The sequence below is a fragment of the Lissotriton helveticus genome, chromosome 1_1 (assembly GCF_964261635.1).
Source record: "Lissotriton helveticus chromosome 1_1, aLisHel1.1, whole genome shotgun sequence".
In the NCBI taxonomy this organism is placed as follows: Eukaryota; Metazoa; Chordata; class Amphibia; order Caudata; family Salamandridae; genus Lissotriton; species Lissotriton helveticus.
Genome location: NC_136057.1, coordinates 2082085049 through 2082157137, shown reverse-complemented (window position 1 = coordinate 2082157137; position 72089 = coordinate 2082085049). Strand labels below are relative to the sequence as shown.

Below are 72089 nucleotides of genomic sequence, written 5' to 3'. Positions count from 1 at the left end.
TTTGTTTCCCAAGAATAAAACGTATCTTCAGAGTTGTGGAAACAATAGATAACTATTTTACTAAGTCAATCGTACATGCTTCGTTTCTACAGAGTTGCAGAGAAAATAGTGAGATGGGCGTTTCAATAAAAGGGGTTTATTCAACAGTCTTCTTTCTCATACAAGAGGGGTGAACTACTACAATTGTTAGACAGAATGCAAAGTATAATGCGTACATCGTAAATAGTAATATAAAATAATACTGTAATAGCATTGTCTGGTGCTATGACATATAAAAATACATACATAAATAACACAGGCTAAAATACTCAACTGGTGCTTCTAAAATACGCCTACCCCAATGTACCTAACCTAGGTCTAGTACGAGGGAAGAAGTAAGTGTGGTCTTTAGCATAGGTTTAGTTTCGCCAAGAGTTGCGAAAGGTTTCTCTAGTTTCTAATCAGCTCCATACCTTAGAATGGAAGAGGTTGGTATCTCTTTCAAGGGCTCGATTTCCCAACACCCCGCTAGGGGAGTCAGAAACACTGGAGCTGGATTTCTCGGCAGAGGACAGCTTGTGATCAGTGCGTCAGCTGGAGAGTTGGCTTCCTGCGGCACTTGCTGTAGCGAGCTGCGTCGTGCAAGTAGGTAGTCGAACTGCACCGAACCACACTGTACTTTGCCATAGCAAGTAAAAGGTATATTTATACCTTGAAGGTGTTTAGGAATGCCAGCTTTGACGTAAAGTCGGGCATATGAACGTCATGAATGAACCCCTAAGGAATAGATGTTCATGTAAAATAACTGAGTTCTTGGAGAAATCAATATTCAAGCTAGGAGAAGTCCCTAATGGCTTAAGAGTCTGGTTTTCCAAGAAATCGTTGTGACGTAGATGAATGGATGGAAGTAGCCATGCCTGTATTTGGGCTGCATGGGCTTTGCCGAAATAAGGACTGGATTTCTATGCCTATATTAGTGCAACGTGAATTGTACCTATATAAGGGCATGAATCGGGAAATTCAATTGGAATCTAAAATCGTACACAATAGGCCCAAGGTAACCCCATGGGCAGGGTGCAGTGTATGTGAAAAGTAGAGGATGTGCTGGTGTGTTTTACGTGTCCAAATAGTGAAATCCTCTGCCAATTTAGTTTTTCACTATTGTAAGGCCTATTGCTCCCATACATTATCACTAGGACTGCCTTGTAACATCTTACAAGTGTAAATTTCAATTGGGAAGAAATAGAAATTTGGAGTTTGGGCTCCTTGAGCTCAGAATTTTAAAATTGATATTTTAGTGAAGTTGATTTTAAAATTTTGTGTTTGGAAATACCACTTTTAGAAAGTGGCTATTTTCTTGCTTTACCATTCAGTGCCTCTGTCTGCCTGTGGAGCCAACATCTGGTTTAGACTGACAATGGCCTCTTTGTACATTCAATTTAGACAGTCACACAAGTTAAGTTGATATGTACCCTGCATAACCTATTGACCCATCACCAGGCTGATGGGTCTTCCTGAGCTTGAGTGGTGGGAGGGGTTGTCACTGACACATGAATAGGGCTGTGCCTGTCCTCTCACAATGTTGTCTCCACTCCCTGGAGTGTGTCTGGAGCCAAGGCCAGGCAGGGCAGAAACCTGTAAACTACAAAGACTTCAAAGGCCAAAAGCGGTATAAGTATTGGACCTAAAGCCCCAGACTTTTAGAACACTTCCGGATCAAGAGGAACCTCTGCCAAGGAGAAGAGCTGAAGAGCTGTGAGGAGGAATACTGCCCCTTTGCTCTGTGTTGCTTTGCTGGGTTGGCCTGCAGTTGCTACTTCTACTTTGGAGAGGAAAATAATTGCTTGCGAAGTATCTCCAAGGGCCTGTGTGTGCTTGCCTCCTGTTAAGAAGTATCAGGGCCATCAAACACCGCATCGGCAGCATCCCTGGTCTCCACTTCTGACCTGCCTTGTTGTGTCTCTGAAGCTTGATACCACTGCCCTGACTCTGACACAGGCCTTGCTGTGCGGCTGAAGGGATCAACGCATCACCTGTCTGCGGCTGTGGGAATCGACGTAACGCCTGTTTTGCCACCAAATCGACCCACAATGTCTGGATTTTCCACGTTTCACACCTGTGCGCCAATTCTACATCGACGCTGAGCTTCAGTAAGGATCCAGGCTGTGTATACGGAAAAATGACGCAACGCCTCCCCAAGCAGTAAGAAACCAACTCATCACCTCCTCTCACAGTAAGGAACCAATGCATCACTTCCACTGCGTAGCAGTAAGGAACCGATACATCACCTCCCCTAAGAGCAAGTAATCAATACATCACCTTCCTGCGTGTAGGGAACTGACACATCGCTTTGTTTTCCAGCACCTCACTTCTCCAGCGCCTGTTTTCATCTTTGATTTTGAGGCATCCCAGGTACATTGTGCTAAAAGTGATGCATCCATAGTTTTCTATGACTGAACCATTTGAAACCGTTTTAAAGTAATTTCTTGATACACGTATTGTTTATTTTTATTGTTTTGGTCTTGTTGGGTTTAGATAAAGATACTTTCTTCTTCTAAATTGGTGTAGTGTCTATTTTTAGGATGTTCAATGTGTTACTGTGTGTTATGTACAAATACTGAGATAAGCCTGACAGCTCGTCCCAAGCTACAAGTGGGTGAGCAGAGATTATCTTAGATGTGTAATAGTGTTACCTTAAAGAGAAGGAAGGGTTCCTACTTGGACAAGGTGCAAGCCACTGCCAGCTAGAGACCACCCATTTCTAAAAGACATCCAAGCAATAAATAAAGACATTTCGGTATTTATGTTGTCAATGGTGTTTAAAAACTCCTCTCACTTTGCAGTCAGAGAAAGAAAAGTAAAGAGAATTATGTGACAATCCTGCTAGGCCAGCGCCGAAGTAAGGAACGCCGCCAGGCAGAACCCTCAAACCTTCACCTCAGACTTAAACAACTGCAAGCTTCAAATACAATATCCCTGATGAAGGGGCACGGAATGGCCCCGAAATGCATTGGATGTTGATGTATTTGAACTAAGAAATACCAGTATACTCTGAGAAAAAGAGCCACAATGCGCAAATATAATAGCAAATAATCATTGATTTATGAAACAGAAAGAAAATAAAAACAATATGAACTACCGATGAAAAAGTTTGAAATTCCTGTATTTATAGGAAAATATATTGTGTGCACATAAGGATGGGACCAGTGATTCACTGAACTCACATTGTGTTTTGATTACTTAACGCCGAGGGACACCTGACGTTGCTTATGTGGCACCTCTAAACTTGAATGAACTTTATTGAAACAATGCGGTGCACCCCAGTACACTGTTTTTTGACAATCCTGCTAGGGTACATGAATTGTGAAAGGTAAGGCTTAAGGATATAATTTTTTCATAACACACAACCAAATGTAAATACTGGTTAATGAACTGTACAGATTATTGTTTATGTGCAATACAGTTTTATCAATAAAGCATTCAGTGGCAGTCAGGTAAGCAGTAACAAGGAAGAATGTAATCTACTGTATCTCTTATTACTATCTCCAGAATCAATCGCTGCCTCAGCTGTGACTGGTGGTACCCTACCCTCATGCTCAAGTACCACTCTCTAGACACTCTTGATAAACTAGAGAGAAGGAGGGGCTCTCCAATAATCCTAGTAATCTATGGCTAAAACAAATAGTAGGTGTCTGGTAATTCCATCAAGGAAAGTTTATAATATGTATACCAACAGGAGAATATTTACTATTTTAGTCCAACAAAAAAGTCAACATGTTTCACTGCCAAGAACAATTCATGTAGCTTCTTTTGGACTAAACCACACATTTCACTGGACCTATCATACATACAACTCAATATTTAAGTGAGTAACAAGTAGCTACCTCTGCACCCACCTTAATCTCCCAGACAACGCTTAGGTAAGGATAATTACATTTTTATAGTGTCTTCTAATCTGAATAATGTTTAACCTTATAAAAGGCTGGTGGTTACCCTCTATTTCAAAGTGCACCTCTATATTAAAGAATTCCATCTCCATCTATTATGTGCAAGCAGAATGTATGTTTTTGGAAATACTTCCAAAACCCCTGGTTCCACATGAGTTCCTGATGCATAAAGACGCTAGGGCTTTGAAAGTATTTCCAAAGTCAGATGCAATCCTGTTGCTGCACCAGCAGCTCAAAAATGCCTTTCATCTGATCAGTTTATGACTTATCCTTTTGGCAAGCACGTATGTGGAATTGAACATGCAACAGAAACTAGGCTGCAGTATCAGTGGTTTACCACAGAGGATCGAAATAACATTGCATAAATTGGAAATGTCTCTGCTGCCGGAAACAGCGGATTACAATTTTTTGATCCTTCCAGGCAACAGCAGAAAGTCATTAGATTAATTTACCAGTGGATTAAAAATACCCTTCACAGACGGCAAAGAAAAAACACACTGTGATTTAGGAATTTTATCAAGTTGGGAATACAAAAGGTTGACGGATGAAATGTTTTTTTCCTTGAGCCAGTGTCCATAAGGAACTAAAGTTCTCTCTCACTCTCTTCCAAGAGGGACATGGAAGGAGCGGTGTAGGCACCATTGTTGTAGAGCAGAAGCAGGTGGGAGCAGAGAGGGGTTTGAGAGGACAAATTACGTAAAATCTCTTGGTTCTGTTTGGCAGGTGTGTGATGTAGGTGCCTGGCAAGCAATATCAGAATGGGGTTGGCGCAAATAGTGTGACACGGGAGACACCCTGTACAATCATGCAATGTCTTTACAACAATACCTTTACCAAGCACTGACTTTATAGCACAAAGCCTTTACAATGCATGTTTTTAGGATTTAGGGGGAGAGGTATAGGGAAATAAGGGTATTTTTAGGGTTATGGGGTGGGTATGGGGTATAGGCTGATAAGGGTGTTTTAAGGGTTTGGTTATGGGTAGGGTCATAGGGTGGTAAGGGTGTTATTTAGGGTTCAGGGATGGGTAGGGGCATACAGCCACATGCATCAAGCGATTTAGGAATCGCAAACGGTGCGAATCTCAAAAATCGGCCGTTTGCGATTCCTAAATCACTATTTGGGATGCATCAATCCAAAAGTCAATAAATCGCTATTTTTAGCGATTTCTAAAAATGCGATTGCATTTAAGGAATCACAATTTGCGATTCCTTAAATGCAATGCATGACACCTAAAACAAATTGCGAATTCGCAATTAGGAGGAAAAAATTACCATGAGGTTGGACCTCATGGTAATTTGCGAAAAAGCTGAAACATGCAATTTTGTGCATTTTTCAAACTGTCAGGTTGTGCACACACATGCCCATAGGGCATGTGTGTGCACAACATATGTGCATAGATTGATTTCAGGGGTGCAACAGGGTGTCCTGTGGACACCCCTGCACCCTTGAAATCGCAATCTCAATTTGCGATTAGCTAATTGCGAATCGCAAATTGAGATTGTCTTCCCATTCATTCCTATGGGCCTTTTGGCCCATAGGAATCAATGGGAAGGGATTCCTTAATTGCGAATCACAAATTGAGATTGTCTTCCCATTCATTCCTATGGGCCTTTTGGCCCATAGGAATCAATGGGAAGGGATTCCTTAATAGCGATTCGCAATTTGGTAATCGCAATTAAGGAAAAGTAAGGAATCGCTAAAAAAATTGTGATTTTTTGATGCATTGCCGTTTGCGATTCCTTAATTGCGATTCCTTAATTTTCGCAATTAAGGAATCGCAAACGGCAACAATGATGCATGTACCTGATAGAGTGTTACGGGTGGCTTTAGGGATTAGAGGTGGGTAGGAGTATAAGATGGTGATGTTTGTGTAGGGTTTAGGGAATAGGCAAAGCGATAGGGTGATAGAGTCATTTTCAGTGTTTAGGGTAGGTGGGGCATGTGATGGTATAGGTGTTTTTGAGGTTTAAGGGGTGGGTAGGGGCATAGGAAGAATAAGAGAGTATTTATGGTTTAGGGGTGGGTAGGGCCAGGAGTGGGGGTTTTCAAGGGTTTCCCAAATTGAGAAACCTTTATTTTAAAAAGCTGATGGATTTGAGGGTGTTCACCACAAAGAAAACTTTACACACACACACCAGGTTACATTTACTTTAAATATACGTACATTGCATTGTGAAAACATGCATGGTAAAGGCATATTTGAGGTGAAGGCATGCGTGATGAAGGCTTTGCATTGTAAAGGTATTGCATGGTAAATGAGTAAATGATTTGTGGTAAAGGCATGCATAAATTGATTAGTACCAAGCAGAATTTAAAGACTTATTCACAGCGGTCGTGCCACACCTTTAGATGCATCAACTGGCCACCAGAGACACCACAGATGGGTCTTGCATACCACAGTCTGCCTTCATAGATTGCCAGAATCCTTATCCATCTGTCATTTGTCTGCAGATAACCATCACATGCCATCATTTTGCACTCTGATGACCCAGCTTTTCCTTCAACACCGTCAAATGGCCTTCCAGATCCCTTACTCTTAACCACCCCAAGCAGGTTCTCATAGAGCATCAGCCCAGCTCTAAAGACCCACAGTCTGCCCCATAATCTCAAACATCCCCATCCCACTCCAGACAGCACTGTCTGGCCTCAGAGATCCCAAATATGGTCTTGGAGGAATTAAGTCTCAACCAGCCTTCAGACACTACTTTTTTGTAATTAACGATTTCAGACATGCATCTGCGAACATTCAGTCATCCCTTTGGATATTTAATCCCAACCAGACATCAGAACACCTTTGCTTTTCTTCAAAGAAGAAGATCCACAGAGACCTTCATCCACCAACTACAAATACTCATTTCCCTTCAGGCACACTAGCCCTCATAGGCTCATTAGCAGGTCTTCACATGCCCCATCCTTCCTCAAATCTAACCTCCAAATATAAGCAGCAGGCCCTCAAAAGACATGTCATCCATTAAACACCGCCATTTTGTCTTAAGACATTCCTTCAGCTGGCCATCTTACACCTTAAACGATCCAGTTTTCAACAGATTTAAGAAAATCCAGTTGGGCATCCGCTATCCCATAAAACCCTCTCTAAAACTGGATGCTACAGTTTAGCCCACCTTCTGATTTCCTCTGTTGATTAGTTCTTTCAAAGAATTTTTAATTGTTTTATTTAGCAAAGTCAAGATGAAAAGCTAAGCCCATATTGCCCAACCTTAAAGTTCACTCAGGTTCACATCTGAAATCCACTGGCAATGATTTTCTAATTTGCCAAATCCATAATTTTGCTGTAGAGCAAACTAATAAAAAGGTCACTTTTGGCAATCTTGCATTTTCTTATGAACTACATACTTTTTCTATGATGAGTTTCTGAATTTGCTAAAAAGGCAGAATCACTTCTGTGAATACAGAAAAGTGTGCAATTTTGTCAAATAATGCTTCAATCACCCAAGCATTTAAGTTTTCTGCTGAAATGAAAATTAGTTTTTTAAAGAGTAATATAAGCTATAAATTCTAATAATATGATAAAAAAAGATGAATATACTTGTATAGACGTGTCAAGTTCAATCAAAATCATTTGTCAATTCTGCATTTTCTTATGAACTTCACACTTTTTCTATGATGAGTTTCTGAATTTGCTAAAAAGGCAGAACCACTTCTGTGAATAAAGAAAAGTGTGCAATGTTGTCAAACAATGCTTCAATCACCCAAGCATTTAAGTTTTCTGCTGAAATGAAAATTAGTTTTTTAAAGAGTACTATAAGCTATAAATACTCATAATATGATAAAACAAAAAGATGAATATACATTTTTTTTTTTGTAAAACAATTTTTATTGCAGATTCCAAAAGTCACATGTTAGGGTATACACAGTGTTGTTTGCGCGGGACCTTAGCATTCACCGTGGCACCAAACAGTATGTACACAGCCTTGTAACCCGCATCCCTGAGGCCGGGTGGCAGCGATTGCAAGCAGCACATTTCCACATTACTCAGTGGTGGTTTATTCAGTGGTCAACCGCCTTCTGCTTTTAACTTTTTTTTTTTTTTTTTAACCAAACCCTCCCCGCCAGTATCTCAACAGTGTGTACTGCGACTCCTGGTGTCATTGGGGTAATGTATCTCCCTCCCCTCCCCCCTCGCTCTCCCCCCCCCCTCCCCTTCGGTGTGCTGCGGTGTCCAGTGCCTGTGTTCGGTAGAAATGCATTGAAGCTTGTGGGCTAGCTACGGAGTATAGAGTAGATCATGGAGTGTGTGTGTCCGTGGCAGGTGCCGGGATCGGTCTCGCCTCCCCTTGGACCCCGGGGCCATCTATGTCCTCCTCTTCCTCACTTTCCACTGCATCATCCCTGAGTGCCTGGACCAAGATTTCCCATGCCAGCGCCGTTTCCTGAGCTTTCTCGTCTGACCCTCGACGCGCCATCTGGTATCTGAGTGTGCTTTCTGCTGCCGCCCATTTCTGGAATTCGGCCAGCCATTTCCGGTGTGTTGGCGCCGTCTTTGATTTCCATCCCCTGGTAAGTTCCCTCTTTGCGATAATTAGGCCCATATCTATGAATTTGCTCGTCAGTTTAGTGTTGCGTGTGTGTGGAAACCAGTGTAAGATTGCAGTCGCAGTGTCATATTGCAGGTCCCTGTCTGTGGCTTCGTTCAAGGTGTCGCCCACGTCCCTCCAGAAGTCCTGCAGGTGCGGACAGCCCCGCAGCATGTGCAGTAAGTCTGCGCCTAATAGCGCACATCTGGGGCACGCTGCGTCTTCTGCGCCAAAGTATTGTGATATTTTCTGTGGGGTAAGGTAGGCCCTATGGAGTACGTAGAGGTGTATTAATTGGAAGCGGGCGTTTCTGGTGCTTTTCCTGGCCCTCTGAACCAGTTGAGCCCACGTAGCGTCCGGGATTTCCTTCTGCAGGTCCGTCTCCCATTGGGTTTTAAGTCGCGTCAGGGGTTGTAGATTGGCCTCGAGTAGTCTAGAGTGTAGACATGTGACTGCCTTAATCGTTCCCGCAGCCATCATCGTATATTGGCATGCAGGTGATGTTGGAGGTTCAAGCAGCCCCTCCCCCCAGTGCGCCTGGATCACGCGCACCACGGCCGCATGCAAAAGGTAATCACCCCTAGGAAGGTCGTACTGTTCCTGCAAGGCCTGGTATGGCATGAGCACTCCATCAGAGTATAGGTCCCCCACCACTTGCAGGCCAGCCTCCTCCCAGTTCTGGAGGTTCGACCAGTCACCGCCGTGTGGAAACGCCGTCAACATACCTAGTGGGATCTCAGGCGCATATGGATGTCCCGGACCCGCTCGCCTCTGCATGCGATTCCAACAGAGCCTCAGCGTCCGTTCCTCCTGGGATAGTCCCCGAAGTATGAGTTTCTGTTGTAGGGTAATAAACGCCAGTACATGGCGGGGGGTGCCAGTGTCCCTCTCCTGTTCCGGGCCCCGGTATACCCTTGCAACCTCCTGTGTGAAAAACTGCAGTTGGGCAGCTAAATAATAGAGTTCAAAATCCGGAACTGCGAGGCCGCCCTCGTTCTTCGGGCGGGTCAGGGTCGCCAAGGCTATCCTCCTCCGACCAGTACCCCACAGAAAGGACACTATCTGCGATTTCAGGCGACGAAAGACGCTTCCCGGTATCCACACTGGGAGCGTCCTAAAGAAGTATAACAACCGCGGTAGGGCTATCATTTTAAGCAGGGATACCCTACCTGTCACGGACAGCGGAAGAGTGGCCCAAAAGGCCATATTTCCTTGTAACGTAAGGCCACAGCGGCCTACGTTGCCTTCCAGCAGGTCAGCAGGTTCATGGAAGACGTGAACCCCTAAATAAGGGAGGCAGTCCGGCTCCCAACGGAGTTTGGGGTGGGCCCAGGGACATCGCTCCGCTTTCCGGAGTGGGAAGAGGCACGTCTTTGCCCAATTCACTTTCAGGCCTGAGACCTCTCCGAATCGCGCCAAAAGGCGCTCCGCCCCCTCCACCGCTTCCTCTGCATTGTCCAAGAACAGCAGGAGGTCGTCTGCGTACAGCGATATGTAGTGGTGGGTCCTGCCAACTTCTAGCCCCTGGTAATACTCTCCTTTCCGGGCCAGCGCTGCCAACGGTTCCATCGCGAGGGCAAATAAGAGGGGGGAGAGTGCACACCCCTGCCTAGTGCCTTTATGCACTGCATAGTGATCTGATATCAGCGCTCCTACCCGCACCCTAGCTCCAACCGACGCATAGAGCACTTTCGTCCATCGCACATATCCCTCACCTATCCCAAACCTGTGCAGCACCTTGTACAGGTAGCACCAATCCAGGCTGTCAAAGGCCTTCTCTATGTCTATCGCCATGACCACAGGGGCTCTGGCGAGCGGTGGAGGATCCGCCACAAGCCTCAGCAACCTGCGGATATTGTGTGACGTGTTTCTGGTGGGTATGAAGCCTGACTGGTCCTTGTGAATCAGGTCCTGCATGTGGGACACCAATCTGGCAGCTAATATAGTACTTAGTATTTTATAATCTGTCGTCAGCATCGACAAAGGTCGGTACGACGCCGGATCAGTGCCGTCCCTGCGCGGTTTCAGTAAGGGGACCATAATCGCCTCGCGCATCGAGCGGGGCAACTCCCCCTTCTCATGCGCCTCTCGGTACACGAGCTGGAGGCGTGGTGCTAGGATGTCTATATATTTTCCATAAAATTCCACTGGTAGTCCATCCACGCCCGGCGTCTTGTTGCGTGCCATTCTTTTAATGGCCCCTCTAATCTCCGCTAGTTCAATCGGGCCCCCGAGGGCCTCTGCCTGTTCTTGCTCGAGGTGTGGCAGTTGGGTCTCCGACAGCAAGGCGTCAGTCATCTCGGATCGGTCCACTAGCTCTTTCCCATATAACCGTTCATAATATGATGTGAAACAACGCAATATATCCGGTTGGGAGGTGGATAAAGTGCCCTCCGCATTCACCATGGATAGTATCGGAGCTGCGCCCCTACTGGGGTTAGCCAACCAGGCCAGGAGCGTCCCCGTTTTGTCCCCCTCCGCAAGCGCCTTAGTGAGGTACGTTTTGTAATCAAAACTACGGAGGCGCTCTACCAACGTAGCCACCGCCTCTCGCGCAGCGCATACCCTGTCCTGCAAATCAGGGCGGTTGGGCCTCAGTTTCTCTACCACTCGCAGAGTTCGCTCAGCCTTGTCCAGGTCATCTACTAGCGTCCGCCGCGCACCCGCAAACTTCCCTATACAGTGCCCCCTCACCACTACCTTCAACGCGTCCCATTCCATAGCCCTGGAAGAGGCCGTTCCCTCGTTCTCCATGAAGTATTGGGAGATCCTCTCCTCCAACGCTCCGCTGAACGGTGGGTCATCTAGCGTGTCTGGACGAAGCCGCCATGTCGGTATTGGTGAGACCTCGTCCATCCAGGCCAGCGTGAGGAGCAAGGGGTTGTGGTCCGATATCGTTCGTGCCAGGTATTCCGTTCGGGTCACCGACGGTAATACCGAGCGGGAGCACAGGAACGCATCTATGCGGACATGAAGGTCGTGTATACCCGAGTGGAAGGAGTAATCCCTCTCAGTCGGGTGTTGTGCACGCCACGCGTCTGTCAGGTCCCACCGCCCCTGCCAAGTAGACCTGTGCTTCGCTAGCCTGTGTACCGGAGATGCCTGCAGTGGTGGATGTGATCTGTCTAAGGTGGTATCCTCGATAGAGTTGAAGTCCCCCCCCATCAGTACCGGCCCAGTTAAATAAGAGGCCAACAGCCTGGACAACCTGGTAAAGTATGAAGCCTGCTCTACGTTCGGTGCATAGGCGCTACAAAGGACTATCTGGCGACCCCTGAGTAACCCCTCAACTGCTACATATCTCCCATCTGGGTCTACAGTGTGCCTAGTGACCTGGAAGGGAACCCCCGCCCGGATCCAGATTAGTGTCCCTCTAGCAAACCCCGAGTATGTAGTGTGAAACAGGTGACCTCTCCATCTCCGCTGCAGAGCAGCCCCCTCCTTTTTGGTTAAATGGGTCTCCTGCAAAAAGGCAATGTGTACCCCTCTGCGAACTAGGTGGGAATGTATCTTATGCCTCCTCGTCATCGAATTCAGACCCCGCACATTCCAGGACACACATTTCAGTGAACCCATATTAGCCATCGCCCCAATGTAGTGGTTGCAGTCCAATAACAGTTCGCATCCGGACACCTGACTCCATCCCTCCCCTCCCCATCCCCAACGCCCCCCCCTTCCCCCCACCCCGAACCCCACCTCGGGTCTCCCCAACTACCCCAGGCCCTCCCACCCCCAGAATAGGACTCAACTGCAAAGTAGTCACTCCCATCCAAACCTGTGAGCAAACGTGCCCACGAAACTGATTAGTCCGTAGGAAACACCACGGAGGCCTTATGGGCCCTGCGGCACGTGAACTGGCTACTGACCCTTATCAAACCCGTCCCCCAACCCCTTGCCCAATAGTACTCAATGTGACTCGTAAAAGAAAAGTCTTACAGTGGTCTGTCCCAGTGTGCGTGGAGGCATCGCCTTCAAAGACATATCTCACCACTTTCGTGGACAGCTATCAGGGTCCGATGATCTCTCCCGAAGTCTGCGGCGTGACCTTCGGGCCCCTGGCGCCCTCCAACCCCGACAAATCAGTGTCCGAGCCCGTAGCCAGGGCCTCCGAGGCCGAGTCCCTTGTCGATAGGGCCGGCGCTGTTCCCGATACCTCTTTCACCGCCTGTAGGGCCGCCTTCCGTTCTTCCTCTGTCTGCGAGGTCGTTGGCCTCCTGGGCCCTCTGCCGCGGTTGCGAAGCCGACGTGATCGCCTGATTGAGTGGTTCTGGTACTCTTCCTCCGCCCGAGCCCGGGCCCCGTCTGTTCCCGCCTTGTAGGAGTCCCACCAAGTCCACGCTTCTGCTGAAGTTTCGAAAAACAACGCTTTCTCATCCACAATCACCCGGAGTTTGGCTGGGAATAGCAGCGAATACTTCAGTCCCTCTGTGCGTAGTTCCTTTTTAATAGAGAGGAAGGTGGCACGCTGTCTCTGGGTCTCGAACGTGTAGTCCGGGAACAGCGTGACCCTACTGTTGTCCACTTGGAATGGGCCTGCATCCCTGGCCCGTTGCAGGAGCCAGTCTCTGTCTTTATAGTGGAGTAGTTTGAGGACCACTGGGCGGGGCGGCAGGCCCTCACGTGGAGGCCGGGAAGGCACACGGTGCGCCCGTTCCAAAGTGAAGAAGGGAGATAGGCCCTCCGGGGCAACCACCGTTTGCAGCCAGTCGGTCAGGAAGCCCACCATGTCCGTGCCCTCCTTTTTTTCCGGAAGGCCCACCAAACGCACATTATTCCGCCGATTGCGGTTTTCTGCGTCCTCTGCCCTCCTTTCCAGGGCGTGTATCCGCTCCATCGCGTCCGTGAGCCGTCCCTCTATCGATTTCTGAGCCGGTACGACATTTTTCAGGGTATCTTCTGTTTCCTTGACCCTGTCCACCAGCTTCGCATGATCTGCACGCAGAAGCCCCAGCCCCGTCGCCACCTGACCAATATCCTGGTGCAAAGCTTCCTTCGTGGCCGCAATGGCGTCCAGTATCCGATCTTGCATCTGCTGTAACTCCGTGGGGGGTCGTGAGGAGTCGTCTGGCGTTTCCGTGGATGGGCCCCCCTCTCCCTTAGGTCCTTTAGGCTTCCCCATCGTTCACCCTCCGAGCTGGCCCGGGCCTTCAAGGCCGGTCGGTCAGGTAAAGGTGTCCAGGTGTGTGGTGGTTCTTCCGGGGAGTTCTGTGGGGATCAGGTCGGGCACCAGTCGTGAGAGTGTCACCCCTGGATCACACAGCGCGCCTCCACCGCCCGGAGAGCCAGGGAGCTGCTCCAGGGTTTGCGCGGCCAGCTCCAGTCCCCTTTCCCCACTCAGCCCCGTTTCGGGGTGTCCGCACCGGGCAGCAGTAGCGGGTCAGAGCCGCCGTTATCCAGAGAAGAGGGCCCCTCCGAAGTATCGGGGGGGGGCAGGCAGCGTCAGGCGGCCTGTCCCAGCACACAGGGTTGGTGCGCCGGCAATCCCAGGTGGGTCTCGCTCAGAGCACGGGGGATGGGCTGCAGTGGTCTCAGGGGGGTCCCCGCTAGCCTCTCCCAACACTAGCTGGGGCGCCGGCCGCTCTCGTAGCTTCAGGTCAGGGCGCAGGCGGCCCCCAGTGGGCCCCGCCGGGCTCCCCCCAGGGAGAGATCGCAGACCCCAGCGCCCGGGTAGACACTGACTCGGCGCCGTCTGGGTCTAGCGCGGTGATGCGGCGGCCCGGTCCACGTTCCTCCTGGGCTCTCCGCCAGAGGTAGCGCCGCGGTGCAGACGGGGGCAGGGACCTCGATTTTTGGGTCCGAGACTCGGCCGCAGGGCGGGCCTCCCGAACCGGGCTTGGCTGCACCGGGGGTCGGGGCCCGCTCCAGGTCTCTTCCCACGTCCCCGGAGGACCAGACTCACCGTGGGCAGTCTTTCCCGGTAATCCGTCAGGGTTCAGGCAGCAACTTTGAGATCACAGGCCGCAAAGCCGGGGTCTGGGTTATCGGCCTCGCAGAAGGGGCGGAGCTACTCCGGAGCCTCGTCTCGCTGCCGGGCCACACACCGCCTTCAGGGTCCGCCGCTATACCGGGGGGCTGCAGTCTCCCCTCGGTGTATGATGTTGCTCTGTACTCTTCTCCCGGGCAGCAAGACCCCCTATGTGGGCTCACGGCCGTCCTTTCGTCCCCGCAGGTCAGGCAGCCGCCATCTTGCCCTCCGAGGGTCCGGGAGCTCCTCGCATCGCAGTGCCCTCCACGAGTATTTCTGCAGCTCGCCACTCCAGCCGGGGCAGACCTGGGTGTCGTCTGCGGGATCGACCCGGTTTTAGCGGGGATCCCGGGTCCGAAACCGGATAATTATAACGGATGATGGGCAGTGGGTCGGGAGCCTCGCTAGGCTGCGACCATCGGCATCGGCTGCAAGCCACGCCCCCCCCAAAAAGATGAATATACATGTATCAACGTGTCAAGTTCAATCAAAATCAAAGGAAACCATTGGTTTCCAGTGGACTCTATAGTGCTAACGAATAGGCTCCCTGGAGAGATTAAGCAGATTTTAGTCATGATTTGGGGGGCAGAAAGGACTGTTCCCTCCTTCTTTGGACCAAGACAGTTACTTTTTGCCTTCTTTCCAGTCACCGCTCCTCAACTACGTGGTTTCGGGCTATTAAATGGAATCTACTCTTGCAGTATCTTAAGTCATCTTTCAATTATTCTGTGTTAGCTCAGCATCACAACACAGTGGGACGACGGCTGTATAGAAGTAGTTTACTCAGGCTATAAATAAGTACATAAAAAGTAATGATTTTCAGTTTATTAAACGTGGTAGTATGAAGGACTTAGACTTAGTGGATCTGCCATGATTAGTCCCTGACTCACTAGTTTCAAAAGTATCTGCAGAAGGCACATCACCCTCCGAAATATCAGCAGGTGTTTCAATAAAAATAGTACTTGGGAAAAACTGGAGCAACATATAGTGTTTCATACTGGAAGTTGATTTATAAAATGTATGTATGTACAGTCAGCTAAAATCAAAAGATTCGGTCATATGTTTACTATACGGAGTGTTTTGATTTTCTCTGTATCGGTATGCCCTCCTTCTCTGTTGCAGGTTGTCCATTCAGGGGACATCCTAGAGTAGTAAATAGTGCTGAAAACTGAGATATGCTAGTAAGGGAAGGTTGTGAAACGGATGGATGGTTACCAAGTGGTGACAATTCCCTGGTTGCCCTGAGCGGCCCCCTTTTCTTAAATCCACGAATAGGTAGGCAGTTTAGGTGCCCATATTTAAGAAAATATATGCCCAGTTGCAAGCCTTCATACTGGTGTTCCTACTTTGTGCATTACAATTGCATATGTTGCTTATCTGAAGGTGAAGTTCCAATAAACAACAAACCCGGGTCAACACCCAGGAATGGTTTCTATTAACTTGACGCCCACCCCAAAAGGTATTATAGAAAAACTGTCCTTCTTTGTTCCAACAAAGTGTTTTTCATCTCGACACTGGGATCATAAAGATATTGAAAGTCCATGACCCCTCAAAATGCCCTCACCCTTTGGCAGTGGCGAGGGACAGGCTGGCCCCATTTCCCCTTATACCTGCTCACCTTCTTTGAGGATCGAAATGGATACACATTTCAGTGAAAACTGTTTTGAAAGGTGCATAGAAATGCAGAGATGTTTAATAATATTCTTCCTTGACTGATAGTCAAGCTTTCTTTTTTAGCAATCTACCCCTCTCTTCTGTGTTTTCCCCTTTTGTATGATATCTTGCTAGAGCCAGCTTTGGCAGCTTGTTAGGGCTCTAGTCACAACAAGAAAAGAATACACATAGAGTGGTTTGTAGTTAGCCTTATTTTTGGCACGCCTCTCTATGGAAGCTCCCCATTTTATAGGCAGCATTTCTGTTAAGTGTGTGCTTCCATTTGCAGTGCGTGGGAGGTCCGTTTTCCATGCACTTCAATGGAGGCAAAGGGTTAGCCAATAATATCTGACCCCCATCACAGACTAAACTTCCCTTGCTGCTGTTGTAGCTCTCAGCACTCCATGCTGTCGCACATGAAGATCCACATGTGCTAGCTGCAGCAGAGCTGATGAAATGGATGGCAGTTGTTAGTACACCAATGCAAATTTGCAGGGCTCCTGTAAACCTGCAAAGCTAACACATCTCCTGAGAGAGACTGGAGCACGTGCTGTCCCTTCCAGTGTCATCCCTAGCAGCAGCTGCACTAGCTGAACATTCAACTTTATAATATGTGTACCAACACAAGAATATTAACAATTTTTACTGTTTTAATTCACCAAAAATGTCAACATGTTTCACTGCCAAGAAAAAATCATGTTTCTTCTTCTGGACTAAAAACACATTTTACTGGACTAATCATACAAGCAATTCAATCTTTAAGTGAGTAAGAAGTAGCCACCTCTGTACCTGGCATAATCTCACAGATAACACCAGGTAAGGACAATTAACTCTTTAATAATGTCTTCTAATATGGATACTTTACAGCCTTGTAGTAGGCTGAGGTTTAACATCTATTTCAAAGTGCACATATACAGGAAAGCATTCCATCTCCATCTATGATGTGCACCGACAGAATTCTGCAAGTTCTGGGATTATTTCCAAAGCTAACCACACAAAAAGAAGGGGTAGGAGGGATGCAAGTCCCATTCCGACCTCCTACAAAGAGGAGGGCAGTTTTATACACTTGGGTATTCTCCCAGGGACCTTGTTATCTCACAGGGATCTCGCTTCAGGAGTACTACTTCCTCGTTGTGTTTTTATTTTTCCAAAGCCCCTTGTGGCATAAAAACTCTTGGGCTTTGAAATACTTCCAAAGTCATAGGCAATACTGCTGCTGCACCAGCAACTCAAAAATGCCTTTCATCTCATCCAGTGTATGATGTATCCTTTTGGCAAGCACATATATGGGATTGAACAGCCAGCAGAAACTCGGCTGAATTACCAATGGTTTACCACAGAGGATTGAAACAACATTACGCCAGTTAGAAATAATGTTTTTGGTACAGGAAATAGAAGATTCAGGATTTTTGATCCTTTTAGGCAACAGCAGCTAGTCATTAGATTAATTTAGCAGTGGATTATCATACCCTTGCCAGGCCGAAAATAATACACTGTGTTTTTACAATATTGCAAGTTGGGGAAAAGGAAATGGAGTGCTAGTTATATGGTAACTTAACACTTTAACCAAGTCCTTAAGGGACTATAGTCCTCTCTCACTCTCTGTGAGGTATTTTAGGAGGGATGTAGGCACTATTGCTGGACAGGAGGGGATTGAGAGAACACATTATGTAAAATGATGTACTGCTATTTGGTGACTGTGTGTTTCAAGTGCTTGGTAGCTAATGTCAGAAGGGGGTTGGGGCAAATAGTATGACAATCAATGTATTAGTCAGTCCTTAATAGAATTTAAAGACTAATTTACAGAGGTTGTGCCCCATCTCCAGACGCAACCGCTGGCCCTCAGAGACCCCCAGTTGGCCTTCAGAGTCCCCACAGAGGAGGACATTTTGGACATCCAAACACAACAATTGGATTCTATTAACATGTTTTAGAATTAGTGTCTCACATTGACCAATTGTTATCAGAAATATTGCATTACAAGACAATGATCGTTTGAAGTTTAGGAGATTTACAGATCAGTTGGTTCAGAAGTCCTGTGGTACGGTTGATGGAACATGGAGGCAATATTTCTAACAATTTCTTAAAAGTTGCTGCATGTCATATTACTATCTGCTCTTAAAATATTGACAGCATAAATCGTCATTTAAAGTGATGTGGATTTTTTACATTTTTTATCTGCTAACCATATTGTCTGTCTTCAGGAATCTTGGAGAACGGATCCTTGTTTTATCTTAAATGTAGAGGAGTTTAAGTAAGTGAAATCAAGAATAAAATATGCAAGCCTAGTGGAGGGTTACTTACCCTAATCAACCTTAACGTAAAGCTCAAATATTCAGATGTGTTATTAAAATCTCCTTACATATTGACTGTGTTGATTGAGCTTTTAGATCATTCCAGACTTTTGATTATTAATATATATTTCTCAGTTCCTTTACTAAAAGATATTTTTAGTCTTTCTTCTTGTCTATCTCTTTTAAAAGATCAAATAGAAGTTTGCAAACATGCAATGATTATTATCACTGGTGATTTTTATGCAAACCTTTTGCATGAACGCACTTTTACAGCAGATGAGGATTCTGAAAACAGTTTTTTTGGCATTCCGATTTTAAAGATCTCGTCTGTTAAACAGAAACCTATTGAAAAATATGTTGGATCTATTTTTGATGATTTGGGCTTCTGTTTTTTAAACGGGAGGTTTTCTAGTGACCAACCAGCAAATCCCACTTATCAGTTAGCTGGTCACAAATCTATTTTAGATCACACCTATGTGCACATCACAGATTTTGCTAAATGACAGGACTTTAAGATTGGGTATTTAAAAGAAAGCGACCATCATCCACGGTTAAATATGCTTAAATGTTTGCATGAGAAATTATATAGTGGTAAACAGCCCGATTCTCTAAATATTCAAGAGATTAATTTAAGATTCATCAAATGGAAATTATCTATCCATTTAGAAGAGCTGTAGGAATATCCTCTGATCAAACCAATTATGTTTATTATCTCTGAGGGCAGATATTATCTAAATGCATTTAATAGGAAATGTGAGGCCCATATGTACAAAAGTTAAGCTTTGCGATTTCCAAATAGCGAATCCGTTGAAATCACTGTCAGGGAATCGCAAAATGAGATGTAGGTAACAGAGGATTCAACTAATAGTGATTTCTTGATGTTGCAATCGCAGTTAGGAAATCGTAATTTAGGAAATTGCAAATTTGCAATTTCCTAATAGGAAATCGCTAATTAGGAAACACTGCATACAGGATGCACAATGATGATGTCAGACCAGGAAGGTAAAAAATAAATGGTGATGCCACAACCCAGAAGCCTAGGAAGGTGCTTGAAGGAAAGAGTGCACCTGTCTCACCACTGGCAGTATAATAACTGTGCTTGAACCTCACCATCTCCAAGGAAGATGGGACAAGGATTCTGGGAGCAGTAAGCGTAAGGTCAAGTTTTCTGAAAAGGAATTGGAGCTTCTAACCACAGAATGTGTGGCACATATGGACCAACTGTTTGGTAAGGCTTAATTTACTGTTCCTGAGAGCCAGAAGAAAAAGATATGGAAGAGCATCTTGTAGAAGGTGAACTCCCTTGATGTAACATAGAGGACAATACCAGAGAACAGAAAACACTGGCATGACTTGAGATTCCGCACAAACGAGAAGGTGGCCAGCAGGATGGCTGAGGGTCGTGGCACAGGTGGGGGATCCTCCAAACATCCCACTTCCATGGAATTACTGATTGAGGGGACACTGGAACTAGAAAATGTGGTGGGAGTGCCAGACATTGACACCTCCAATCTTGCAGGCACCAGCCGGGGTAAGTCACCTCCCCTTTACTTACTTAACATAACATAATGTTTGTAATGCCTCAAGTAAAACATCACAGCGAACAAAACTCCATTTCGATGCATGCTGTACTTTGGCAATGCATCATGGGAGTTGTAGTACACCAAAGTTGCATACGGTACTGTGTGCTGATGACTAACCTAGTCATATCTGTACATCATAAACATGTTGCAAACACATGAAGCACAGGTACAACAATATTTTGAATAAACATTAAGCATTGTTTTTACACTAAATATTTACATGCATTGACACATACCATACCCAGGATGTGCCAGAAAAAATTGAGGCTCAAGAAGCTACTGACACACATGTGGAAATAGAGAACAGCACAATCACAACTCCTAGGCCCATTACTCCAACTCCAAATACTAGGAGAGCAACCACTGAACCACTACCATACTTATACTTTGTCTACGGTGATGAGGGACAATCCCAAAGCAGGGACATACAAACACCGTACAGTCCAACCAGCAACAGTACACAATGACAGTGTATCAGACGACATGGCACAGAGTTCTCCTGTGTTGGGTGGTCTGGCTAAATCCATCATTTCAGTACAGTGTCTGCAAACCAAACAAATCAAGACTGTTAAAAGGCATCTGCAAAGCATGTTAAGGTCAATGCAGCAATTGCAGAAAGGGCACGACTGATCCATTGCTGCAATGGAGTCATTATCGATTGCTGCCATGGAGTCATTATCGATTGCTGCCATGGATTCATTACGTACTTTGGTGCTTTGTTAAAACAATGTTACATCCGCAATGGAACGAGCTAATTTTGGAGAGACAAGTTATTATCACAACCTGAATAAAACGTGATTTTTCAGGTATGCACCATGAATTACCATCATGTATGATATCAATTTCTAATTTGTTGTATTCATTCTTCCCTCAAAAATAGTTATTGGTGATCTCTGAGTCGTGCATAACGTTCTGCTGCACGAGTCCCGTCCTGCTGCACCTGTAGTAGTGGTAACTTTATCATATGTGAGCCAACAGGAGAATATAAAAAGTCTTTACTATTTTAGTGCAACAAAAAAGTCAACATGTTTCACTGCCAAAAACAATTCATGTTGATTCTTCTGGACTAAACCTCCCATTTCCCTGGACCTATCATACGTACAACTCAATCTTTAAGTGAGTAACATTTAGCTACCTCTGTACCCACCTCAATCTCCCAAACAACGCTTAGGTAAGAATAATTACATCTTTATAATGTCTTCTAATTTGAATAATGTTTAACCTTATAAGAGGCTGGTGGTTACCCTCTATTTAAAAGTGCACCTATATGTTAAAGAATTCCATATCTATCTATTATGTACAAGAAGACTGTATGTTTTTGGAAATACTTCCAAAGTCCCTGGTTCCATGTTGGTTCCTGATGCATAAAGACGCTTGGTCTTTGAAAGTATATTCATAATCAAATGCAATCCTGTTGCTGCACCAGCAACTCAAACATGCCTTTCATCTGATTAGATTATGACTCATCCTTTTGGCAAGCACGTATGCGGAATTGAACATGCAGCACACACTAGGCTGAAATATCAGTGGTTTACCACAGAGGATCCAAACAACATTGCTTCATTTGGAAATACTGTCTCTGCTGCCGGAAACAGCGGATTAAATTTTTTTTATCCTTCCAGGCAACAGCAGAAAGTCATTAGATTAATTTACCAGTGGATTAAAATAGCCTTCACAGACGGCAAAGAAAAAACACACTATGCTTTAGCAATTTTCTCAAGTTGGGAATACAAATGGTTGACGGATTATATGTTTTTTCCTTGAGCCAGTGTCCATAAAGGACTAAAGTTCTCTCTCACTCTCTTCCGAGAGGGACATGGAAGGAGCGGTGTAGGCACCATTGTTGTAGAGCAGAAGCAGGTGGGAGCAGAGAGGGGTTTGAGAGGACAAATTACGTAAAAAGTCTTGGTGCTGTTGGTGAGTGTGTATTTTGGGTGCCTAGCAGGCAATATCAGAATGGGGTTGGAGCAAATGAGACAAGGGAGACAGCCTGTACAACCCTGTCTTTATCATGCAATGTCTTTACAACAATACCTTTACCAAGCACTGCCTTTACAGCACAAAACCTTTACCACGCATACCTTTCCCATGAAGGTTAGTATATTTCATGTGTGTGTGTGTGAGAGATTATCTATAATTTAGGGCTTGAGTTGGGTAAAGGGATTGTGTGGTAAGGACGTTTTTAGGGTGTAGAGTTGGGTGGTGGTATAGTGGGGGTAAGGGTGTTTTTAGGATTTAGGGGGAGAGGTATAGGGAAGTATGGGTGTTTTTAGGTTTATGGGGTGGGTATAGGGTATAGTTTGGTATGGGTGTTTTAATGGTTTGGGGATGGGTAGGGCCGTAGGGGGGTAAGGCTGTTATTTAGGGTTTAGGGATGGGTAGGGGCATAGAGTGTAGAGGTGGGTAGGGGTATAGTGTGGTAAGAGTGTTTAAAGGTCTTAGAGGTGGGTAAGGTTATTGGTTGGTAAGGTTGCTGAGGATTTCTAGGGTTTAGCGGAAAGGTGAGGGTATAGGATGACAAGGTAATTCTCAGTGTTTACGGGTGGGTAGGGGCATGGGATGTTATGGGTATTTTTAGGGTTTTTGGGGGGGGTAGGGGCCTAGGAAGGATAGGAGAGTATTTATGCTTTAGGGTAGATGGGGGTTTTCGGGGGTTCCCCAAATTGAGAAAAATGTATTTTCAAAAGTTAGTGGATTCGAGGGTGTTCCCCTCAAAGAAAAGTTTACACACACACACACGTTCACACACACACACACACACGCACACACCCACACACACACAGATATAGGTTTAATTTACTTTAAATATACTTACATTGCATTGTAAAAACATGTGTGGTAAAGGCATATTCGAGGATAAAGGTTTTGCATTGTAAAGATATTGCATGGTAAAGAATTCGTGGTAAAGGCATGCATAAATTGATTAGTACCTAGTAGAATTTAAAGACTTATTTACAGCAGTCGTGCCATACCTTTAGATGCATCAACTGGCAGTCCGAGACCCCACAGATGGGTCTTGCATTCCGCAGTCTGCCTTCATAGATTGCCAGAATCCTCATCCAGCTGTCATTCGACTGCAGATAGCCATCATATGCCATCATTTTGCAATCTGATGCCCTCAATTGTCTATCAGACGGTCCAGCTGTTCCTTCAACACCTTCACATGGCCTTCAGATATCTATTGCCCTCAACCACACCAAGCTGGTCCTCATAGAGCATCAGCCCAGCTCTAAAGACCCACAGTCTGCCCCATAATCTCAAATATCCCCATTCCACTCCAAACAGCACTGTCTGGCCTCAGAGATCCCAAATATGGTCTTGGAGAAATGAATTCTCAGCCAGCTTTCAGACACTACTTTTTTGTCATTAACGATTTCAGACATGCATCTGCCAACATTCATTCATCTCTTTGGATCTTTAATCCCAACCAGACATCAGAACCCTTTGCTTTCCTTCAAAGAAGACTCAGCATATACTTAGTCACCTTACTCAGCCCCTTGGAAATATTAGTCTCCCTTCCGACAACCTCTTCCTTTTTTCGGACTCCTCCAAAACCCTCAGATCCTCAGAGACCTTCATCCACCAACTACAAACCCTCAATCTCCCTTCAGACACACTAGCCCTCATAGGCTCATTAGCAGTTCTTCATATGCCCCAACCTGCATCAAATCTAAACTCCAAATATAAACAGCAGGCCCTCAAAATACATGTCATCCATTAAACACCGTCATTTTGTCCTGAGACATCCCTTCAGCTGGCCATCTTTCACCTTTAAAGATCCAGCTTTCAACAGAATTTAGACAACCCAGTTGGGTATCCGCTAACCCATTGACAAATCCATAATTTTGCTCTTGCGCAAACTCTTAAAAATGGCTTTCTTCGATTCTGCATTTCCTTATGAACTACACACTTTTTCTATGATGAGTTTATGAATTTGCTTAAAAGGCAGCATCACTTCTGGGAATAAAGATAAGTGTGCCCTTTAGTCAAACAATGCTTCAGCCCCCCACGCTTTTACATTTTCTGCTGAAATAAAAATTGGATATTTGAAGAGTGATATAGCCTATAAATGCTAATAATATCATCAAAGAATGTGCATATGTGCATCAAGGAAACCATTGGTTTCCAGTGGACGCCATCGTGCTATAGAATGGGTTCCCTGGAGATGCATTCCGTTCAGCCTCTTTCTGGCTGGATGCAAAGATGAAGCAGATTTTGGTCAGGAGTTTGGGGGCAGGAAGGATTGTTCTCTCCTTCTTCGGACCAAGGCATTTACTTTTTGCCTTCCTTATAGTCTCCCCTCCTCCACTTTGTGGTTTTGGGCTATTAAATGGAGTCTACTCTTGCAGTATCTTCAGTCATCTTTCAATTATACTGTGTTAGCACAGCATCAAAACACAGTGGCACGACGGTTGTATAGAGGTAGGCTACTCATGCTGTAAATATGTAAATAAAAAGTAATAGTTTTCAGTTTATTAAACTTGGAAATATGAAGGACTTAGTGGGTCTGCCATGATTCATCCATGACTCACTAGTTTCATATAAGTATCTGAAGAAGGCACATCACCCTCCGATATCAGCAGTTGTTTCAATAAAAATAGTACTTGTGAAAAGCTGGAGCACCAGCATGAAACAATATATAGTGGTTCCTATGGGACTTTGAATTATAGTATGTATGTATGTACAATCAGCAAAAAAAACAAGCATTGGCATTGCCAATAGGTCTCGCTTGTGGGACCTTGTAAGTATTTAGTTTTGCAGCACAATAAGCAGATTATGCAGCAGATGACAAACTATGTGGGAAATCTATAAATTATGTGAAAATCGCTACAGCTGCACAATCGCATAATTCCGGTGGCCTGAGCATAACATCCTGTAAACATACTGCAATAACAGAATCAGCTCTTGTTAATAATGTGCTCATTAGAAGGTACGTCCATTGCTAGAACTTGCCTGTAATGCCAACTAAAAGCAAATTCTGACTTACCAATACTGCCACAAACTACGCAAGTGAGCCTGTGAGTCTGCGCTGGAGCTGGACACTGGATGTTGGGCGCCAGAGTGTGGTCCCGGTCCCCGGTTTTGTTCGCTGCAGCGGCCGCTGTTGAATCAGCCCCAGGACTGCCAGCCACTGCTGTAGGCGAGAGGGGCTTGCGACCCTGTGAGCTGCCCTGCTCGGGGGGGGGTTAGCCGTGTTGCAGTGGGAGAGTGAGAGGAGCCCTGTCTGCATGCCTGTGCCGGTCTCCCCCTGGGTGTGGAGTGACGGGATTGACGGCAACGGTGCTTGGCGCTGGCCGGGGGCCAGGGGGTACCAGCTGGAGCCACAGCAAGTGAAAGGAGTTGCCGGCGTAGCAAAATGAAATAGGGCATTTCCCTTCTGACTTAATTATCTCTTCCTGATAAGACGTTTTGCGTTTACTTTCACCATTCTGATTATTACACATAGTGGGCGAAAAAGGGCAATAAACACATCGTTAAAACACTGCCAATAACAAGCAGGATATTATGACTGCTGGGGTGTAAAGAAAGGCAGATATGAAACCCGAATCTGTAGGGCCTTACTCAGCTCCAGCATAAGAACTTATAGCCAAGGTTTTGTTTCACAGTAAAAGCTGGTTCAAGCACAAATAAGGACTTATTATTAAAAGCACTTTCTACTTCGTGATTTGAAGTATACTTTGCAATTATTTAATTTGTATGGCAAGGGTCTCAAAGATCACGTTTGAGAACACCTGCATTCTGCAACATTCTTAACGTAAAAGACCGACCATTACAACTAACTGATGCGTCACCAAACTTACAACATGAAACTCTAAGAACAAGCACAGCATGTGCTGGAGTGGAGTTCAAAGCAGTGAAAGAAATGTTAACAAATGCGTGCGCCGGGAAAGGAAGGCAGAGAAGGAGGGGGGAGGAGAAATGCGACACGGCGGGCAGGGGAGGGGGCCCGAGTGGGGAGAGCGGCGAAAATGACTAATTAGGGGAGGAGAAGCCGAGAAGCCGCAGAGCGCACGCTGGCGAAGCCCTTTGATGTGCTGTGCGGCAAATGCAATTAGGAGGGAGGGAGGCTGATGCGCGTTCGTGTTTGATCACGTGGTTCACGTGAACTTCATGAAAACCGCCAGCAAAAAGCTGGTGGTTTCACGAGGATTTTGGCCACTTGAATTCTCGCTCCGCTCGATGCGCTTGCGCGCATCGATAGGTCGCGAGACCTAAAAAAAGATTCGGTCATATGCTTACAATCTGGAATGTTTTAGTTTTCTCTGTATCGGTATGCCCTAATTTTCTGCTACAGGATGTTCCTTCAAGGGACATTCTAGAGAAGTAAATGGTGCAGGAAACTGAAAGGGAAGGACAGTTGTGAAAGGGATGGATGGCTACCAAGTGGTGGCAATTCCCTGAGTTTCCTGAATAGGTAAGCAGTTTAGGTGTCCATATTTAAGAAAATGTATGCCGAGTTGCAAGTCTTACTGGTGTTCTTTCTTTCTGTATTACAAATGTATAGGTTGCTTATCTGAATGTGAATTACCAATAAACAACAAACCTAGGCCAACACACAGGAATGTTGTCTGTCAACTTGACACCCACACCAAGAGGAAATATAGAAAACCTGTCCTGCCTTGTTCCAACAAAGTGGTTCTCATCTTGACACTGAAATTATAAAGACATTGAAAAGCCAAGACCCCTGGCCTGTTGGCAGGGGCACGGGAAAGGCTGGCCTCATTTCCCCTTATAGCTGCTCCCCTGCTTTGAGAATGGAAAAAGAAAAATGTCAGTGAAAACTGTTTTGAAAGGTGCATAGAAATACAGAGATGTTCAGTAATAATCTTCCTTGACTGATAATCAGGCTTTTTAACCATCTACTTCTCTCTTCTGTTTTCCCCACCTTGTGTGATATCTAGCTACAGCCAGCTGTGGCAGTTTGTTAGGGCTCAAGTGATAACAAAAAAGAATATATAGATTGTGGTTTGTATTTATCCCTATTGTTGAAAAGCCTCCCTTTGGAAGCTCACCATTTCACTGGCTGCATTCTATTTTCCATGCACTTCAATGGAGGCAAAGGGTTAGCCAATAATATCTGACCCCCATCACAGACTAAACCTCCCCTGCTGCTGTTGTAGTTCTCAGCACTCCATGCTGTCGCACATGAAGATCCACATGTGTTAGCAGCAGCAGAGCTAGTGAAAGGGATGGCAGCTGTTTGCATTCCAATGTAAATTTGCAGGGCCCCTGTCAACCTGCATAGTTAATGCAGCTCCTGAGAGAGATTGGAGCAAGTGCAGTCCCTCCCAGTGCCATCCCTAGCAGCAGCTGCACTAGCTGAACATTCATCTTTATAATATGTATACCAACAAAAGAATATTAATAATTTCTACTGTTTTAATTCACCAAAAAGGTCAAAATGTTTCACTGCTAAGACTAATTCATGTTGCTTCTTCTTGACTATAAACACACATTTTACTGGACTAATCATACAAGCAATTCAATCTTTAAATGAGTAAGAAGTAGCCACCTCTGTACCTGGCATAATCTCACAGATAACACCAGGTAAGGTCAACTAATGTCTTCTAATATGGTTACTTTCTAGCCTTGCAGGAGGCTGGGGTTTAATATCTATTTCAAAGTGCACCTACACAGGAAAGCATTCCATCTCCATCTATGATGTGCACCGACAGAATTCTGCAAGTTTTTGGATTATTTCCAAATCCCTTAGTTGCAGAAAAACTCTGGGGCTTTGAAATATTTCCAAAGTCATGTATGCAATCCTCTTGCTGCACCAGCAACTCAAAAATGCCTTTCATCTCATCCAGTGTATGACGTATCATTTTGGCAAGCAGGTATATGGGATTGAACAGCCAGCAGAAACTCGGCTGAATTACCAATGGTTTACCACAGAGGATTGAAACAACATTACGCCAGTTGGAAATAATGTCTTTGGTGCAGGAAATAGAAGATTCAGAAATAACACATTACAAGACAATGATCATTTGAAGGTTAGGTGTTTTACAGATCAGTTGGTTCAGAAGTCCGGTGGTACGTTTGATGGAACACGGAGGAAATATTTCTATAAACGTTGCTGCATTCCGTATTAATATCTGCTCTTAAAATATTGACGGCTTAAATCGTCATTTAAAGTGATGTGGATTTTTTAACTGCTAACCATATTGTCTGTCTTCAAGAATCTTGGAGAGCGGATCCTTGTTTTATCTTAAATGTAGAGGAGTTTAAGTAAGTGAAATCAAGAATAAAATATGCAAGCCTAGTGGAGGGTTACTTACCCTAATCAACCTTAACTTAAAGCTCAAATATTCAGATGTGTTATTTAAATCTCCTTACATATTGAGTGTGTTGATGGAGCTTGTAGATCATTCCGGACTTATGATTATTCATATATATTTCTCAGCTCCTTTACTAAAAGATATTTTTAGTGTTTCTTCTTTTCTGTCTCTTTTAGGAGATCAAATAGAAGTTTTCAAACATGCAATGATCATTATCACTGCTGATTTTAATGCAAAACATTTTTTTACATGAACACACTTTTACAGCAGATGAGGATTCTGAAAACAGGTTTTTGGGCATTTCGAATTTATAGTGCTCGTCTGTTAAATATGTTGGATGTTTTTTTGATGATTTAGGATTCTGTTTTTTAAACAAGAGGTTTTCTGCTGACCAACCAGCAAATCACACTTATCAGTCAGCTGGTCACCGATCTATTTTACGTGCACATCACAGATTTTGCTAAATGACAGAACTTTAAGAATGGGTATAGAAAAGAAAGCGACCATCATCCACGGTTAATTATGCTTAAATGGTTGCATGAGGAATAATGTTATGTTATGTTATGTTATGTTATGTTATGCACATTTGTATTGCGCACAGCTGCCCCAGCTAAGGGGCGTCCTGGCGCATGGCAGGGAATGTGCAACAGTTACCGGAAACACAACAAAGAAACAGAGGGAATTAAAAAAGGAAATATAGCAGTAAATAGCCCGATGTTCTAAATATTGAAGAGATGAATTTAAGATTCATCAATTGGAAATGACAATTACCTATCAGTTTAGAAGAGCTCTGGGAATATCTTCTGATCAAACCAATTATGCTTAATATCTCTGAGGGCAGATAGTACCTAAATGCATTTAACAGGAAAATTGAGTCCTATATGTACAAAAGTTAGGTTTGCGATTTCCAAATAGTGTATATCATAGAAATCGCTGTTATGGAATCGCAAAATGAGATGTAGGTAACAGGGGATTCAACTAATAGTTATTTCTGCACATTCAAAAGTGTGGTGTGGGCGTCAGACATTGACACCTCCAATAATGCAGGCACCAGCCAGGGTAAGTCACCTCTCCTTTACTTGCATAACATACCATAATGTTTGTAAGTCCTCAAGTAAAACATCACAGCAAACAAACTCAATTTTGTTGCATGCTGTACCTTGGAAATGCATCATGGGAGTTGTAGTACACCAAAGTTGCATGCTGTATTGTGTGCTGATGACTAACCTACACATATCAGTACATCATAAACACATTGCAAACACATGAATCACAGGTACGACAATATTTTGAACAAATATTAAGCATTTATTTTCACTAATTATATACATGCATTGACACAGATCATACCCAGGACGTGCCAGAAACAATTGAGGCTCAAGAATCTACTGACACACACATGGAAATAGAGAACAGCACAGCAGCAACTCCTATGCCCAATACTCCAACTCCAAATTCTAGGAGAGTAACCGTTGCACCACTACCATACTTTGTAGACAGTGATGAGGGACAATCCCAAAGCAGGGACACACAGACACTGTAGAGTCCAACCAGCAACAGTCCACAATGACATTGTGTCAGATGACATGGTACACAGTGCTCCTGTGTTTGGTGGTCTGGAGAACTCCATAATTTCAGAACAGTGCCTGCAAACCAAACAAATCAAGACTGTTAATAGGCATATGCAAAGCATGTCAAGGTCAATGCAGCAATTGCAGAAAGGGCAAGACCAATGGATTGCTGCCATGGAGTCATTACATACTTTGGGGCTTTGTTGAAACAATGTTACATCCCCAATGGATACAGTTGATTTAGGAGAGATACGTTATTGTCACAACCTGAATAAAAGGTGATTTTTCAGCTATGCACCATGCATTAACATCATGTATGATGTCAATTTCTTATGTGTTGTATACATTCTTACCTCAAAAATAGTTGTTGGTAATCTCTGAGTCATGCACAACCTTCTGCTGCATGAGTCCCATTCTGCTGCACCTGTAGTGGTGGTAATTCCTCATCTGAGTCAGATTCAGGCTTTATGGTGATGTTGTGCAGACTCTTCCTCATGGTGATATTGTATAGAACGGCACATATGGCGATGATTTTACAACACGTCTCAGATCTGTAAATTAGTGCTCCACCAGTTTTGTGGCGGCAGGGGAACCTAGACTTCAGTATGCCAAAGGTCTGTTCTATGATGGACCGTTTTGTCTTATGTGCCCTGTTGGACTGCCTTTCACGTCTGGTTCTCTGAATTAAGTATGGTGTCAGTATTCAAGGAAGCAAGTCAAATACACTGTCTCCTTAAAGCACATGAGAAGGAGAAACCATTAGATCACATTACACAAACAGTTTTGGCCACTGTATACATTGAGTCAACACTTTTTTACCAAGTAAAAAGCCACCCCACATTAACCCTGAGACAGTTGGTTATGTATTCCACTGCGGTGGAACATGAAGGAGGCATGGGTGCGGCCTGGGCATCTAGTAACAAGGTCTTTTATAATTCATGATGCATCACAATCTACCTATACATTGATTGAGTGTGAGCTTTTCCTATTTCTGTAGATTAATTAATTAGCTGAGGGGGACATATGGCAATATGTGGGCCATCACCACAGCCAATAATGTTGGGGAATTATGCTACCCGGAAAACATAAATTTGGTCTGTGTCTAATATTGGGGAATATTTGGAAAAGATATGCGGTGGTTTACTCTGCTAACCATGGTATCCAGAGACTTGTTAAAGAACCTGGGAAATGCACTTTGTGACACTGCCCCTGCCACTATCGCATTATACATTTGATGGTTTCTTTAAAATACACTTACGTTAGAAATAAGTGTTGGTAATGTAACTTCATCTCTACTTTTCATCTGCTGTGATCTTGGGATATGTTAGCATGGGTGGTCTTCCACTTAATCAGAAAGGCTCTGCTCAGGATGCATTGGAAGTCCCTTACACGTAGCTATATTGTGCAGCTTAGCACACACTGTGATATTTAAATTTAGAAATACCTACAGGAAAATGATTTCCAAAGTCTATTTCTGCAAATCGATTGTATAGAGCACAGTACCAAAAGATTTAGTAGTCATAGGTGGAACCCAGAACCGGAAAATTGAGCCATAGTCTCATTAATTAAAGAACCAGCATTGCAATCTATTTGAATGTTTAGGGAGCGCTGGCTCTTCTGATTCCTATACAAACATTCAGTAGCACCAGGAAGGCAAATTAAGAAATGTGTCCCAGCCACACAGCCTATAACCCGTGGGAGATGTACAACATGAAAAAAGCACATTTTGTTAAGCTGCAAGTCTTTTTGTGAGGTGGGAAAAATATGTTTGTTATTGCTTGGCAGCATAGCATCTTAAAAATGTAAAAAAAAACAACAAACAAACCTGAAAGAGTACTTTGGGAAACCCCTCATGCCATATCAACAACCCCAAGATAGCTTCCTTAGGCTAAAAGATGTAGGTGGAACATATTGAATGTGGGTTGATATAGGAACACTCCGATATATCCCTACACAAAACAGGGTCTAACTCAGCAATTAAATTTAACATAACAGTGTTCCTGAGCCTATACCTTCTATATATATATATATATCCATTTCGGTCTGCTGAAACATATTCACCTTGCTTTTGAAAATGTACACCTGTCTTTGCCTTCTCCTGTAGTGGTGTGGAGCAAACAGCCTCAACCTCCTCGCTATACCATAAAGAGCAGCCTTTTTGGAAAAAGGCTAAGTTTCCACTTGATACCTGATTACCACCTGCTTCCTCTTGATGATAGTTTGTGAGTGCAAAAGACAGGTTTTTCAAACCTTTCGCAATTAGCAAACCAATAGTACATTCCAAAATAAGGAATGCAAATCGGTAATAGGTAATCACAAATGCCAGTCGTAACAATGGCGAGTTGGTAAGGTTCGGTCCACTATTTTTGTGATTGGAGTTGAAAACCACACTGATGCATTCAATACTTACCTTTTAACAGTCGCTAACATATTTGTGACTGATTATCAAATTGCAAACGGTTTGTACATCTGGCCCTAAGTGCTCTTAAGCATTAAACTGAAATTCTCTTTGTATCCTTTTTCAGTGGAACTAAGTAGGCCAGTTATATAGTAGAAGTATATGGTCCTGATACTAAACTTGTATTAGACAATTCTATTCAATACCTGGAAAAAACAATTTTGAGGATGCAAGCACCAGTGGTCATGCCTTTCATGAAGTACATCTGGGCCTGTCCGGCACAAAGACAGTAAAGGAGCAGTGTAAGAGGAATAGTGGGGGTGTTCAGGCATTGTTGTTAATGAGCGGGAGCCACCTGTAGAGTCACATGAAAGTTTTGAGCAAGAGTAAAGAGATGGGATCACGCTGTGCTAAAGGCTCCTGGTAAAGATAAATGGGGCGTCAGCCCACTGCAATTGAGTGACATACTAGACAGTCACAGGCGATTGGGGTGCAGTAAAAACGATATGCATATTTGGAATATTGTTTTGTATACACATTGGAATAATAAAGTTTCCTTGTTGCTTGTAGTTAGCCCTGAAGAAGGGCCCCAGTAGCCCGAAATGCATTGGGTTTAATAAACTGCTTTGGAGAAACAATGCGTCTGTACGTGTTCTTGAGGAGAGGTCCAGATGGACACAACTTGAACATAGGAAACCTTTGAAAATAGCATCACCTTGCGTGTGGCAAAAACGGGCACAATGTGAAAGACTGGATTAAACATGAGTACAATGTGAAAAATGGAGTATAATGTATTGGATGTAATTGAAGAGACTGTATAGGGCTGTGCCATTGGTTTTGGGATGGGACACCGCCCCATAAACGATGTAACAAAGACAGATACTACCTAGTGTATTGTCAGTTGTTTTCTGCTTCTCTACAGCAACACCCCCAGCAGCATGGCAGCAGGACGCCGCAGGATGGCGTTAGAAGTCACGGGAGGGGGAAAGCTACATGACAATTACATGAAGCTGGAGCAGTGCGATATAGCTTTCTGGATTGAGGATACATGAGCGATATGTGGAAAGTTGTCCATGCTCTGTCCATGTCACTGAGAGGGATTTGACTAGATGCCTGCAGTTCATCGACACTAGACCCTTGGGTTTTCCCAATGTCCTGTGCTCTAATTTCCTCCTTCTCCTGTGCTGGTGCTCTTGGAACATGCCATTCAGGGATCCACATGGATCTCCTTATTCACTAATAAGGTAAAGGTATTTGGCAGCCTCAGGAGAGATGAGGCCAACTCTAACACCACGGGCCAGTATACAACGGAATTTTGCATGCTCAAACGGGGTTGCGACCTGTTTGCGCATGCAAAAATCCTCTTGGCCATGTACTAACACTATTTTGAGACTCGCAAAGTAGTGTTTTGCGACTCGCTATCTGGAAGGGGTGTTCCCTTCCTAAGAGCGAGCCCCTAAGCCGTCTAAGATTTTTCTGCGACTGCAATTGCAGTCGCAAAACACTCGCAGTTCACCACCCTCTTCAGGAGGGTGGTAATGCAGTCGCACATCGGAAGGGATCCCCGGGGGACCACTTCCCCTTTGCAAATGCAGTGGAAAATATTTTTTATGGCCAGGCAGTGGTCCCAGAGACCACTACCTGCCCTTAAAAAAAGAAACAAAAACATTTCATTAAAAAAAAAAAATGCATCCCATTATCCTTTAAGGAACACTGGTTGCATTTTTTTTAAAAAACCTGCTTTATTTAAAAGCAGTCCCAGACATGGAGGTCTGCTGAGTTCAGCAGGGCACCATACCTGGGAGGGCCTGCCATTCTTAATGGTATCGCAAAATGCGAGTGCCTCATTAATATTCATGAGCATCGCATTTTGTGACCCCATTGGAAATCGCAATCACTGTCTCTGACACTGTTGTACATTGTAAATTGTGACTCGAAATTTGCAACTTGCAATCAATCGCAAACTGTGAGTCACAATTTACACTGGTCGTACATCTGGCCCCACTTCTCTCAATTGGGGGTTATCCCATTACAGAAAATGTGCAGCACCACATCTATCTGCTGTATTGATCAGACATTGGCAATTGGTTTCAAAAGCAATGGGTGGGCATTAGCAATTGATTTTCAAAGCACCAACAGTGACTTTCTAAACATCATCGCTGTTTTTCATTTACAACCACCATTAATATATCCACGGTAAAGATGTGGACCTACTCTCTCTTCAAATACTTTCATCTAAGTCCCTAGTTTCACAAACCCACCAGTCTCCAACCAACTAATTTCCTCAGAGGGGTAAGCTGGCCCCATGTATTATAAAAAGGAGGTTTGCAATCCCAGGCTAAAAGAGAAATAAAACAAAGAATCTTTAACAAAGCCACAAGACCTAAGCCTATTAAGGCAAGCACGGGAAAAGTAAAGTCAAGGGGTTTTGAAGGCCCTAATTTCTCTTCAGTAGCTGAACCATCTACAATATTGGAATCATGCTACAAAGGACAAATCAATTCTAGAGTGGACAAAAATAACCAAAACAATGAAAAAGAAATGGGAACAAGTTGTTGCATTAGATATCTCAGAAAGAGAGGGCTGGGATAGCCTGTCCACCACTTGTCTCCCTGTCAAATTATCAGAACTTTCTGAAAAAGAATAGGCAAAAGTGATTGTCAGCAAAGAAAACTTTCCATGTACTCTCTGTATACCCCACATTATCCAATTATGGGCAAGATTTAAAGAATTTAGAATCAGATGTACGAAAAAGTGTTCATAAAAAACTGGCTGCGATTTGCAACCAATATAAAACCGACCTATGTACTAATATTTCGGTTTGTAAAATCCCTATTTGGGGTGGGCTGTAATCCAACCTACTTCTTGAATACCAGTGATGTAGGTTGCAGATGGCAGCTCACTCAATTGGTGACAATCACTAGGATTGTGACTTTATAGGGTCTACAGTCCACCATGTCTGTGATCACCTTTAAGTTAAGTAAACTTCTTTTTAATGCTGCTGTTTATTTGAGAGTTGACAGTGCTCTCATGTACCACTGCCCACTCTCCAACAAATTTTTGTTTACATTTATAAAGGAGACAGATTGCCAAGAAGAAATCTTCCCTATTGTGAATAGCCCACCTTGTGAGTCTGTAACTTTTCAATATTTTGCGATTGGATTATGGTTGCAAACAATTGAAACGCCACATATGGACTCTGTATTTAAAAGCGATGCCCACAACATGTACCTTCCGAATTCTGAATTGGTGTGATGTCATACAGGCACTAAGTAGCTGGAAGAATGGGCAGATTTACTAGCATTTGACCCAGCACAACGCAGCAAGCCCACTTGCTGTTCAGCCGTGCGTCAAATGGAGACGGGAGGAAGGTGCCATATCTACTAAGATATAGCACATTCCTGTTCTCCCTCTATGCTGGTACAGTAGTAAATGTCAAATACCTACACAGGCACCAATGCACCACGGCGCAAGAATGTCTGCATTGAAGGAAGGATTGTTTTTTGTGCAGGAAGGGAGAATTTCTTGCAAAAAAACAATCCTCTGAGTCTTTTTCAGCACAAGTAGATAGAGAAAAAAAAGGAGAAATAAACGTATTTCTCCTTATAACGCCTCATCTGGGAAGGCGAAGCATTTCAATGCATTCCCAGGTTTACTATTGTTGGGATGCACCTAAAACCATGGATCGATGCATAGGAACACACACTCTCCACCCATGGAACACCTTCCTAGGGCAGAGTACTGCAAGGCAGCAACATGTGTGGCCATGCACTACTCAAGATTTACTATGCCAGGTAAGGTGACGCTGCATGGCATAGTAAATCTCACTTAAGGACTTGTGTTGCCCTTGCCTCACCTTGTGTGACGCAAGTACACCGCATGCCCTTTGTAAATCTGGGCCACAATACTCTGTAAAACAAACAACATTCTCAGTGACCTTCAAAACAGATGGGGGAGAGATTGTGTGTGTGTTTTCCAACAGAGACCTCAGACACCATAGAGTTAGTACCCAACTCTTTACTTTAAAATACTTTTATTAGGGGGATAACACCTCAATCAGCCCAATGAAGCCACACCCCGGTGAAGTTGTCTGTAAGGAACATAAACATGTATGCAACTTCTAAAGTAAGAAAGGTAAAGTATATATAAAGCTTGTATAAGGTATGAGTAAGAACCCAGTAGAGAGAAATCTTAAAGACAGGCAGCTAGTGAAGATTATGTAAGTGTGAGGTTGTTAAAAATGGGGTTTTTTGTTGTCTTGGTTATGCACCTAAGGCAGGCAGAACCCGCCACTCTAGTCAGGTTAAGGGAGTTACACCCTGAAGATAACCCCTGCTCACCCCCTTGGTAGCTTGGGCAGAGCAGTCAGGCCTATCTGAGAGGCAATGTGTAAAGTGTTTCACAACACACTCACACAGCAGCTACACACACGGCACACCACACAAGAAACTCCACACAAGGTTATATAAAAGTAGCCTTCGTATTATCCATAAAAACACATTAGTACACAATCACATATATATCACTGTGCCACTAGGCACTTGTCATGATTTTACAGGGATTTACATAAAACTTTTTTGGCCAATGGGGCCACTGTCATAAACATTACAGTTAGTTAGGGTCACCAATAATAACTGGTAGGATTGCATTTAGCACAAAGCATCAGTCATAAACATAATAACGGTACTTAGCGTTGAACGTTATGGATTTAATCATCATGGTACCTTAGACCTGAAGTAGGGCATATATCATAAATATATCACGGCCACCGTAGACATACTATACATGATCAATTAGCCGGACAATCCAGGAACTCTGCAATTACCAGGAACCCTCTTGGCCGTGCAGAGGCACTCCCCCGTAAGGGTGGTGGTGATCCCCTTGACCCCTTTGCCAACACAAAGCCTCCAAACTATCCTCCCAGGTGCAGCCAGGACATGTAAGGCAACTTCTGAAACCGGGGCCTCTACTGGGCTCGCCCCGTGAAGCCACTCCAAAATGTCCCAAAAACTCTTCAGCGCCCAGCTGCACGTGACCATGCGGCGCAAGTGCAACAATATCGGAAATACAGGAATTAAGTTGGTGCTACGAAAGCACCTGAGTGGGGTCTGCCAATGGCCCCTCGTGCCGGGGAATAACAGTGTGGCCTTTCTTCCTTGAAAGGGGTGCCTCTGACCAAAGGAACTCCGGTCCCAAGGCACTCCATGGCACCAGTATTATTGTTGGGAGCGGCCCGCCAACTCGCTGTGCCATCCTTGCCGCTCACCTTCTTCCTGCACAGGGAGACTTCGGTCGGGTCTCGCCAGCTGAGAACAAAGCACAGAGTGACATTTTTACCCCTCTCGCTGGCCTCTGGTGCCCCACACTGGATGGGAGCCCTCGAGGCTCTTCTCCCTCTCTCAGGTGGCGGTCCGCTGGGCCCCTCCCAGAGCCAGGCTCAGAAAATGCACAGGGCTCTCCTCTTCCTTAAGGGAGCCCCGCCAACGACCAGGATTCCTCCGCCTGTCTTCCGGCCCCATAGTGAATATGGAGTGAAGTCTCTATTGGCTTCCTCTTCACGGCGCGCTTGGGAGCTTGAGCTCACACCTTGGGCTCAGTTCAGGATGTTGCACGCAAACGCAATGAAAATGCCACATGCGCCCATATCAGGGCTCAACTACACCGGCCACAGAAATACTGGATCGCCCGAGGCGCTGCTCCTGCCGCAACACCCCTCCCGGGCACTTCAGGGCACCAGAAGGAGAGCGCTCACCATGTGCTGGAGTACAGGGCAAAAAAACTGAATCAACAGTGCTCAGCCTGTCTCCCACTTGAAGACACAAACAGAGAACAGGCAGCTCTCTTCTCCAGGAATCCACAAGGGCAGATCTGGGCACAGGCAGGCCATCACGCAGGGCCTCCCAGCAGGCAGTAGCGGAATCCCATGGCTGTCCTTCCTGGCAGTGTGTACCTCAGATCCAGGTCCCAGCAAGCTCAACTCACATGTGTTCACAGCCCCAGTACTTATATTAGCAGGTGTCTTTGTTCTCCAGTGGCCCAGGGCTCTGAGCCCAGTCCAAACCAATTCTGGGGGGCACTTTGCAAGTGCACAACAACTTCCATTGTCAGTGTGAGTCCTGGCTCCAGACACACTACAGGGGGGCAGAGCCATCACTGTGGAAGGTGGGCACAGCCTTATTCAGGTGCAGGTGCTACTCCTCCCACCACTCCAAATGCAGTCCAGGCCTATTCATCCTAGTGCTGACTCACCCAGGACACACCTCAACCCCCCCAGGACTGGTTGGAGGGAATGCACATCCACTCTCCCCCTGTCAGTCAGAACCAGACGGTCAATATACATCAGGCAGGCACAAAGACACATAGCACCCAGAAATGCCTAATTCTAAAAGTGGCTCTCATAAAAGAGTAATAATAAAACCGCTAACACCAATAAGCAGCATTTATTACCACTATTCCAAACATACCAAACTTGATCATGCTACCCTTCTGATGTCAGGAATTACCACTGAAGCACATATCAGGGAATCCCCAATTCATACATATGTGAGGGCAGTCTCACAGCAGTGAGAAGCCAAATAGGCTGATTGTCACTACCAGGACATGCCACACAGTTAAGGCACATGTCCTACCTTTTACCTATGGAAAGGATTACTAGCCAACATGGTAGTATACACTGTGCACTGTGCTCTGGTTTACTAAAGAACCCTTGTCAATGATTCAAAATTTCAATCATTCAATGGAAAAAATAAACCAGTGTTTCAAAATGAATAATGTATTAAGTTATATCTTCTTATGCATGATTATACATCATAGTCATGTCAGGAAAATCTGGTAGTTTACTCAGATATACATTGTATCCCTTGGAAATCATAACGTGTAGTCATTACATCATGAACAACACATGATATAATATAAAAAATGCTTAAAAGAAAGCCCAATGCATTTCGGGACTGGGCGTCCCTTCGTCAGGGACAACCTGTGAACAAAAACATCTATGTTACAATGACAAATGAACTTGCTGACTGATTATTAAGGACACCACGTTGGTGCAATTACATAAGTTCATAGAGATGCATGAATTCAAGGGTGTCCATCAGTGTCAAACTAACATATGGTGTATTAAAACATGTTCACCCATGTGTGATTAGTGAAGTAAAGAGAAATGTAAGACCAGATAGGTGAACAGCATGAGAGACATGTGACTAAAAGGATTTTTTGTATACTATCTTAAAATCACACGTGGTGTGCAACGGAACAACCAAGGTATACAAAACGCAAGAGTAAACTGAATAATTATATCAGGAAGTACGTAATTGGGCTCTAGGCATCAGAATTTGAGGAAGTCCAACTCCGATGCTGCAATGAAAAAAATAACGTTGTGAGAAAAGAAAAGCTCATACAAACTGTGGATGTCCCGCAGGTAGTGAAAGAGTCTATGCTCACCTAGGGGGAAATGCAAGTTTCCTTCGTTGTAGCTCGAGAAGGGTGAAATTAAGGGGCTGAAACAGGACAAGTGAAAAAAGGTAAACCACTGTTCTCTGTAGACAAAAAGATGGTAGTGAACACAAGAAAGGGAATGAACACTCACCCCTATTACAAGGGCGCGGGTGCCTGGAGCTCAATATCATGTAGTAATGCTGCAGTCGGATAACGAGTATCTAGAAACAGATAACCATGGTATGAAAGAAACAAGGAACTGAGAAATTTGAACACAATAGTTCATTCTCAGGTGGTGCTTACTTTAGAACTTCTTGAACGCGGCCAAACGCTTTGAAAAACTGCTAACAGCTGAGAACTGAACAGAGCGGAGTCACTCGCGGACTCCATGATAATGTGCGCAGGGAAGCTAGAGAGAGGACTGAGCGGGGGAATCCGTGGGGGCCATCTTGAAAAGGAGCTCGAACAAGTAAAAAGAATAGATGGAAAAAAAGTAGATAATGCGAGAGAACACAAATTGCACAGTGGTCATAAAAAATGTAAGCATAATAATATACAATGCACATGCAATACTGAAAAAAAACGGAATGCTTCGAAAAAACAATATCGAAAGGTGTCCAGAGATGCGAATAAACAATGCCTGATACTGGTAGATGATACTAAGAGTAATGATGTGCCAGGGGTCAGGGAAATCCCTGCCCGAAGTATAGAATCGCTGAGGTAGTGCCAAAGTTAAAGGTCCCAAATAAGAAATGTTATCTGAAAGATGTGCTGATGACGAAAATATATCAAAGACCATGAAGGTACCGAAAAAGACCAAGAGGGAACATATAAAAGAGAGGGAAAAATATGTAAAATGGAAAAACAAGATAGGAAAATAATTACCAGATTAAAAACGGGGGTCAAAATGGTGTGTGGGTGAAAGAGAAATGTGCAGTGCAAACTATGCAAACCATAGCAAGTATCCTCCACCATTAGTGTGCATCTTGATGGACAACCAAATGCAGTTTATACACAAAGTAAGAAGATAGACTGTCATAAAAAACAACTCATGTCGAGTTGGTCATTAATACCTGTGGGAAACATCATATGTAATGTTTTGATCCAAAAGATTTCTCTTCGGAGCAAAATCTTAGTAATGTCCATACCTGGTCTAAAGTTCAATCGCTCAATAATTTGGAATTGTAATTGAGATGTAGTATGTTTGGCTTCATCCCAATGAGTGGCTATACTGGATGTTGTACTTTTTGTTCTAATCTTGCTTTTATGTTCCGTGATGCGGACTTTGAGTGTACACTCTGTTTTGCCGACGTAAGCTTTCCCACAAGGGCATTTAATGCAATAAATTACATTAGAAGTGTTGCAATCACTCGTGTGTTTGAGCCTGATCTTTTTACCTGACAGGGGGTGAGTTAGTTTGTTGCCAACGATAACATTGTTGCAATGGACACAGCTGTTGTATTTTGTAGTACCAAATAGTTCTTCTTGGTTCTGAATTGTTTGAGGAGAGGCTAACAGGGTGCATAAATTCTTTCTTTTGGTGTACGCAAAACGTGTTTTTTCTTGAAATAAACCATTGAATTCATCTTCGGGCTGCAATAATTCCCTCCGATGATAATGATCCTTTTAACGGTCTGTGACACAGTAGAGTATTTGGACGCGTATACCATTCTTTTTTCACCCTGTGAGTGTTGTTTTTGTAGTAATTCATTGCGTGGTTTAGTGGGTGCCTTACTCAGACAATCCTGTAGGATAACATCCGGGTAACCACGTGCTTAAATGCGTTGTGTGTATTCTTCAAGTTTACTTGCACTGACGGCAGGGTCTGAACATATTCTCCGTATCCTTATGAATTGAGAGTATGGCAAGTTGTTAATCAAACTCTTAGAGTGAAAACTGGAGTAAGCCAAAGTACTATTCCGGTCTGTAGGCTTATTATAAACCGATGTATCAAACTGATTGAAGGGTGATTTACGGATCTGGACATCCAAAAAATGAATTGTTTCTTTCTGTATATTGTAGGTCAGACGAATATGTGGATTTGTTTCATTCAAGGTGTTAATCATTGCTACTAGTGACTGTTCTGTGTCATTCCAAAGTAAAAAGATGTCGTCAATGTACCGACAATATAGGGGGATTTCTTGCCAGCAAGTGGAATGAGACATGATGTTGTCATATTTATATTGAGACATGTAAATATTGGCATATGAAGGGGCCCCCAAAAAACCCATAGAGGTACCCGTCAATTGTATGTAAAAGGGTTATTGCCATTCAATGTAAATGTTATGTAGGCAAAATTTGAGCAGTTGTAAAATGAAGACTTTTTCCATGAGTATGTGTTCTGACTGAAGAAGCGCCCATTCAACAGCTTCCAATCCTGCTGCGTGTGGTATGGATGTGTACAGGGCAGTCACATCAATGGTACATAATAGAATTGATGAGTGTGGATCAATCTCTAGTTCAGAGAGATTTTGCAAAAAATGGGTAGTGTCATTAAGGTACGTACTCCAATTCTGGACAAAGTTTTATAAATAGAAATCCAAAAATTTCCCAACTGGATCAAATCCCGAAACGATGGGCCGAAAAGGTGGCTCTTGGGCATCTTTTTGCATTTTCGGAATTATGTAGTTTAGGCCTTTGCGGATTCTTGGTGGTGAGAAATAACTTGATTTGATTGTTAATCCAGTCGTTTTCATATGCTTCGATCAATAGTTTATTGAGCATATCCTGAAGTTGCATCGTTGAGTCATATGTCAGTTTCATGTATGTATTGGTGTCTTCAACATGTGCATAAACTTTAGGCAGATAATACTGTGTGTCCATGACCACAATTGCTCCCCCTTTGTCCGCAGGTTGCATGGTGATGGTAGAATCATTAGCTAATGATTTGATGATGTTCCGATCATATTTTGTGAGGTTGTCATGTTTTTTGGTGTAAAATTGTAGATTTTGAATATCTTTGTTAACCAGGGTTTCAAAAGTGTCTAACATCTTGTGTGACACTGGAGGTAGGAATGTGCTTATAGGTTTAAAAATTGTCTCTGTTAAATCCTGGGTTTGTTGATCACGGGGTATTACGTTGGTGAAGAAGTGCCTTAACCTTTTCCGAAGTTCCGAACCTAAGCCAAGACATACTGGAGAATCTCCGCCCAATTTCCTTACTCCCCTACCTTGCCAAACTGGCCGAGAAAGTGGTCAACGCCCAACTAATGACCCATCTCGAAACCCAAAAAACCTTTCACCCATCACAATCGGGTTTCAGAACAGGCTTCTCCACAGAGACTGCACTTTTAAGAGCTACTGAAACTCTGCGGGAGGGAGCCGACAAAGGCAAAACTATGGCCTTGATCATGCTGGACCTCAGTGCCGCGTTTGACACTGTAGCTCATTCTATACTGCTACAGTGTCTAAACAGAGCGGGAGTCACTAAAGAGGCTCTAGGCTGGCTGAAGGCTTTTTTAACCAACAGAAGCTTTCAGGTCCAAAGAGGGATCTATCTCTCTGACAGTCTGATCTTAGAACAGGGGGTACCTCAGGGCTCTGCCCTGAGTCCCACCCTGTTCAACTTATATATGTCTCCTTTGGCAGAGGTGGTCCAATCGTTCGGCGTAGAGCTTGTCTCTTACGCCGACGACACTCAACTCTTGATCTCCTTGTCTCAATCCCCCTCCTCTGAGGCAGATAACTTCAACTCATGTATGTGCAAGTTGGCTACATGGATGAACGAGCATTGCCTCAAATTAAACGGAACAAAAACAGAGGTACTCGTCATAGGTGGGAACAACACCAACTGGACCAAGGATTGGTGGCCCTCATGTCTGGGGTCATTACCCATCCCCAGTCAGGAGGCCAAGAACTTGGGTGTCTGGATTGACACCAAACTTTCATTTGACAGTCATGTCCAAAAAACAGTTGGGAAATGCTTCGGAGTGATGAAGACGCTCCGTCGCACCCTGGATCTTCTTCCTCTGAGTTCCAGGCGCACCATGACGCAGGCTCTCATCACATCCCGTATTGATTATGGGAATGTGCTTCTATTGGGCACCTCAAAAAAAAACATTAGGAAGTTACAGGTCCTACAAAATTCAGCAGCACGCCTTGTGCTACGACTCCCGCGAAGAGCTCCTTCTAAACCTTCCTTGGATGCTCTGCATTGGCTACCCATAAAAAAAAGAATAATATTCAAGGCCCTTCTCTGGTGTCACAGAATCATTCACCTTAGAGCCCCCTCCTATCTGTCTGACTTAGCCTTACCCTATGAACCTTCCAGATCCCTTCGCTCGAAGGGAACAGGTTTGCTCAAGATCATGCGCCCAAAAAAAGCCAGACTTGGAGGCAGATCTTTCCGCATTCTCGCAGCTAAGGAGTGGAATACCCTTCCTATGAATATCAGACAGGAAAAAAGTGAAACATCCTTTAGGAAACATCTAAAAACATATGTTTTCACCATCTAAACTGTCTGATGCTTCGCTCCATCTAAGCAACACTCTTCTCCATAGCGCGGGGACACGTCGAGAGACGTCACCAGGCGCTCTATAAGCCCCTATAATAATAATTAACCTGAGCAATCTCATAAATTTAAAAAAATCAGCTTGTACTTATAGAGGTGTAGTAGTTCCGGTCAGCACAAATGACATACCTCGACCCAAAACAGCAATTTCTTGAGGGTTTAACTGTTTTGATGATATGTTCATAACTAGGTCACTGTTTTGCACTGAGTAGAAATTTGCTGCTTTTTTCCTTTTCCTCTCCTGGTTTTTCAGACAGGGATGTCATACTTAGGTCTAATAGAGCTGGTGGACTGCCTTGGTCTGGGACCTGTGACAAAAAAGCAACGGTGGTGGAGGTTTGTGGGGTTTCACCCGCCATGGTAGATGGACCTGCTATTTGTGAACGTGCTATCACTTGTACTGGCGTTCGACTGGTGGTGGTGTCTTTGTCAGATGCTAGGCTTTCCTCTGAGGATGTAGTAGTTGTAGTTTTACGATGTTCAAATCTTCTTCTTGAGTATATTTCATCCCAAGTGTAAACTTCGTTGAGCTTGTAATCAATCGTGTCACTTTTATATTTGCGAAGTTTACCTTCTTGTAGTTCTTTCTCATATTTCTCAAGCTTTTGATTTAACACTTCTAATTGTAATTTCCATGCATTAGATTCCATGCGAATCTCCAATTCACTTTTGAGCGTGAAAATTTCCTCTTCTAGATCTCTGATGGTTTTAGATAGCTCTTCAATGATAAGTAAGATTAAATCGAGAAAACATTTATTTAGTATGGCGTACCATTTCTTCATGAATGAAGAAATAAGATGGAATAAAAATAGCAAGGGTTTTATGGCCAATTTTAGGCTCGCGGTATGCGTTTTGCCTTATGGCATTGCACCAATGTTGATGCATGTAGTTTTTGGTTAAGTTGGCTTCTTGTAATAAACTCCAATTGGCGTAATTGTTGTGTAATGGTCCCACCATGGGTGTCTGCAGTCTTGACTTCTTAAATGAAAGCATATATTTTACTGGCTTCATCAGTAGTATAGACTTTAGTGGTTGCTCTATTTTCAGTAATATTCATGATCGAATCAAAGGACATTGTGATCAGTGTGTGCTGCTCCCTATAGACAGAACTAGATACGAGACGTGAAGGGGAAGGAGGCGCACACCTATATCAGTTTTGAACCAAATTAAATAATTTTTGGACAATGGTGCTACAGTGGGACATTGGCTGTCTGTAGAGGCGTTGTGTATCAAGGGAAAGAATTACTAGTCTACATGGTAGTTTTTCCTTTTTACACATTTTTTCCTCTCTTTTATATGTTCCCTCTTGGTTTCGGTACTTTCATGGTCTTTGATATATTTTCGCCATCAGCACATCTTCCAGATAACATTTCTTATTTGGGACCTTTAACATTGGCACTACCTCAGCGATTCTATACTTCGGGCAGGGATTTCCCTGACCCCTGGGACATCATTACTCTTAGTATCATCTACCAGTATCAGGCATTGTTTATCCGCCTCTCTGGCCTCCTTTCGATATTGTTTTTTCGAAGCATTCTGTTTTTTCAGTATTGCATGTGCATTGTATATTATCATGCTTACATTTTTGAAGACCACTGCGCAATTTTTGTTCTCTCGCATTATCTACTCTTTTCCCATCTCTTCTTTTTACTTGTTCGAGCTCCTTTTCAAGATGGCCTCCAAGGATTCCCCCACTCAGTCCTCTCTCTAGCTTCTCTGCGTGCATTATCACGGAGTCCGCAAGTGACTCCGCACGGTTCAGTTCTCAGCTGTGAGCAGTTTTTCATAGCATTTGGCCGTGTTCAACAAGTTCTAAGGTAAGCGCCACCTGAGAATGAACTATTGCGTTCAAATTTCTCCCTACCTTGTTTCTTTCTTACGATGGTTATCTGTTTTCTAGATACTTGTTATCCGACTGCAGCATTATTACATGATATTGAGCTCCGGGCACCCGCGCCCTTGTGATAGAGGTGAGTGTTCATTCCCTTTCTTGTGTTCACTCCCATCTTTATGTCTACAGAGAACAGTGGTTTACCTTTTTTCGCTTGTCCTGTTTCAGCCCCTTAATTCCACCCTTCTCGTGTTACAACGAAGGGAACCTGCATTTCTCCCTAGGTGAGAATAGACTCTTTCACTACCTGCGGGACATCCACAGTTTGTACAAGCTTTTCTTTTCTCACACCGTTATTTTTATCATTGCAGCATCGGAGTTGGACTTCCTCAAAGTCTGATACTTAGAGCCCAGCTAGGTGCTTCCTGATATAATTATTCACAGTTTACACTGGCGTTTTGCATACCTTGGTTGTTCCGTTGCATACCACGTGTGATTTTAAGATAGTATACAAAAAATGATTTTAGTCACATGTCTCTCATGCTGTTCACCTATCTGTTCTATTCATGCATTCTGGTCTTAAATTTCTCTTTACTTCACTAATCACACATGGGTGAACATGTTCTAATACACCATATATTAGTTCGACACTGATGGACACCCTTGAGTTCATGCATCTCTATGAACTTATGTAATGGCGCCAACGTGTTGTATTTAATAATCAGTCAGCAAGTCCATGTGTCATTGTAACATTGATGTTTTTGTTCACAGGTTGCCACTGACGAAGGGATGCCCCAGTCCCGAAATGCATTGGGCTTTCTTTTAAGCATTTTGTATATTATTTCATGTGTTGTTCTTGATGTAATTATGATTTCCAAGTGATACGATGTATATCTGAGTAACTACCAGATTTTCCAGACATGACTATGATGTATAATCATGCCGTGCAGAGGGCTGAGACAAGTTTGAAAGGCTACTTTGGTGGATAGCGCAGCGCTGCAAGCCCACCAGTAGCATTTAATTTACTGGCCCTGGGATTATGGGATACCACTGTACAAATGACTGATAGGAAAATTAAATATGCCAAACAGGTGTAGACCCATCTTACCAAAGTTACCATAGAGAGCACATGCACTTTAGCACTGTACAGCAGTGATAACTTACCCAGAGTCATAAAACCACCAAAAACAGGTCAGAAAATATAGCGGAGGAAGGCAAACATTTCTGGGATGACCCTGCAAAAGGGGCCAAGTCCAACAGATGGTGGTACCAGGAGGTAGATTGAGAACAAGCCTGGTTGCTGTATTCTGGACCATTTAAAATCTCATGATGAGGTGAGTTGAAATGCCAAGATAGAAGGCATTTTCATAGTACTATCTACTGGTAATATGTGCATTGGTTATGTTTTCTGTCCATTTAGGGGCAGCCATTTAAATATATTTCTGAGAATTTTGAGAGTGTTAAAGCAACAGGCAGACACCGCAGTGGGTGGGCACAGATGGAGGGGCCACCAAACAATGGGCCAGTGAGCGAAATCTTTTCCAATTCAGACAAGCTCAATTTTCCCCTTCATATAGCTTTAGGCAGTCACAGCTCATCCAATCAGCAACCACAAACATGGAATGTTAAATTAGTCTGGGTAATTGATGTATCTTCCGAGAGAGCAAGGATCAGCTGAGTATCATCAGTGTAAGAGATAATATGATAAAACACAAGATCTGGCGATAGATGTCAGTGGTATCGTATAAACATTAACCATATGTGGGCAGGGAAAACTCACAAAATATTGGAAGCATCAGATAGAGAAGATCGATGGAAATGGTAGGAGACATAACAATTGGGTCCAGTGAGAGAGGAAAGAAATAAACCGATGAATAGCAGATTGGCAAATTAGCAGATACCTTCATCAAAGAGACACCTGATTAGAATGGTGTGCACTACAGTCACAAACGCAATTGAAAGACCTTAAAGGATAGGACCAACAGTGGCACCTTTTTCGATGAAAAGATGATGTAATCTGTGTAGCAATGAGATTATGTCATCTGTGGTAGCAATGAGAGCAGTTTCTGTGCTATGATCATCTCTAAAGCTAGATTGTGAGGGATTGAGCAGAAGGTGAGACTAGAGGTAGCTGGTGAGTTGTTTATTGACTAGTTTTTCCAGGACTTTTGGCTGGATAGGGACGAAGGTCATGGGATCAGCAGGAGGCCTTTTAAGCATGTGTTTAGCAAAGACAGGACCATGGAATGTTTCCATTCAATTAAAATGCAGTAGTCGGTGAGAGGGTAAAAAGGGTCCTTAGTGCAGGGTCAAAGAGTTCATGACTGAGACAGAAGATGTACTGTGGGCTGGGCTTAACAAGGAAGCCAGATTTAACCAAATGCATGGTCCTCGTGACCTCTTCTGTCATAAACGGAGTAAGGCTGCGCATGACTGCCTCTGAAGATGTCGAGAAGGGCATACTAATAAAGTCCACAGTGTAGAGCAGGTTGTGGGGGAAATTAAGATAAATACTCTTGATCTTATCATAGAAGTAACTAGAGAGATCAGAGCAGAGGTCTTGGTTCAGGGCGATGGAGCAGGAAGAGGGAATGGCAAATTCCGTTATAATGGTGAAAATATTCTTTGTGGTTTATCACTTTCATTGATCAGGCAAGTAACAGAGAGGTTCCTGGTCTGCCTCAGGTGCTAATAATTACAGACAGCTGACTTAAAGGTGCATTTATCATGACTTTTCCTGAGCTATGCCAATGCGGCTCACGTTGTTTGCAAGGGCATTTAAACTGTCTATGGTCCTCTGTATATCAACTAGTGTGAGGAATAGGTCGTTATGTGGAGTATGACTTTAATTGGGCAAAGATATTAGCAGCATATCTAGGCCTACTGTTGAAGCTAGTGATGACAGTAGACAGTTCGATAGAAGGAAATGAAAAAAATTGTTACGCTCTGAGTTTCAGTTATCCATGGAGATTCTCTTCCATCGTCATATAGTAAGATTGTGAGTGGGTGAATTGCTAGGTTGAGACTGAGAAGAGGATATTGAAGATGATTAAAAGATTATCTGTATAATACCCAAAGGAGCCATCATTACACCCTGTCCTTCCTAAATAGGACAAGGTATGTAATGTTTGCATGTCCAAATTTATCAATTTGTATACACTACATTGTGAGGTAATTTCAGCCTATGATTGTGAAATTGTTTACATTTGTATGTTAAAATAACTCTGTCTCTGTGGTACCAATGTCTAACCTAAGACTTGAGATTCAAAGATGGGAGTACCCCAATTCTGGGTGTAGCTATGCATCCATTCTTTGGTTGGCTTACGGTATGTCCTCATAGAAAAATGATAGATGTGCTACATGCCTTTGACTTGTTCAGAATACCTCAGTGATTTTTGTAGCACATTTATGTTTTTAATATAAATAATGTTTCTCTATGACCTTATATACGCATCAATAATCTATTTGTTTCAAAATGGCTGCCATTTTCCACATATGGGTTTTGTTCTGTTTTTCTTTTTCTATGCTCCTACATACTCAGTGGGCTTCCCCCACCAAACATTTCCACATTCCAACATAAACATGCAGAAAGACTGTCAGCGTGATTTGTTCACCTGCTAAAGCCGATCAACCGATGCTTGGTCATGGCCAGTAAGTACTATCCGTGCCAATATGGGTCCGTTTTTAAAAAAACCTTGTTCATACATGACGCTCCCATTCAATGTGTTTTTATCTTTATTTTTTCCAGTGGCTACCTCAACTCATTAAGCCATACCAATTCAATTGGATCCCTGTTACACAATCTTTCTGCTCCTGACATATTGGCTGGCTTCCATTTTGCCTCACTCTTCATAGTTGGTTTGTATTTGATACAAATGTGCTGACATAGTAAGTCTAACCAGTGTTGCTTTGCCCATTATTGTTTATAATATACTAAATGGTGGTAATCAAACTTATAGTCTTTACTATGTTTACTGATCCTGGACCATGTTTGAGTCTGCTTCTTGTAATTTGCATTCAGTGTGCTGATTCATTTCCACCCTTTCACCTCTCGTGCCAATGTATTTATTCATTTTTTGATGTACCATTTCTGTCACCATTTCTCAAGAATTCCTGGTAATTGCACTCTTTTGGAGACCTCTTCTGTTTTAGCGTATATATCTGACACAATCGTTTTTTAAAGTTTCACACCTAGGATCTACCGATAGCTCTGAAACCCCGTTTTTTCATCCTGATAAAGTCCTTGCAATTTCCTTTTTGGGTCAAAACAACGTAAATGCAAATAGGCGCACAGGCTAATTATTCCATATGATGGCCAATTAGGAGCTTCAATAAATTACATGTTTTTCTTTATTGCTTTGTGTAAGCCCTGTTTAGTTATTTGATCTATTCACCATTTTTGACCATTCCATTGTCTACCGCCTTGTTTTCCAATCAAGATATTGGGCTATTTCCCCATTTCACTTGTTTGTACCGTGTGATCACTTTCCGCACGAGCACTATCATTATTTATTGTAGTTCCTCTGTGTTCTTATGTTGGAGTAATTAATGTTCATCCTTTTGTTTATAAAGGTTTTTGTAGATAATTTAGGACTCCACATGCCATTTTTTACATTTGCGGATTGATTGATTGGCTGGATATACTATAATTTACCCTCTCAAATATTTTTTATGTTTAATCCCACCTAGAAATACTTCTGTTGTCTCTAAATATAAAACACGGTTTGAGTATGTAAAGCGTAGGGCCTCTCTACCCTAAAAAGAACAAAGTTGGTGAAGATAAGGTCAAGTAAGTGACCCACGGGATGGGTGACTTCTTGAAATCGTTGGCAGATCCCAGAACTTTTAGGTTGCCTAAAAGGTTAATGTAGTCGTGGTCAGAAGCATCTTCCAGGTGAAAGTTGAGGTCCCCAAGAACCATGAATGATTGGAAATCAGAGCAAGAGGTGAAATGAGTTTCATAAAGTAGGAACTGCCGAAACACCAAACTCAAGCCAAGGAAGTTGGACAGTTAATTTTGAAACTAAGGTAATCAATCCAGTCATTTACCTGTGCTGAAATAATGACACAAATGAGGGTGGAGCCGTAAGTAGTAGCCACTCCATCTCCAAGTTTATTAATTCTATCCTATTTGTAGCTCAGGTAATCACAATAGCTATATCCAGGGCTGAGATAGTGAGTTGAGTTGAGTTCATTGTACAGTTAATTATACCTTTACAATCATGCATTTCATGTTTGACATTTGTAGCAACATAAAATAGATTGTTAGTAAAACACAATAACCTTTTGATAAAATATGACCTTGGAAAAGGTTTGAACAGCAAAAAACAAAGTATCAAGCATTCTAGGCATGTAGAAGGAAGTGCAAAATGCAAAGGTAGCAGTTGTTACATCTACCAGATTCTAATAAAGGTCATAAATGTTCTGCTTATCTTACGACAAAAGGAGATACTAAATACAGAACAAAGTGGTACAAAAGGGGGTGGTGATGGACGGAGCATCTGAACCAATCAAATACTCACACCCAGTCAACAGATCTGGGTTTAATCCATCACCGTTCTTTAGCCCACTCTGCCACCCCAGTTCATACATGGCCATATGCAAATCAGTCTGACCCTGTGCCTCATGGGAACAGTCCAGCCCGAACTGCCAAGGCATGCCTTCCCTGGACCGGAAACAAGCTTCCGAGGACCGGTTTCTGGAATTTCAGCCCTCTTCAGCCCGGCTTGCTTGAATCCAGTGGCAAAGTGAGCAAGGGACTCCCCGTCTGAGCATACCCTGCCAACCTAATGCGAACAAAGTGGTACAAAAAGGGGTGGTGATGGACGGAGCATCTGATCCAATCAAACACTCACACCCAGTCAACAGATCTGGGTTTAATCCATCACCGTTCTTTAGCCCACTCTGCCACCCCAGTTCAGACATGGCCATATGCAAATCGGTCTGACCCTGTGCCTCATGGGAACAGTCCAGTCCAAACTGCCAAGCCATGCCTTCCCTGGACCGGAAACAAGCTTCCGAGGACCGGTTTCTGGCATTTCAGCCGTCTTCAGCCCGGCATGCTTGAATCCAGTGGCAAAGTGAGCAAGGGACTCACGTCTGAGCATACCCTGCCAACGTATGGCGAACAAAGTGGTACAAAAGAGGGTGATGATGGACGGAGCATCTGAACCAACGCGCCGTTTCTCTTATCACTCTAGTCCCACCATACCCCGCTGGGTAATTGACTCCACTGAACTTTCTCCCCAGATCGAGCTATTAAGCTCCCAATCCATACGACTTTCCACGCTGGAAACTGCAGTACCGGTAATTATTCTACCAGTAGCGCGCCATGCCGCTCACCCCCTCAGTCTCACTCGACCCCTTTAATGCTCAACCCTTATTTTTCCAGATTCCTCCATTGTTCATGGTATCTGCTGAGCCGTTGAATTGCCTGATGCGATACGCATAGGTTTTAGCCTCTACTTTTCCCAGTCGCATGCTCCGTGTTAATGTTCACCTGCACTATTAACGGTTGTGCCCTCCTTCACTACATGACTGCCCCACGGAACCCGGTTCAGCCTCCGTCTACAATTTTGTTTCATAGTATAAAGACCTTCACTGCCAGCCATCATTAACTACTCATTTCCGACCGTTCTCACTCCGGTCATTGTGTCACATCGAAATTCGGAACAATTGTCTCCATCACTGAACCTAAATAGTCTGCCCTCACGGGAATTGATATTTTGCTCCTCAATGCGCCGCTAATTTGTCATCACTGGCACTCAAATACACCCCTCTCACATGATGAAGTCATTTCCCTGTTGTACTTCACAGTCCTGGGCACTGAGTCCCACAAATGCGCCGTTTTCTCCACCACGAGCACATAAATATACTCTGTTTTAATGGAAGAGATGAGGTTGCAAGTTTCCAATACAACATGCCTAATTTCATGTATTTCTTCTCCCCTTTTCTCCTCCTTTTTCCCATGTAATGTATAAATGTATAAAATTGCGTTAAAAGGCAGTGTAATATTTAAAGACAACAATGACTATATTTTTGTCCTGATGATGATACCCCTCATTTAACTGAGGCATCGAAACGTCGTCGACCAAAAAAACCCCGTATGCAATATGACATTTAAAATATTGTGAAATGCAATGGTGTGGTTATAACAATCTCTGTCTGTAACACTGACTACAAGTACACAGACATATTTTTGCTTTGCTCCTTTTACCATTCTGTTCGTTGTTTTGTCTGAATGTTGTGGGTCACGGCTGTGCCCACTTGTTATTAATGTGTTCATTCAGTTTTTATTAAGAAAATTGTTAAATAAATTCCTTGTCCGGCTGGACAAAAGACATAACACTTATCAGGTGTGTGATTATCAGCTCAGTATACCATTGTGTCCACGAATAGGGACCACTGTTTTTTGTAACATGATATTGCCCAAGGTCCCTATGGCATACCTTTTGGGTTCCCTTGTCTTTCTTAAACATATTTAGCGCAACCGCTGGGTTGCAAGGGATTTAAGCTATCCCAGCCCCTTGTTTTACGAGTGGGTCCTCCCTGTCCACCTGTGTAATTTTCTATCTTTTTAAAAAAAAAAAAAAACAAGGCAGGTCTGATCCTCACCCTCCTTTTTACAACTTAGAATACATTAATAAACTCCTAGGAGGTCCATCGCTCCTTTCAGATGCTACAGAAACACCATCTGGGTCCAGCACATCACTACCTGATGATCTAGAAAAACTTAAGAAAAAGGAGGTAACAGACTATTTGAAATCAAACACAATTCCATTGGGCCTACAAGTACGTAATGTCCCAGGAGCTTTTACTAGTAACCCAAAATATCTAAACGGTTTCAGCTATATTAGTACAACATGTTCCAGGCACTGGATGGTGCTTGGAATTGATATCGCTACTGAGGAGCTTCAAAAGCTCAACACATTAATTACTGAGCTAGAAAAACAAATCAAAGACAATAACACCAGTTCAGAAACCTCCAAACTCTTTGAACAACTGAATAAAACGATTGAGGACTTTCACAAATTTGAACTTAACAAAAAAACTACCAAAGTACGTAAAGACATTAAGAATTTTAGCCAAGAAAGAACATACCCTTATTTATCTAAAGACTATTATATAAACCGCCCTTTCAACGGCCCACAAAATCAAAGACCGTGGGGGAGGTTTAACAGAAGACAACAGTTTGTTGGTTTTTCAGACAGTTCAGCAGACTCCTCTGGACAGTCAGACCAAAGTGATAGTCCCGGTCCCTCTAACCGTCCTTTTTTAGAAGGAGGCCGAGGCCAGCCGCGAGGCAGAGGGAGGCCACCCCAGACATGGAAGAATCCACTGAACCCTCCAGGCGAGAGGTTCACACGCCGCCAACATTACCGTTGGTAGACATACCTAACCACAATGTGACTGAAACCGACCATGAACAAAGCTGCCTCCTTCCAATCTTAAATTTAACCAACCATACCCTATCTAGAAATGAAGTGTCACTCCTGAGCAAAGGCCTCTCCTTTGTCCCGACAATACGCCCCAATTTCCAAGACGTACAAATAGAACTTCTGAGATTCTTCAGGAAGATTCGCTTACACAGCTTCTTCGCTCTCAACCCATCCCCTCCCACCCATGGTAACACTCCCTTCAAACCCCCGTCTAAATTCTCCCCAACAGGTGGTATGATCCCGGCGGAGATACCAACTTTTGAGAAATTAGTACTCAAAGATCTAAGCCACCTTGAGAACCAAAGGTCCTTCATACCATACAACATCACGCTTGAAGAAAAACAAGCAATCTCCTCCCTCAAAAACAACCAATCTCTCATAATAAAACCAGCAGACAAGGGAGGGGGTATTGTGATCCAAGATCTAGAACTCTATAAACAGGAAATAGTACGCCAACTGAGCAAAACTGAGCACTACTGCAAACTCCCTCGAAATCCCACAACAGAGATTCAGGAAATGATTGGTAAGGTTACCACAGAAGGACTCGACTCAGGTTTTTTGTCAAAAAAAGAATTTGATTTCCTCAATACCAAGTCTCCCCGCATTCCTGTCATCTATTGCTTACCCAAAATCCACAAAACCCTCTATCCCCTCCAGGACGCTCCATAGTTTCTGGTTGCGGGTCTGTCTTAGAGCCACTGGGCCACTACATTGATTATTTCATTAAACCCTTTGTACCCGAAACCCTCTGCTATATCAAGGATAGCATGAACATGATTAACATGATAGAAGAACATCCCTTTGACCCCACATCCAGCACCATGTGCACACTGGATGTGGAGTCACTATACACTAACATCCCACAGTATGACTCTTTACATGTGATCGAAAAGGTACTTGATTCAAGGACACTGCCTCACAATGTCCCATCCTTGTTCATCCTACAATTACTTGAAATCTGCCTTACGAAAAACTTTTTTCTTTTTGAGGGGCAGTTCTATGGCCAGGTATGGGGTACTTCCATGGGAGCTATTTTTGCCCCTAACCTGGCCATTCTGTATATGGACCATTTGGAGACCAATAACATCTTACACACATCTAATCCTTTCCACAATGGCTTTGCCTTGTGGAAACGCTATATAGATGACATTTTTATGTTATGGACCGAATCCTCTGACAATCTCTTACTGTTCCAACATTGGTTGAACAACAATAGCGGAGGTTTAAAATACACCCTGTCCACCAGTACTGAATCCATCGCATTTCTAGACTTGGAGATAAGACACACAGATGGTCGTCTTACAACCTGCCTAAACCGTAAGCCTACAGAGCGAAACACTCTGCTAGAATACAGCAGCCACCACTCCAGGGCCTTCCGGGACTCACTTCCCTTTTCCCAGTTTTTGCGCATCAGGCGTAACTGCTATTTTAAAGAAGATTACTTCACAGAGGCCAAAACACTCAGTAAGAAACTCAGAAACCGTGGCTATCCCAGGAAATTGGTACGTCGCTCCCTCAAAAGGGCTTGGTCGCCCAACTCACTGCTGCCGCTCCTGCCTGCCTTTGCCGCCTCCTGCCTGCAGATTCCTTCGCTCGCTGCCCGCTGCTCCTGGGAATTTCCCGCTGCTCCAGGGAATTTCCCGCTGCTCCTGGGAATTTCCCGCTGCCCGCTGCTTCTTGGAATTTCCCGCCGTGCCTCCCTGCGGCCCCGCCCCCCTGTGATTCCATTCACCGCCCCGCTCCCGCCACCCAGCTGCTCCTCCCTCCCGGCTCCTTACTTATGACGCCCCCAGAGCGACCGCGCAGCGGACGCGCGCAGCGGGAGCGCCGATTGAGCGCCGAAGGTGCGCCAAAGGTAAGCCCGTCTGCGCCCGTCCGAGCCCAGCGCCAGGACCTCTGGCCCTCCCCGCCGAGGCAAGACGACCCGACTGACCTACGACGCCGCCACTCTCAACGCACTCAATGCCGGCCGGACCCACGCCTGCTGCCGAGCCACCCCGAGACGCACCCACGGACCCTTCACCTGCTGCACCTGCAAGTTCACCTGCCTCCGAACCTGCGCCGCACCTGCCAAGACAAACACCAGCAGCAACCACCTCAAGTGCATCCTGATCAACACCCGCTCTGTCCACAGACACGCCGTGGAACTCTGGAACCTCCTCGACGCTACATCACCGGACGTCGCCTTCCTCACGGAAACCTGGATGAATGCCTCCTCTGCACCCGACATCGCCATCACCATCCCGGACGGGTACAAGATCATCAGGAGGGACCGCATCAACCAGACCGGAGGTGGCATCGCCATCGTCCACAGGAACACCATCCGCATCACGACCGACGCCAATGACTCCTTCGCTGCAGCGGAACATCTCCACTTCCAGATTCACACCGACCCTAAGACGACCCTCAGAGGCACCCTCGTCTACAGACCCCCGGGACCACGCACACAATTCAGCGAAGACATCACAGACTTTATCAGCCCGCACGCCCTCCCCTCCACCGACTACATCCTCCTCGGGGACCTCAACTTCCACCTGGAGAACAACAAGGACCGCAACACCACCGCCCTGCTGGAAAACCTCTCCAACCTCGGACTCAAGCAACTGGTCAACACCCCAACCCACTACTCCGGCCACACGCTTGATCCCGTCTTCTCTTCCAGCAAGTACATCACCTTCAGCCACGCCACCGGACTCCACTGGACCGACCACAGCTGCGTCCACTTCAGCTTCAAAAGATCCACGACCCACCACCACCCGCAACAGGTACCTCACAGGAATTGGAGCAAGATCACCGCAGACCAGCTCACCACCTCCCTCAGCCACAGCCCACCGCCAACACAACGGACCCCAACGAAGCAGCCCGCAACTTCACACAGTGGCTGACCGCCTGCGCCGACGACCTCGCGCCACTAAAGAACCCTCCCAGCTAACCCAGAAGCAAGAAGGCATCCTGGTTCACCGACGACCTCAAGGACTCCAAGAAGACCTGCCGCACCCTCGAGAAAGCCTGGCTCCTCGACCGGACCACCGACAACATGACCGCCCTCAAACACGCTACCCGCAAGCACCACCAGCTCATCCGCACAACCAAGAAGAAATCCCTGAAGGAACGACTGGACAACAACGCCCACGACATCAAAGAGCTCTTCACTATCGTCAAGGAGTTCTCCAACCCCAGCACCGGCACCAACGACATCACTCCGTCACAAGACCTCTGCGACTCCCTCGCCTTGTTCTTCCACCGCAAGATCGCCAACATCCACAACAGCTTCGGCGCCCCACCCACGCACCCAGCCGTCGAACCAACGCCCCCCACCGCCACCCTTCGCACCTGGACCACGGTGACCACTGAAGACACAGCCCGCACGATGAACACCATCCACTCCGGATCACCGACCGACCCCTGCCCACACCACGTCTTCAACAAGGCCGACTCCACCATCGCACCCCAACTCCGGAACATCATCAACGCCTCCTTCAACACCGCCACCTTCCCGGAGAGCTGGAAGCACGCCGAGATCAGCGCCCTCCTGAAGAAACCTACAGCGGACCCCACCGACCTCAAAAACTTCCGCCCCATCTCGCTCCTCCCTTTTTCCTGCTAAAGTCATCGAGAAGATCGTCAACAGACAGCTGACCGCCTTCCTCGAGACGAACGGATCCCTCGACCCCTCGCAGTCCGGCTTCAGAGCCAACCACAGCACCGAGACCGCCCTCATCGCAGCCACCGACGACATCCAGACCCTGCTCGACAAGGGGGAAACAGTGGCCCTCATCCTCCTGGACCTCTCCGCTGCGTTCGACACGGTCTGCCACCGCACCCTAGTCCAGCGCCTCAGCAACAGCGGTATCCAAGAGAAGGCACTGGAGTGGATCATCTCGTTCCTCGCCGGAAGAACACAAAGAGTCCGCCTCCCCCCGTTTCGCTCCGAGGCCACCGAAGTCATCTGCGGCGTCCCGCAAGGATCTTCACTCAGCCCCACCCTCTTCAACATCTACATGAAACCTCTCGCAGCCATCGCACGCCAGCACAACCTCAACATCATCTCTTACGCCGACGACACCCAGCTGATCCTCTCCCTCACCAGAGACCCCGACACCGCCAGAATCTGCCTACACGAAGGGATAAAAGACGTCGCCGAGTGGATGAAGGACAGCCGCCTGAAACTGAACTCGGACAAGACGGAAGTCCTCATCCTGGGATCTTCGCCCTCCGCCTGGGACGACTCCTGGTGGCCCCCAGCCCTGGGCACCGCACCCAAGCCAACTGACCACGCACGCAACCTGGGCTTCATCCTGGACCCCTCCCTCTCGATGACCAGACAAGTCAACGCCGTCTCCTCATCGTGCTTCAACACCCTGCGTATGCTTCGCAAGATCTTCCGCTGGATCCCGACCGAGACCAGGAAGACTGTCACCCAGGCACTCGTCACCAGCCGACTGGACTACGGAAACGCCCTCTACGCCGGAACCACAGCCAAGCTACAGAAAAGACTCCAGCGCATCCAGAACGCCTCCGCCCAACTCATCCTGGATGTCCCCCGACGCAGCAACATCTCCAGCCACCTGAGGAACCTGCACTGGCTCCCCGTCGACAAGAGGATCACGTTCCGGCTCCTCACCCACGCACACAAGTCTCTCCACGACCTGGGCCCCAAGTACCTCAACGACCGCCTGACCTTCTACACGCCCACCCGCCAGCTACGGTCCACCAGCCTTGCCCTCGCAGCCGTACCACGCATCCGAAGAGCCACCGCCGGAGGAAGATCCTTCTCTTACCTGGCTGCCAAGACTTGGAACTCCCTCCCCATCCACCTTCGGCTGACCCAGGACCATCTCGCCTTCAGGAAACAACTCAAGACCTGGCTGTTCGAGCAGTAGCATACCCCTCCCCCCAAGCGCCTTGAGACCCTCCCGGGTGAGTAGTGCGCTATACAAATGGCATGATTGATTGATTGATTGATTGGTATTGCCCAAGAGAAGCCCTCTTGGAACCCAAACAAAAGAAAGAACAAGATAGGCTAATCTGTGTGACCACCTTTTCCCCTGTTTCCAATGCAGTCAGAAAAAGTGTGTTGAAACACTGGCCGGTTCTCAATGCAGGTAAACCGACTCTGGACTGCCCCATGTTTGCTTTTAAAAGAGCCAAGAATATAAAGGACCATTTAGTGAGAGCATCCCTACCACAGCAACCCCTCAAAACCACAATAAATGATGCATGGGGTCTGCCGCCACTCTTCGGCCATTCAAAATGTGGAAACTGTATATGTTGCGACTCAACCATTGAAGGCAAAATTTTTGAGTATGGAAATATAACATTTGACCGTAAATACTTTTCTAACTGCAACTCCGCAAATCTTGTATATGCTATTGTATGTCCATGCAGGCTCATTTATATAGGCCAAACGAGCCAGAAAGTGAAACTACGAATTGGCCGACACAGAAGCAGGATAAGGTGCAAGACAACTAATGCACCGCTTGTTGAACATTTTTCAGAAAAATGTCACAGTGACAAAGGCTTGGTATGGACTGTGATAACAATCATCAAACCCCCTCCTAGAGGAGCAGACATGTCCCTTTTGCTCAACAAGGAGGAACTCCATTGGATCGTTAAAACCAACAGCATCAGGAATGGCCTTAATCGTCTCGAAGATTGGACCTCCCTACTGTAAACAAAGCTTACATGAAATAACCCTCTAACTGGTATTCTATGTACTGCAATGTGCCTGATTAACTTGAACAATGTTTACTCTTTTCATATTATTCACCACCTTAAGATGGCCGCCGCGTCTGCACACCATGACTTGAGGTTTCACTTCCCTAGTCCTTTTTCACTGTTCACAGCCTAACTGGCTCTCACTTCCGTAGTCCACCATCGCTTTCTGCAGACCACATGGTCCTTTAAAAACTTGCCACACGTGAGTTCTCTAACACCAGAACCCCATCGTCCGCCACAGCGCTGCCGCCTTCTGCATGTAAGCAACTCGCACGCGCCGTTTCTCTTATCACTCTAGTCCCACCATGCCCCGCTGGGTAATTGACTACACTGAACTTTCTCCCCAGATAGAGCTATTATGCTCCCAATCCAGACGACTTTCCACGCTGGAAACTGCAGTACCAGTAATTATTCTACCAGTAGCGCGCCATGCCGCTCACCCCCGCGGTCGCACTCGACCCCTTTAATGCTCGACCCTTATTTTTCCAGATTCCTCCATTGTTCATGGTATCTGCTGATCCGTTGAATTGCCTGATGCGATACGCGTAGGCTTTAGCCTCTACTTTTCCAAGTCGCATGCTCCGTGTTAATGTTCACCTGCACTATTAACGGTTGTGCCCTTCACTACATGACTGCCCCACGGAACCCGGTTCAGCCTCCGTCTACAATTTTGTTTCATAGTATAAAGACATTCACTGCCAGCCATCATTAACTACTCATTTCCAACCATTCTCACTCCGGTCATTGTGTCACATCGAAATTCGGAACAATTGTCTCCATCACTGCACCTAAATAGTTTGCCCTCACGAGAATTGATATTTTGCTCCTCAATGCACCGCTAATTTGTCATCACTGGCACTCAAATACACCCCTCTCACACGATGAAGTCATTTCCTTGTTGTACTTCACAGTCCTGGGCACTGAGTCCCACAAATGCGCCGTTTTTCTCCACCACGAGCACATAAATATACTCTGTTTTAATGGAAGAGATGAGGTTGCAAGTTTCCAATACAACATGCCTAATTTCATGTATTTCTTCTCCCCTTTTCTCCTCCTTTTTCCCATGTAATGTATAAATGTATAGAATTGCGTTAAAAGGCAGTGTAATATTTAAAGACAACAATGTCTATATTTTTGTCCTGATGATGATATCCCTCATTTAACTTAGGCATCGAAACGTCGTCGACCAAAAAAACCCCGTATGCAATATGACATTTAAAATATTGTGAAATGCAATTGTGTGGTTATAACAATCTCTGTCTGTAACACTGACTACAAGTACACAGACATATTTTTGCTTTGCTCCTTTTACCATTCTGTTCGTTGTTTTGTCTGAATGTTGTGGGTCAAGGCTGTGCCCACTTGTTATTAATGTGTTCATTCAGTTTTTATTAAGAAAATTGTTAAATAAATTCCTTGTCTTGCTGGACAAAAGACATAACACTTATCAGGTGTGTGATTATCAGCTCAGTATACCATTGTGTCCACGAATAGGGGCCACTGTTTTTTGTAACATGATACTGCCCAAGGTATGTGGAGAAGTGTGGCTCACTGGTTAGAGGAGGCAGACCTGGAAGCAGAGGTCAGCCCGGGACCAGGGTTCAATTCCCAGCTTGGCGGGGTCTTGAGTCCTAAAATGTCCATGGACTCGTCAATTCTCGCTCCGGTGCCTACTCGATTCACGGGTTCACACTCTGCGACTCTGGGCAATAGCTTGCTTAATCTCCACAACGGCCCCTCGCGGCGGGATACCTGGCTTTCACCTTGCGGATACCCTGCCGGGGTTATCTCACAGGGGAATACCAGGACGGGTTCCCTAAGCAAGCGCTTAGAAACCGCTTGGTGATTTGCGCTATATAAATTCCTGTACATTTACATTTACATTTACAAGGTCCCTATGGCTTACCTTTTGGGTTCCCTTGTCTTTCTTAAACACGGACTGTTCCCATGAGGCACAGGGTCAGACTGATTTGCATATGGCCATGTCTGAACTGGGGTGGCAGAGTGGGCTAAAGAACGGTGATGGATTAAACTCAGATCTGTGGACTGGGTGTGAGTGTTTGTTTGGTTCAGATGCTCTGTCCATCACCACCCCCTTTTGTACCGCTTTGTCGCCATAAGTTGGCAGGGTATGCTCAGACACGAGTCCCTTGCTCACTTTGCCACTGGATTCAAGCAAGCCTGGCTGAAGATTGCTGAAATGCCAGAAACCGGTCCTAGGAAGCTTGATTCTGGTCCAGGGAAGGCATGGCTTGGCAGTTCGGGCTGGACTGTTCCCATGAGGCACAGGGTCAGACTGATTTGCATATGGCCATGTCTGAACTGGGGTGGCAGAGTGGGCTAAAGAACGGTGATGGATTAAACACAGATCTGTGGACTGGGTGTGAGTGTTTGATTGGTTCAGATGCTCTGTCCATCACCACCCCCTTTTGTACCACTAAATACAGAACGTCTGTTTGCAGAGGTTTTACTATGTAGTAAAATGATACATTCATAGAGCCGCGGGTGCTTGGGGAGCTAAGTGCTAGGCAGCTATAGCTATAATCTTGCTGTAGAGTAAAACAGTGCATACATTAAAAAGCAACGTATGATGCCTGGCTGCATTGGTCTAATGCCTAGCAACAAGTTTAAGTGGAGGGGCGAAGCTGGAGAGGATGCCTCATGTGGATAAAAGGAGCAAAGTGCTAGAGCAGCGGGTGTTCCGTCTGCAAGATATTAATGAGAGGAGTGGGTGTTCAGCCTAACTTGCAGCAGAGTAAAGTGCTAAGTGCAAAAAAGTGCTGTTTTTCAAAGATCTTACTGTCGGGTAAAAAACAATGCATTCATAAGAGATCGTTGGATAGAGTGCAAAACTATTTACAGAGTCTTGCTATAGTGTTAAAACAATGCATGCGTTATAAGACATTGGGTATTTGGGAACGAGAGATTGGTGAGCATAAAAGGGAACTAGAGAGGGCAGTCTGCCTAGTGCAAGTCTTTATAAAGTGCATGGTGTACCAATTTTTGACATTACTAAAGTTCCCATTTAAGGCAGCAGCACAGGCAGTGTCTTATGAAGATTGGATCAAAGTGCCATGGTCCGTTCAGCTGTGATGCAGTCTGCAAACTGGTTGGCCTGCCTTTTTATGGTTGTTTCAGTGGCAGATAGGTGTTTTACCAGGCAACAGCTTAGTTGGACATCCTCGCCAGAAAAGCATGCTTACACTTCTTGTCTGCATGTTCGAATGTGTTTCTTGTTGAAGAGAGGTCTTAGCAAGATCCGTTGTTCCCGTATTAAGGCCTTGCATATAGTTAGCAGCTGCAGTATATCCTCCACCCCTCCTCGCAGAGTCGGCAGTTTGCTGGCTTCGGTGGGCATAGCCAGGGTGGCATGTGGTATGTAGATGGTAGTATGCCTAGAAAGAGTTTCAGGAATTTCTCTGTTATTGCTCTGGAAAAGCTGGTGTGAAGATAGGCTTGCGGTGATGCCTTGCTGTAGGACTGCAAGATGAACAATGAGCATGAATGAACAATGAACAACATGAGCGCTCTCTTTCAGGGCAGCTTTGTCATATATGAATGATTCCTTTTTAACCACGTTATTTACTATTTATTTTAAAGCTAACAAAGGTCCCTGATAGCTCCAAAACTTTGTGCAGTCCCAATTGGTTAAGTGAGTTGTCCAAATAACGGAGGGATGGTCATGCCTCCTTAGTATTCAGTTCTTTCCACAGGTAAGTGTTTAGTGATTCAGGTGGACCCCTTTTTATTTTAAACCAACTTTTGATGAAAGCCCCTTTGTGGGCATGCTCTTGCCTTTGTATCCCAAACTCCAGCCTTAATTGTGAGGGAGATGTATATCCTAGTAGTCCAAAAATCATTGAAATTGCTCTTGCTATTATACGATCCAGAGTTTCAGCATCTCTCCCTCTCATAGCTTCAGCTGATTGGTGGTATGAGTTTCGCCTGGATCACTCTGGTTAAGGGCAGAAGATTTGGTCCAGAGATGTTATTCTTGAGGTTTCTTAGTGCCACAGCGGTCATTATTCCCCCTTTTTTATGGCCTTGAGTTGAGCTGTGTAATTCCCTTTGTCATCAATGATAACTCCCAGGTACTTGTAGTTTTGTACAGCTTCCAGTTTGCATGAAGCCAAGTGCCAATGAGATTTTGACTTTTTCTCTATTAATGCTGAGTTTATTCTCCTCCGAGTACCGAGATGTAATGTCAAGCAGGCGCTGTAAACCCACTAATGTCTGGCTTATGAGCACCAAGTCATCTGCACAAAATAGGTTAGACAGCTGAAGGCCACCTACTTTGGGAGCGTGCAACATTTCTTCAATTGAGGGAAATCGAAAGCTCTGCCATAAAAAGATTAAAAAGTAACATGGCGAGCAGGCAGCCTTGCTTTCATCCAGTGGTGATAGGGATCATCTTTGTTAGGTGGTCTCCTGTGCCCAATTTTACTTGCACCCAGGTGTTGCTGTGCAAGAGGAGTAGCTGTTTTAGAAGTGGTGGTGAAATATTCAGCCTTTTTAGTTTTTACCTCAGTAAGTTCCTAATTATGTGGTCGAACGCTGAGCTATAGTCGATGAAGCACAAGTACAAGGGCTGTTTTATGACAAGTGTGGCGTCTATCAATAGTGAAAGGGTCAGGATGTTGGGGGTAGTGCCATGTTCTTTCAAAAGCCTGTTTGATTTAATAGGATTGCTGAAATTTCCGCGGCCCAGGATGTTAATTCTTGCAGGAGCAATCCTAAGTAATATTTGGCTTCATTATCAAGTAGAGCTACCAACCGGTAGTTTTTTGGGTTGTTCCTATTGCTTTTTTTATAAATGGGGGAGATTATCGAGCCCCTCCATGAAGATGGTATCGTCGATATACACAGGATTGATTCAAAGGTCGGTTTTGATATGGATGCCCAGTATTCTGGGTCTTGTTTGGATAGCATGGGCGGGATCCTGTTTGGTCCTGGAGCTCCCTCGCGCCTACCTTTTGATAATATTTTGCAAATTTGTTTTATCATAATTATAAGAGGCTGTTCTAAAGTTATATTAGAAGACAATTGAGATGCTGATGCTTTACTTTCAGATGAAAGGCTGTCAATACGAAATTGAGTTTCTTGATCTTTATTGAAGTGAGTTTGTAGAAAGGTTGTCCAGGCCTCTTCTGTTATGTGTGAGTTAATGCCTAGGTTTAACGGGTTGGCGAGAGTATTGATCTTTTGCTAAAATTGCGCACTGTTATTGTTTTTAATATCATGCAAGAGTTTAGCCCAAAGTGCTTCCTCAGCACTTTTTTTGAGGCACCATATTAATTTCCTGCGCTTGTCTTTCGGTTGCCTCAGTTCTTGTACGGTCATGGAATCGGAGTCGCCTTTCTTCAATCCCAGAAGTTCATGGTTTATCAACATTTTGAGGTTTTTTTAGTTGCACATTATTGCCAGTATGGGAATAGGAAAGTTTGGGTCGAGCGAGTCCTGAACTCTTGCTTAGGTGGATTCCCTTCTTTACACCATATTTATTTCCTAGGTTTCTTGTGAACATCTCCCAGCTTCTCAGACTGTCAGAGCCTGCGGTTTGTGCGTCTTCCACAAGTTGTTTTGCAAGGATGAGGAAGCCTTCTGGGTGATCCATTTTGCATTTTGCATTTTATTCTCTTTTCATTAGATGTGAATTCCGAATCATGAATATTTGCTGACAGAGTTTGTGGTGTGAAGAATGAACCTCTTGTAATTTCCTGTGGTAAATGGTCGCTGTATTCAGAGGTTCCAATATGATAGTCCGTTACTTTTGGGAACATCCAACAAGAGACAAATGTGTAGTCTATTCTGGTGCTTGCTACTGTATTGTGATATGTTGCTGTCTCTGGAAGGTCTCCGGGAAATCATCCGTTTAGTGCTTGGAAGTCCAGCTGCTCCAGGATTGCTAAAAGCATCTGTGCTGTTTTCATGTGTCTCCCACCTGAATAATTGTCTTGTATTACTGCGTCCCATAGAAAGGACCCTCCTCCATATCAATATCTTCAGGTGTGCTCCTGAACATGTTTGCATTGAAGTCCCCAGTGATGATCAGGCTATTGGTCCACTCTTCCGTTAAAATTTTCTCTAACTCCTCCTTCAGCTGCAGAGTGCCTTTAGTTCTATCGCGAGGGTGTAGATAGAGATTTATGAGAACTACCTGCTCATCTTTACCTCCCCCTGTAAGGTTAATCCAAGAGCTTGCATAGCATTTGGAGGTGCTAAGCAGTGCATCAATGTCTCCATAGCATAAATGCTCTTTATAGAGATATATGTTACAAGGCCTCCCTTACTGTGTCCCAATTTAGCACTCTTTATGGCAGGTAGGGAGAGCAGGTTGAATCCATTTAATGTTGGTGGTGAGTCGCATCAAGTTTCATGGAATGAGATTATGTCAAAGCCTTGTAGGTAGAGTTGCAGTTCCAGATCCTGGATCTTAACTCCCATCCTGTTGATGTTCCACGAGAAAAGTTTATCGGAGTTTTTGGTGTCGGTGTTGAGTAAAGGGAGCTCGATATGTCACAGATTTTGTTTTTTGGTGTTTATGGTCCTGGATAGCAAGCTCCACTCTTGTGAAAGTGTACTTTTTGTTGCATTGGACCTATGGGTCCACTGATCTCTAATTTCATTGCCCTCGGAACTTTTGCTGTGGGCCCCGCGTAGCACTCAGTATAAGTGTGTGCACAATTGGGTCCCCCCAGACTCTTTTTGAATTTCTGAACAAGTGATTAGGGGTTCTGAGTATCTTGGTTTGGAGAAGGGCCATAGCTTAATGCCCCAGGTATTAAATTTGGTATATTCTTTTAAAACTTTGTCTGCTAAACCAGGTGTGGCCCAGACTATTTTAGTCACTTCCACGCCCGATCTAGATACTCCATAAATTCTATTGACTCTAGGTCATTAGATCTTATGTTCTTCAGGCTACTGATGGAGTTTATTAGATGTAGGATGTTTCCTCTATTTACTATGTCAATCCGTCCCTTTGACTTGTACTCAGGATGGAATATGGTTATTGTGGTGTTCAGATATGCTATTTGGTCTGTGGGTGGTTCCTGTTTTGCTATTAATGTATCCGCTGACTCAAGGGACTCAGGGGGCTGAGATAGGGATAAGCTATTTTTCTGTTACAAAAAGCAAGCCGGGATTATTTGAGACATTTAAATCCCAGACTTCCAGAGGTTGTTTGCCTAGAGCACAGATATTAGAAATGTGAGTGAGTGGAACTCTGTGTATTTCCGTGGAGGAACATGATAACTCAGCGAGATTATGGGGAGTTCTGCCAATGGCGGAAATATGCATGTGATGCTGCTCGCGATGCTATTTATCGCCAGTTGCATGCACATCACTAAAAAATCAGTGTAAACTGCACCATACGGTGCTCAAAAGTACACGGCCATTCAACAGCAAATCTACTTGAGAAGCAGTCCTCTCGTAGTGACAGTCCACCATCACCCATGTTGGAAATTCATGTAAGGGGACACCAAATCTTGCTCACATTTCTAGGGCCTCATGGGAAATGTTCTACCATGCAGCAGAATTTGTCCTGAACTGAGTCGCCAAATTCTGCCAATTGCTCATGGTGAATGAAACCTTCCACTTGTTTGGTATTTAGGAAATTGCATTTAGCAATATCCTAAATAGCAAATGGAGTCGCAAATTGTGACCGGTGTCACAAATAGTTGCATTTGGCATTCTGTGAAAACATCAGCAGCAGGAAGCTGGCCTAACTGTTAAACTGGAAATAATTGGTGCAGCAGCTTCCTACGAGAAACCATTTTGGATCCCAGTGTGCCTTTGCTGTCCAACCTTTTACCAAAGCCATATATTATGCAAGGACAGTGAGAATGATGCTGGTAGCAGGAAGAGAAAACTACATTTTCAGAAAAGGAACTTGAAATCCTTAAAGAGGAAAGTGTTGGGCACCATGACTAACTGTTTGGTACGTCATCCCCCTCACCAACTGCCATAGAGGACCTTATGCAAGGCACTCTGAAGCCAAAAATAAACATATGCTATGGTGCAATTGACACCTCAGACATTCATGGAACCTCCCAAACTAAGTGAAACATAGACTTGTGATGCTAAACAGTGTATTGGAATGGTGTCAGTAAGACACATAATCATATTGTTAACTAACTGTAATGAAGTTCAAATCTTAGCTATACAATAGAAGTAGTCGATATACTTTCAAAGTGCACTATGGCAGATGTAGTGTTAAAAATTTACAAATAGTAGGACAAAAACATGAATAGTAAATGTTTACATTTAGTCAAAGTACAACCAACTACATATCACTAAAATCTTTTTAATCCATTTTTACACATTAATTTCACCTCTAGAAAGTGACCACTCAGAAAGGGAATGTCCAGAAGACATACATATGAAATTTGCAGCCAGGCCAGTCAAACACATGCTGCAAATCTAAGTCCTGCAGCTATAGAGTATAGAGAGATAGCTGAAGAAGGGAGTAAGGGCATCACATGAACTGTCGCACAAAGACCTGTAATGATGCCATGCCAAGATATCAACTTGGAACTTGTCTCCCTCCACATAGTCAAACACAATCCCCTGTTGCAAATGAGATATGTCCAGAAAACCAAAAACTGTTTGGAAGTTTAGAGACCTCTATGCTCAAGGTTTAACCAAAAACTGATTACCCTAGATAAAAACAGCACAACGGGGTTTGAAAGTGTCACAAGTATGCTAGCTGCCAATCAGATGGCAATGAATGACAAATTCTCAAATCTCACAGATGCCATCACAACCTTATATGTCAGGAACTGTACCATGATAAAATCCAGCAAAGGCGTAGAGAGATTGCTACATCATCCTGAATTGATGAGATGGCTAATTCCATCAATTGCCTGGCACAAGCTACAACCACCTTATCTCACCATTAGTTTACAGGTAGTACAGACTGATTGTGGCCTTATAAAGGTGATCAATGCAGTGGGGACAATGCAAACTAGCAGTGAAGAGGCGCACAGTTACAAGGGGGGAAAAGTGAGGACCAATTAAGGATCAGCAGCATCTCGGTTTAAATTTGCGGTGAAGCAGGAGTTTGCGTGGGGCTGCTGAATTTGTTAGACCAAAAACATCAGCTCGCAAAAACGGCAAGTTCTTAGAAAGGGCAAACGTGTACATCCAAACAATGCATTTTAATTCCACATGATTTTGTTTCTCAAAACAGCCATTTGTAAAGAGAAGTATCTTTTCAGATATACATTGTGTTACCTGAAAATAAAAATATTCGTAGTTATACTACAAACAACAGCTTTTTCTAATTCTTTATGTAAGATTGAATACATTTACATACTTGCCATGAAAAATAATGATTGGTTATATTAGCATGTCTCAAACACCCTTCTGCAGCATGGGTTTCTTCATCTGTCTATGCTATGGTTTAACTGCCGCTTTCCCTTGTGGGGCGATCTATTTTTAAGTGATTTGCTGCTCGTTTTAGGAACTTTTGCTGCTCACTGAATTTGAAAATGTATTTTTAAAATTGTATTGCTGAATTCGATTTTAATCCCGGTACTCACCCACTTGCACTCGCTCAAAGCCCTTTAGCTTTGCTTCTGGGGTCAGGCTTTGGCCCCTGACATTCACTTTTCTTGGGGGAACCAATCACTGCGGGAGGGGGGAGGAGCCAGCTCCACACCGGGCCATTAAATTCCAGCCATGGCGCAGGAGCACTCGTCTAAGGTTTGACTGCCGCTTTCCCTTGTGGGTCGATCTATTTTTAAATGATTTGCTGCTCATTTTAGGAACTTTTGCTGCTCATTGAATTTGAGAATGTATTTTTAAAATGATACTACTGAATTCGATTTTAATCCCGGTACTCAGCCACTTGAACACGCTCAAAGCCCTTTAGCTTTCTTTCCGGGGTCAGGCTCTTGCCCCGGACATTCTCTTTTCTTGGGGGAACCAATCACTGCAGGAGGGGGTAGGAGCCAGCTCCGCACCGGGCCATTAAATGCCGGCTGTGGCGCGGGAGTGCAGCAGACGAGCGCAGCAGGCCAAAGGCAAGCACGTCTGCGCCCGTCCACGTCCGGACAGGGCCAGAGGCCAGATATTATGGCCAAATGTTATGCTACTCCCTTTTGGAGCTGAAAACCTTGCACTCTATCAATCTGATGCTTGATGCTGCTACCTGCTACAAGCTTGATATCCTCGGCATCTCAAAACACAGAGAGCTTTTTCCTGAACTCACTATCTGGCCCCCAGTCCCGGACAATCTTATCAGACAAAACAACTATACAAGTCTTGAGCCATCAATCCCCCACTGTAACGGGTGGATTGAACTTACAATGACATATCTGAACACTCGATCCTTGGCTAAACACCAACTAGAAATCTTTCAGCTTTAGACTCTGATAAACCAGACATACTCCTTCTCACTGAAACTTGGCTCACCGAAGAGTGCATCCCAGACATCCTGGCAGCACTCCCTAGCAATTAGGAAAGTAAGGGGAGGGGTCGCAGCCATAGTTCACCAGAAGGTACAGTTTACATCTCTCACAGCAATGGACAGTCCTTCTGTTGACTACCTTATTTTAAAACTTGAATCCCCACATTCTCCCCTCATTTGTGCACTAATTTATCGACCTCCTAATCACATGGCACTATTTCCCCAACTACTGGGTTAAAAGATCTCCCAACTAGCCATCAACTCCGCCAACTCTCTAGTTATTAGAGATTTTAATTATTGGGGGACTGACACTATGGGGGTGCACCAGTTCTGCTGAATTGACGGACCTACTTACCGGGCTGAACTGTACCCTGCATGGGAATGTCCCCACACACATCAAAGGTCACATTCTTGACCAAGTTTGGACATCCAACTTGACGGTCTCCAACCTAATGATCTCCCCTTGTACCTGGTCGGACCACTATTTCATAAAATTCTCCCTCACCAACAAGTACTTAGCTAAACCTAACTTTAAGGTAAACCGTATGGCAAGAAACTGGAGACGCTCCAACACTGGAGACTTCTGCACTCTGATGGCCAGTACAGTCCCATCTGAACAGCAGTTGATTAACAAACACGAAGAAAGAATTAAATCTTGGCGTGAATCCGCAAGTGACAATTTTGTACCCATCAATAAAGTCAATATAGCCAGACCCCTTGATGCCCAACATTGCATCTCCGATGACCTGAAATTTAAGAAACTTGCCTTACGTCAAGCTGAGCGTAACTGGAGATGCAATTACTCCCCAGACAAAAAGGATGCATTTCTAGATCATCTTAAATAATATAAAAACACCATGTTACAAACCAAGGCCTCCTATTTTTCTAACAAGATACTGAGTTCATCTAACAAATCCAAAGAAATCTTTGCTATTGTGGCTGAACTATCCAAGCCAGACAGAGTTACACCCAAACCCGCCCCCACCCAAGTATTATGTGACTCCCTTAATACCTACTTTATTGAAACAATTGCAACCATAAAGTCCAGCATACCTGCTAACCCCCCTCTACTGTTCATCTATCTATGTTCAGGAACCACCACTTGCTGGAACAGATCGCCCCCCATCACCAGGGTAACCTTCTCTAGCCTTCTAAGGAAGGTGAGATCCGGCTCCCCTACTGACTGTTGCCCTCCACACATATTAAGGGAAGCCTTCCTCACTAGTCAGGATCCTCCTCTGAAACTTCTTAATAACTCCATTAAGCAGGGCATTGTTCCCAATGTATTTAAAGAAGCAGAAAGTGTCCCCATCTTAAAGAAAACTGGGGCAGACCCTCTAGCTCTGACGAACTGCTGCCCCACGAAAATAGGTCTCCAGAATCTAATCAACACGCTGCACGGATATGCCGAAGAAAATCTACTAGAAGTAAACATCGACAAGCCAAAAGTTTTGTCTATAACTGGGAATAAAAAGCCGCACACGTGGTTCCTTGGAACAAAGGTACTCGCAAACTGCTCGGAATACAAATATCTTGGAAT

The 72089-nt window shown here is 44.5% G+C and overlaps 1 long non-coding RNA gene across 1 annotated transcript; it reads right to left on the bottom strand.

Moving 5' to 3' along the window:
• Positions 1-29586: 29586 nt before the first annotated feature.
• LOC144776472 (uncharacterized) lies at positions 29587-69876 on the bottom strand. Its single transcript, XR_013600585.1, has 3 exons — positions 69681-69876; positions 30163-30541; positions 29587-29884 (listed from the first exon to the last, which is right to left on the bottom strand). It is a non-coding gene; the product is annotated as an uncharacterized LOC144776472 (long non-coding RNA).
• Positions 69877-72089: the final 2213 nt, after the last annotated feature.